The 60,948-nt window shown below is 36.7% G+C and overlaps 2 protein-coding genes across 2 annotated transcripts in view; both read right to left on the bottom strand.

Annotated features, from left to right (window-relative positions):
* Positions 1 to 5,945: 5,945 nt before the first annotated feature.
* On the bottom strand, positions 5,946 to 9,973 carry LOC142335676 (uncharacterized). Its single transcript, XM_075384119.1, has 5 exons — positions 9,538 to 9,973; positions 8,862 to 9,166; positions 8,717 to 8,788; positions 7,452 to 7,770; positions 5,946 to 6,669 (listed from the first exon to the last, which is right to left on the bottom strand). Exons 1-5 carry the CDS (start codon positions 9,925 to 9,927, stop codon positions 6,154 to 6,156), a joined length of 1,602 nt encoding a protein of 533 aa, XP_075240234.1. The 5' UTR covers positions 9,928 to 9,973; the 3' UTR covers positions 5,946 to 6,153.
* A 31,052-nt stretch (positions 9,974 to 41,025) lies between these two features.
* LOC142358632 (uncharacterized) overlaps positions 41,026 to 60,948 on the bottom strand; it is an 85,767-nt gene continuing 65,844 nt past the window's right edge. Inside the window, exons 7-8 of the mRNA XM_075410134.1 lie at positions 51,330 to 51,480; positions 41,026 to 41,324 (exon numbers count right to left, since the gene is read on the bottom strand). Of these exons, the coding sequence (XP_075266249.1) occupies positions 41,026 to 41,324; positions 51,330 to 51,480 (450 nt within the window). The remainder of the gene's footprint in view (positions 41,325 to 51,329; positions 51,481 to 60,948) is intronic.

Here is a 60,948-nt window from a genome sequence, read left to right as displayed (position 1 = left end):
ATTTTTGAGACCCTGAACAGTGATCGATCGAAGAACACATGGTGTCGTCGCAACAACCATGCTGAACGACCAATTCTGTCACCGACCAGTTCTTTGAGCAATTCTGTCAACGATCAATTATGTCGTCGGAACGACCAATTCTTCTGCAAAAAAAGACCTAGATTTCCATGAACAAACAAAATTCCCTAGATTTCCATGAACAAACAAAATCTCGTGAAATTCACTTTTTTCGGACGTTTAGAGGTTCTAAAATGGTCCCAATTTCTGAAATACAATAGGAACGAAGACCCATGATAAAGATTCAAGAAGATAAGAAGATAAGAAGATTCAAGAAGGTGTTTATGTTGTCTCGGATATTATCCCCAACAGGATTACAAAATGATGGACAAACCACAACTTCTTGCCACTTGATCTGCTACTTAATAAGTGCGATGTAAATAATAGAATTTTTTTTAAATGTAGATGAGAACACTGCTTCTTTTTGTCGAATAAAACGGTTCTAGCTGAAAAGTAGATGCCTTCTTCAAAACAAAAGGGAAAAATCAAAGCTATTTCTTCTAAATTTCTTCTGCCGAGTCTATCTTAATAACGTACTAGCATAAAATGCTTTTTGCTAGTTTTGCTCCGAATCTTCGTCATATTAACGGCATTCACAAATCGTACTAAATTAGGTTCAGAAAAAAAAACAGCAGTGTTTCATCGCTTTACTTCATATTACGTTCCTATCACTTGGTCTCAAAATGATGTTAAAGACAGACTTGTGAATGAAATCGTAAGAAGTTGGGTAAGAGTTGCTCCCAAAGACTTTGTCAAGAATGAATAGATTTGTCAAAAATTTCCTCTTGCTTCATCGATTTTTTGACATTCAATTCTCTGTCCAAGACACTGAGTAGAAAGCAAAAATAAAGCTGAACCAGGGTCTAGATTATTCGTTAAGTTGAGGGATAAACCTATGAGCGAGAACTGATCTGAAAGTTTGGTGTCATACCGAAACAGAGAAAAAGGCAATCACTTGACTGCCATATCTTTAAAGTGTTAGTAAAATTGTAATAAAATGAGTTCTTAGAGAAAAAATCAAATGTACGCCAATAACTAGATGATAGCTGCTGTATTTTGATATTTGTTCCAACCCCATTTATAATTGCGCTCTATCGTTGATGTATGTTTCCATTCCGAGAAAAAGTCGGTTGGATCAGAAGGATTTCTTAAGTTAAACTCAGCTGAGTCTCGACTAAAAATAGATTTCCTTAGCTTGAAATAAAAACTGAATAATAAATTGTGACGGTAGCGTAATTCAAGCAAGACGTCGTGACTCGCGGCAGCAACTATGAAGCTTCACTTATTGTTCCGACCTCACGTGTGGGGGGAGGAACTATATACTCAAACGGTTTTTTTTTGTTCAGTCAATTTTGGCCGATCGATATATTCATCGTCGAGAAATGTGAGTGGTATCATTAAAGATCGTCCAACGTAGAGTTAGGAATTAAAAAGATTTTTTTGAATTTCATTTTTTCCGAGGAGTTATCGAGGTTTAAAGTTCTGTTTGAACACGGGACATTTTGCATGATTTTGTTCACTTTTAGCTTAATTTTCGTTCAAATTAAGACATTTTCTATAAAAAATATCAATTCAAGGCTACATTTCACGCTACTAAATGAAACATTTTTTTCATTCTTAACAGACGAAAGGAGACAAAAAAGATAGTTTTGGTCTCATGGCTAAGTTTACTATAAAAAATAAGTTTCAAATTTTCTTTGAGAGCTGTTTTTTTAGAAAACTTTTCGCATTTTTTTTGTTTTTTAAAGTCACTCATAGACTAGTCAATTTCCATATCACGATTTCGTTAATGAAAAACATCACTTACAGTCAAATGAAGCCCGATGAACAAAAAATTCGTTTTCGAGGGATCGCACTTTTCTTTTGGTTTCTATTGACTTTTCGTAATTTTTAACGAAATTTTAATTTCCTTTTTTGAGATTTTACCAAGTTTTTGCTGTCTTATAGCATAGACTCGTTGACTAAAATTGCAATAGATTCCTTAATGAGCATAAAGTGAACCAATCTAGTGCTTTGAGTGGACAGCTAATGGCTGTTAAGCTATTAAAAAAAAATTTTCGAATTTTTATTTTTAACCGATCTTAAACCTATTTTTTTTAACTCTGACGTTTTCAGTCTTTACAGCACATCCCTCCTTTCTAGTGCAACCAAAATTAATCTGGATAGCAATTTTGTAATCTAACTACTGGTTTTATGACCTCGATGCCACGTGTTTTCATATTTTTCATGTTTTTAATTTTTGGATTTCTCTCCTCAATATTTTGGTTCCTTTCAAAATATTAGAACATTTTCACAATACTGATAGTTCTCATTTGCTTAGAAAAAACGTTCAATGGATCATCGAGAAAGTTTTCAGAGAAAAAGTTTATGGTTTAAATGGCTCAGACAATTTCTTCTTGCTTTTTTCAATTGAATTTTTGGTTTTTGCCTGTATTTGTTGTTGTTTTCGTAACCATGAGACATATTGTGATGTCTTTTTGACAATTTATAAATGAAAAAAAATCACACTCTTCCCATAGAGGCATAACTTTGCGTATTTATTGATTTCCTTCGAAAGCTATTGGACTTAATGACGTTGATATTACGTGTTTTTCGTAAAAATTTCGTGGCTTTGATAGACTAGTTCTTATTTGTTGATTTTCTGAAGTCATTTTTTTAAAGAAGAAGCATCCCATTGCTGTTAAAAAAAAATGGAAGACAGAAAATTTTTTTCCGAAAAGTTTTCTTAATGGCTTCGACACTTTTCTCTCTTTTTTATTCTTTTTGAAGTCATAAAACGCTGAGAGGCCTCATAAGCTTCTAATTGAGGATTGAGGAAATGATGTCGTCAGTCAATGCAGTCAGTTTATAGCGGATAACCTTAAACTTTATGACATTCGTTTGCAAGAATTTTTCAGTTTTTGTTTTTCTTTTCTAGAATGATTTTTTTAGCATATTCGCGTAATAACAGATCTCAATGATTTTCAAATAAGGACCGAGTGAAATTATTTAACGTTCAGTAATTTTCTAGCTGATTTAGTATAGAAAATAAGCTCAAATAAGAGGAACAATAATCAGATTTATCATTTTTAATGGCTTCAATAATTTGTTTTCGCAATTTGTTTTTTTTAGAGTTTTTCTACAACTCCAATACGTTTATATGGCTTAGTCTAAACAAATACATGTTCTATCGGTTTCGTAATGACTTTTATGTAACTTTATCAAGAATTATCTCTTTAAAGGCCAAGGGTGTGAGACGTATGAAGTTATGAAACGTTTTTAATGTTGATTGATTTTTGAATTTTGCCTCATTATTTCATTTTGTTGCCTTGTTACCTAGACCCATTAAGGAAAAATCCCATCTGCTGTGTAGTTAAGAAAAGAGTAAATCTGTGTAGCTAAGGTTTTATCTGATTGCATTTTGACGTTGTTACAAGGTGCTTTTAAATTTAGATTGAGTTTTTGCCGTGAAATTTTTGTTTTTGCTGATTTCGTTGGTTGTTTTTTTTCTCGTAGTCTTTTTAATGGCAGATCTCGTGAGCGCTTTAATGGGGCATGGCATTGTTTAATTCAATTAGTAGTTTGGGTGTGTAATGATTTTTTTAAACTCCAACATATTTTTGATTATCTCTTCATTTGGTTGACAATTAAATCAAAAATGTAGATGAGCTCGGGTCGGAACATCCAAGTGCAAACGCACATTAACGAGCCCTCTTGTTGATTATCTCAACTTTGACCAGAAAGTCACACCTAGATGCGCGAGCCTCCTTGTATGCTATTCATAGGTACATCAAAATTACCCGGCCAAAAAATGATGCTCGCGAGGTTGCAGTTTGACTCTAGCAATCAATGACATCAAATTCTTCACACAAAATGACGGCACTGAAAGCAAAACATTGCATGTAGTTCCTATTCAATTTTATAAGACTGAATTAAAGAATATGAAGACTGCAAATTGTTTTAGGCTGGTCAGTGCGCCTTTTCGAAGAATTGAATTAGCGCGATATTAATAAGTTGCATATTTAATTTGTTTTATTTCACCACGCAGTGAAATACTCTGGCCAATCATAGTTTAAAAATCTCAAAAAATCTACCTCAATACTGAATTTGAACAAGAAATTCAGACACATGCAGCGGGGATTTCATAGATTTTTTTAAGTTCTCGTAACAAGGGCGCTTTTTGCGAGAACCTTACAATTTATCAAATTGCATGATATTAAACCCACTTCATTGCATAACAGCCACTCCAGATCTTAGACCGAAAAATACTCAGCAGACATTAGTTCACATTTTGCACTCGAGCGCACTTATTTCCGACGCAAAACTTGTGTATTTCAATAATAAAGTACTTGCTTTAGCACGCACACCATATAAACAGCCTTTTTATTATCATGACTACTCCGTTTCCTGCATGTGGTGTAGAGGGTCTACTCTTTTTTACATTAAAAACAATAGAAAACTGTTATGGGGACAAGTTCAGACTACTTCAGTCTGTTGAAATGCTTCAGGCATGTTTTTAAAAACCACAATGTACCAGCATAACAAGTTTGCATGGGAAGCATGAACGATCGTGGCCATAATGGATTGTTCCATGAAGAGAGTGTACCGTCAAAATTGTATCCATATGCTATGCACTGTCGTCACAGTTGCTGATCTAATAACACGGCAAGAGAGAATTCAATTATGACGCAACTCAGTTCATATTTGGTCAAGTTAAATTTAGATTGATCACAAAGCATAACTCGGTTAATAATTCAATTGGTTATGACACGTGTTTCGAATCAAACCGCTATTCCCACGTAGCGCCCAACAGACCTTACAAATCTACACCTTATTAGTTAACCACTGTTTCAGTCTCAACATTTTCCACAAAACTTCAACAAATATTCATTTAATAAATTCTCCTCACTAATCTGTGCTATATTTAGGTTGGTGTGAAAACAAACTTTTACAGAAATTTAAATTTTATGAACAGAGAGAGCTCAAGCAAAGTTAAAATCTAGAATTGATATGATACCAAATTTAATCAGAATAGAATTTAACACTCCGCTGTCACTAGATTGCAATAGTGTCCACATTTTCAGGGTATAAAAACATCCGATTTGCTAAGATCACAGCAGATAACAGGACCATTAATTATACACTGAAATGAGTGGCTAAATGATTCTACGCAAATTACCCCCCCCCCCCCCCCGCAAAGAAACTTGGATCCGCCATTGATCGTTACATCAACAAATTATGATCTATATTCACTTATGAATACAGCTGAAATGGTTTAACCAACTCTGCATTGATGGCGAAATTAACTATTCAACTATAAGTTTTCTGCTATTCAACTACAAAGTTTTTCAAAAGTTACGACAAAAAACGAATGGTTTGTCCGGTTTTATATACATTATTAAAAGTTATATTTCGCAATTGGTAATACAAATTGCGAAAAGCTCATGTTAGAATCTTAAATACGAAATGAATCGTTGGACATGTTTTTTTAATTAATTTTTGTTTAGATTCAACCCTAATGGCCGTCAGATGACATTGTCAATAGAAAATTAAAATTTACGGCCAGCACCATCGCAGAACAACTTAACAAAATGACCGAGTGAACAAAATGACCTCCGATGGGCACCACAGTTGCTTTCATATTTACAGCCGTTATGATTCAGAACAATTGTACCTTCACACAAATTGGCGATGAAATGAACCAAAAATGCAGTTCTTTATAATGAGCACAGCTAAACAAGTTGAAGCGTTTATGGCTAACTCTTTGGTTTAAATTTATAACGATTTTAAGTTTATAGCTTTTTTCGGAATCTTAAGTGTCTTCGCCTCAGTTAAGCGTTATTAAAAAATGAGTACTTAAGAGTCGAACAAAGCGTTAGCAGAATCTTAAACTATAATACAGCCGCAACAAGCGGCTCCAAGTTTCTTGGGGGTTTCTCAAAATTACTAGACTAGACAACCATCTCAGTGATCGCATTATACTTAGCACACAATTATTGCTAATAACTTAAAGATAGTGCGAGTCATTAAACCCACTTAACTCTGCCAAAAAAATACTCAACAAAAATATAACAGAAATGAACATAAAAAGCGCTACAGATATCAGACATGTCTAAATCAGTCAGCATTATTAGGACTATTGTATGTTAAAGTATGCAAAGGCGGTAGTGGTGGAGTTGCAATGAAATTATGCGAGTAGTTGTTGGGGTTATTTCCTCCAGTTGTGTTGGTAGGGCACAGGGTGCAACGCGGGCGCTGCTGGGACATGTAGTAGAAAGCTCCTCTTGGTCTGTGTGTGGGTGAAAATGCAGGTTGGTGCAAACCGCTCTGGGGGCTGAAATTAGCCCTGTTAATCGGGTTGCCATGATGTGGGCTACTAAATACACCAGGTGTGTATGACTGATGTAGTCCAAAAGGCGCGGCCGTCACGTGACACGCGTGTGACGTCATCCAGTTATTGCTACTGTTCATTGGGAAACACTGCATGTGGTGATGGTGGGGATCGAACCTGCGCCCACTCACAACCTGCTTGTAGTTGTACTCTCGCAAGTAGTCTTTCAGTTGTGCAGGGACTTCGAGGAAAGTTATTGCATCGTAACTGATTTTGTCACACACTGCAGCTCTAGCCAGAGCCTAAACAAACAATAATATTCAACTTAGATGTTACACTAATTAGCGAATTTATTGGTTCATTTATTTGTTATCTTTCTTTCATGTTTGTCTTTTTTCGAAGAGAAACAAACTCAGTGAATTTATCTCTGGAGAGCATTAAACCTGCTGTTTACCTTTTCTTTGGCATTCAACAACACAACACTAATAAATTTGGAATGTTGGAACTATGAAGATGTTTAAAACCCTCATAAAATTTCGCATTTTATGGCTCATTTCATTTCAACTAGTTATCGACTGCAGAAAAATGATTAAAATTATGCTTTATAAGACATCAACAGGTGATATACTTTCTCTTAAACGTCTGAACGTTATAATATCTTTGGAACCGTTCAGATAGTCATATGAAAATAGTTGAATCACGCTGCTATCTCTACTCCATGCCGATGCTTAGAAAACCTTTTGTTTCATATTGCATACACGCTTCTTCAGCCATAGAATTATCGGTAAATTTACACCATATAACTATCAATCATCCGTCCATGAAAACGTGATTGCAATAAGGATGGAAAAATCTATTAAGCGGCATCAAAAATAAAAGCATGAGAGAAGCATGTTTTTCCTTAAAAATAGGGACCAAAAAACATGACAGCATAACACAATTTATTCAATGTGAAAGTGAAAAACTAGAACAGGACTACTGAGAGACAAGAGTAGGATAAAAAACAATTCTGCATATGACGTGTGTACGCGTTACTAAGTGTTGGTGTTGTTGTGTTAAGCATGACGGCTGTTGTTAATGTAACCTTCAAAGTGAAAGGCTGTTTCCGTTTCTGTGGCAGAGTCAACAGGGGCTCAAAAAAGAGGGAGCTCTCAGGCACTTTGTAGTGTTCCAGCAGTCCATTTATGGTCCTGCTCTGATACACATTGGGGTCATGCGAGTCCAGGCTAAAGTGGTGTTTGTGCTGCTCTATCCTGGCGTGCAAAGTACGACTGTAGCGTCTGAAGCTGATGGAGAATGTAAAGTCATCCTGGACCGAATCACGCAACAGAAAAGCACCTTCTGCTTTCCCATTCAGAAGAAGCTCCGCCTCATGCCTGTCCATCTTGCCCCAATAGAATGAACTGAAATAAAAATGTATTGAAATACAATCTCCTCAATTATTTGCGGCAAAATTTTCACCCTAAAATTCTTGCTTCAAACTGCGCATCTCTAGAAGTAAAAGTTAATTTTTCTAGTGACATAAAGAATTTAAATCGAGGTGGAATGATAGAGGGGTCAATTAATTGAGGTTAAATAAACTGGGACGAACCTAATAAAGGCTAAAATTAGGGACATCATTATTTGGAACAAATTTTGCAAAACAAATCTATTTCAGGCAAAGGTTTGAAGCATTAAAACAGCACGGCGAGAACAGAAAATTGTCTTTTAAATCAGTTAAATTACAATTTTTATACTCTTCTTTACTCAATTAAGACACGAAGTAACAGAGTTTCAAATAGATTCCTGTTACTTTGGCCTTCAATTAATAACATACACATAACAGTACATAAAAATTCTTATTAAGACTAATTGATTTCAGATTGTTTCGGAACAGGGCATTCAGAGGGCGAGGTACTTTATATTTGACGGAAAACTGGTTTCTAAAAATGACCAAAAATGAAGCCAGCATAAAATAACGAGTAATAATAAGGACACAAAGATCACTGAACCTCACTAATCCCAGTTACAGAAACTACTCATTGGACAAACTCAGATCACTTCGTGGAGGTCAAAATGTGCCGAAATGCGAAACTCAGAACAATAAATAAAAAAATCTACATTCTTAGATGAATAAAAGGAAATCCAATAAAGCTTCTTTCATCTATCGTATTAATTATGTCACAGAATCAGAGAAGTGGGCAAAAATTCAACTATTAGAAGCACTATAAACACTCAACTGATTATTGAAATAACGGCCAAAAAACAATCAGTTCAGTAAATAATTTAAGTTCTAAAATTTTTTTATTTATTACTAAATATCTTACTTCAACAATGCAAAGTAAAACTGCCTCATTTTGCAAGTCTTACCTTTTAACAATGCTCTGTTGGTCCGGTATAAGATAATGGATGTATTCTCGCTGGGTGAATATTTTTGGTGGCCTGGAATATAAACAACGCTTTTACAATTTCAAAATCTTAAGTTCTGAATTAAAATACAGCAAAAACGTCATACATAGCGTCTCCGTTGAGGAAGCGAAACTGTGGACCATTGTGTTGATAGTGAAGATCAGAAAAGGCACGATTGGAGGAGTCGCAGTGACAAAACCTGGATGAGGGTCCAGCTGATCCAGTTGACACTGCCGATGCATGATTCGAGGCATAAAGTTGTGGCGAGGCAAAGGCATGTGATATATGGCTGTTTAATTGTGAAGGAGAGTGCACGTTATTATGGTGTAATGGAAAATTTATAGCTGAACGGGAATTGGGTAATATTGAATACAGGACATTATCGTCATCAACACTCCGAGCCGCAAAACCCTAAATACAACACTTCTTTTACTACATAAAATAACTCATATTTTGCTTTTATAGTATCAAAGATCGTCAATAAGGATCGTCCACAGCCAATAAAGATAGTCCAATAAAGCCAATAATCTGCTCCCGGAACTGCTTCTATTCCTCCATAGAGAGCGGATGTTTTTCATTAATAACAGTTTACTTAGAGTGTAATAGCCTATCTTACCTCCTAAGCAGCATAATTAAACACGCATTTCATTGCAAAATTAGTCATCTATTTTGAGCCCCAGTGCCGTTTATGATACTGGTTGCAAAACATATTCCTGGTACATTTAAAATTATAGAAATGGTTTTCGAAAGCTCATTATACAAGTATACAAGATACACCCTACCTGGGGCGAGCTGATATTGCGCATAAGCAAGTTCTGATACGGCGGATTGGCATTGTTCGTAAAACTTGGTCCGAGAGCTAAATTTTGGTTGCGATTGATGCCACTGCTTTCTCGGAAGGGCGAGATTGATTGCACAAAAGAAAAAGCACGACCATTTGAAAAATTTGCACTCGATCTCTGAGGACTGTCTGTAATATCGTTGAATAGACGAGAAGTACCAGCTACACTTCGTCGTTGACGATTTTGTGAAAAGAATGGTGACGCAGCTCGATTGTTACTCGGAGTAGAAAAATGGAACGAGTTTGATGTTCTCAAGGGTCGGTCTAAATGAACACCACCGTCTGTTATATGTTCCTCCGACTTATTTGAGAAGCAACATAAGGACTTCATTCGCTTCTGAAACTAAATCCAACAAAAAATTGGATCTTTTCCGTTTGCGTCCCCCAGCTTCCCCCTGGACGCACGTGCCATATTTTACAACATGATTTACTATGTAATGGCACGTGCTTTGTAACGGGGGGGGGGGGGGGGGAGGAGAGGGGGGCTGAGGGGCGCATAACGTACTGGGGGGGGGGCACAAACGGAAAATATCCGAAAAATTATATAGGACATGGGGTATAAAATTACCCCGAGAGGGTCTCTTGGTTGGATTTAAAATCGGTGTTTATTACTAACATTTATTCAAAATGGGAGAATATGCATGCGAGGCTGGCTTTTTCTCTGCAGTCAAAATTTCATTTTGTTTAGGCATCGTTGATTTAAAAAATCACCATTTTTCAGCCCTCATGATCTAGTATTGATTTACATAAAAGCTATAACAAATTTCAAAAAAGGGAACACTTAAAATCGATGGGAAAATTGAAGAGAAAAAACATCGCTCATGCTGCAACAGAACGAGTATAAATTTAAGATAAAAACAAACGAGCCTAAAAATTACCGACTTTATTTTTTTGACCAGATTTTTTTAAAATTCATTTTTTTTAAATTCGTAAAAGTCTCTGTTTCCATCAGTGTCTGTTTTCCACTGATTGAAAATCGGTTTCATGGAAAGGAAATCAACCAAATTCATTATTGTTGTTGTTGTGGCTTCCTGGGGTTTGACACAAGAGTGATTTCTCCAATAACTTCTGATTAGAACCATGTAGTAGTAGTAGTAGTAGTAGTAGTAGTAGTAGTAGTAGTAGTAGTAGGGATTTGGCCCTTCGGTGTCGTCGGGCGCGGGGACTGTGTCCCGGTTCTTTGTCCATGGTTGCTGTTAAATTTTCCACGTATCGCTGACTAGTTCGTTGTAACTCGTTTCAAAATGTTGCGTTTCAAAATGTCCAAATGTTGCGACAATCACAGCAGTCGCAACATAGTTGCCATGTGAAGGGTTGGAATCAGAGAATCTGTTGTCGACAAACTTCCACATCAGGTTGACTATCCGCGATTTTAGACCGACAGGGTTGGCAAACTGGATTTTTTCGTATATTCTGTTAATTACTCTACATGTCCGGTAGACAAAATCTCAACGAGTTTTTTCTTTCTTGCACTTGTTTACGTTGAAAAACATCGTGGACCTACCAGATTCAGGGTTGCAAGTGGGAGTGTTGATGTTATGCTCTCCTTCAACAAGTAGTTTGGACATTAGCAGAATGTCGTTGCACTGCATGAAGAGCGGAAAGGGTAGTACATTGAGGAAAGGTAGCTGTTGGAGGTAGCTTCGATTGGAGTCATAGCAGACCCAGTTCAAGGCACGTTTTTGAAAGCTCTCTAAGTCTCTTGTTGAACCACGGCTCAACCGTACGCAGTTCATTCCGTAGAGCAGTATTGGCAGAAATATGGATTTTTATAATCCGAGTTTAAAAGACACATTGACTATCGGCGAAACCTTTCTTCGAAGCAGGTAAAGAGCCCTGCTGGATTTCGGAGATGTGTAGAGACAAAGTCATGTCTTACAAAAATACCAAAATCATTGATGGAAACAGCGCTTTGCAGTTGACTTATGCCTAACATCAGATCTCCGGAGTGGTGGTGGATTTTCAGTGCAGCGCACTTATCAATTTTCAATTGCCAGATCCATTTTTTTGGTCTTTATACAGTGCTGAATGCTGTTCAGGTCTTCTTGAATTTGCCAGTCGGCTTTTCCTGTGAAAAGGACATTTAGGTTGTCTGCAAAGATCATTGGTTCGCTGAGTTTCAACAAGTCAGGTAGGTCGTTTATGTAGATGCAAAATAAAAGCGGCCCGAGCAGGGAGCCCTGTGGGACACCGCTTGTAACTGCGAACAAGATATTCCCTTCCAAACAGATAATCGTGGAGGATTTCGCGGAAGCAACCACAGACTGCAATTGGACCCTCACTTTTCTAGAAGTAGACGCTGCGGTACGCAGTCAAATGCCTTGAGAAGTCGGAGTAAAAAGCGACTACATTGTCATCGTTGTTGCACTCCAGTGACTGATAAACTCTTTGAAGAAAGTTTATGTTGCTTAATATCGACATTTTTGCACAAAACCGTGCTGATGATCACTCATGAATTGAGTGTAGAGAAACTCATACATGCAACCCTCAAAGCATTTGCTGTCTATGTTAAGGAAAGATATTCCACAATAGTTGTTCATCAATTTCATGTTACCTTTGTTGTAGATGGGACTAACTGCGGCCACTTTCTACTTCATGGGCAATCTTTTTAGTAGCTTGATGTTTTTAAAAAGTTTGCGGAGTGTTTAACTCATCTGCTGGAACGTTCGCTGGTACAAAATTGGTGGATGCCATTGAGGCCTCGGGTGTTCGTTATATCTAGTTCTAGTAGGATGCACTTGATTTTGGCTTTGGAGATGCTGAAATTTATCTGCGTTAGATTCTCTACTATAATATCTTCAATTCTGAGGGTTCTTTGTTGGAGAACACTAAATTGAAGAAAAGATTAAAAAGATAGGCCTGGTTTTGGATTGTATTTGCAGTTCTGCCGTCGTACTCCAAATCAGACAGGAAAGTTTGAGTCCTTGGTCATAATTTTGAGATGCTTAAAGATCAGTAAAATCGGTCCGGTTGTTCATAATCCTAAAAATTGATTCTGATTTACAACCTTGTTCGATCAGTTCAGATACAATGTTTTGGAGTTCAACTCCGAGCGCTTTTCAATAACTTTTAGGTCTCAAAAAAAGTCTTTTCTGGGTCTCTAATTTTCGTAACAAATGCGACGTTCTTGATTTGATCCAGGGAGGGAGACATTGACGGTGCCTAGGTATCGATGGGAAAATCCTGCGTATAAGGTTTGCCTATTATTTATGAGGTTCCCCAGTTTACCATTTGTACTGCACGGTATGAAGGTCTTGCGTTCGTTTTTCTCAACGCATTTGATGCAAAGGAGCATAGCGTTAATTTCAAGTTCGCCAATGCCGTTGTCAGCAACTGGTGTCAAGCTAGTGCATACTGATGTCAAGTGTATGAGGCAACCGCCAGCGACACAGTGATAAGTTTCGTTGCTGCGATTGATGTTCTTTTTGCAGGTCTTGCAGTTGCGAGTCATCTTGATGTCGTGGATATCTAACTGACCCTGGAGTTAACCGGTTCAGGAAAGAAAAGAATAGACTACCTATTTAGCAAATTTTGCTAGGCGTTTTCGCTGGGCTGAGGATGCTCGTTTCTTTTTTCTCTTGAATCTAAGAAAAATTGTCTTTGACCCTCTTGACCGGAACCAGGAATTTCAACTCTAGTGATTGGCAAAAATGGAGAAGTTGCAATCGTGGTCTATCGTTGTATCTCTTTGTTTCCTTCTTGAAAACAGATCTCTCGAAAGGTGAATGACGGGTACACCAGAATTAGTCGTTAGGTATTGGTAAATATCAGGTGCATCATTTCTTTGCATGTAAACAATTCCAGAAAGGTTGCGGATGTTCAGTAATTCCTCCTTAGAGAGCGGGGCACGTCTAATACGGGGATGATGTGTAATCGAGTTGTTTATAACGTGGTGCCAGATGATAATACTCTCTTCTTTGTGGACATGCGATCTCAGAAAGTTGAAAACTCTTGTTTCGGGGTCGGCTCTAGGTTTCAAGCTGAGACCCGGGATTGATTTGGCTCCTGGCTGTAGCCATCGTCTGATGTTATCCCACTTTGCTAAAGCTCTGTGAAAAGAGGGGGCAGCAACAATAACAACCATTCACAGAAATTGGGGGCCACCACGGCTTCACCACAATTTTTTAAATCTATTAAAGTAAAGATGGTTATTATGAAAAATCAAAGATGGAAAAAGTTTTTCTTTCTTTTTTGTATCTTTTTTATTTGTAATTTTCATATATCAGAGCATATCAAACATTCAAATTAACCTCCTCTAATATAAAACAATACACAAGAAATTGGGAGTTAGACAATGTATGTATCACCATGCATCAGAAACTTAATACAAATGTTCAAAAATTGAACAAAAAGTAGATTAAAACTATTTTTCATTTCTTTGTATTTTGAACAGTTCTTTTCAAGTCGTCGGGGGTTTTGTTAATTAAAAACAAACAACTTTTTTTGTGAAAGACCTCAAATCCTCTTTAAAAGATAATAAGATTTCTATTCAGATAAAATTCGTAAAAGTTTCTAATTCGTTGGAAGTTCCCAGCAGATTCAAGAAGCTGAAACTTAAATTTCACTGATAATCAATGTTGGTCAGTCTTACACAGTAATGGTTTTCAAGGACACTCTTTAATATTCACTCACATGTTAGACCAATTAGAGGAAACCATTACAATTCACATACAAGTATTATTGCAACAAGCCAGCAACAGAATTAAGCAGCAAAATCAAACCTAACCTTCAATCTTTTTTGTTTACGGTTCTGGGTTTAATTATCTGGCAAAGAAATTGAACAAAAACCATTGGCTATTCCTTGGAAACAATAAAAAGAGGACATCATTATCGACATCAATCAATTGGTACGGTAAAACCCAGCTGGGGCTTAGACATGCTACTATTAGCAGGGAGTGGAGGCATAGTGTGCTTGAGTTATGCCATTGGTTAGGGCGGGAGTGAGATGGAGAGTGGGAGGACTGGACGACGTGGGGTTCAACTCTTCAGGTAGAGGAGGTTGGACGCCATGAGAAAGTTGCAGCCAATTATTATCAACCAATGTAAAGTTTTATAGAGGGGTTTTGAGTTCTTTTTTTTCCTAAAAAGAGTTGCAAATTACAAGTCAACCTATATAGAACTATCGTGACAAAACAAAACAACCTTGTGAAAAAAAAACTGACCTAATAATTTTATGACGAAGAAAATAATAAATATTTTTTGTTAATTTAGGAAACGGGTCATTTATAAAAATTCAATCCTCAACCATACCGTAGTGGCGTTTTCGTCATGTCATATGGTCATAAACACTTGTTCACAACTCAGAAAAAATAGAAACCCAAAAAACTTGAAAACAACGCAAAAATTGTATGAAAATTCAGCCTATTTCAATCCGATAGTACAAAATCTCAAAAGTCAGCGGTTGAACAAAATCAGATCTGTTTTCAAATCTTGGCCTTGAGCTTAGATCATATACAGTTACCCAGCACTACTCATTGAAACTAAAATGTACAATCAAGACAAAAGGTATCAAAATAAATAAACAAGGCAACAAAGTGAATTGAACAAACAAAACAAATCAAGAATTTGGACGTTTATCCAACCTGTGGCTCGGAATCAACTTTTTCTGTATGTCTCAGTTTCTGCTTTCTGGGACTTTTACATGTTAGAAAGAAATTGAAGACTTTTTTAGATTTCACATAGAGGAATAATTGCAACAAGCCAGCAGCAGAATTAAAACCAAAATTATTTCTAATCTTAAATTCTTCTTGTTTATTGTTCCGGGGTTAAATAATGGCGGCTAAGATTTTAAACAAAAAACCATTGGCTATTCCTTGGAAACAAAAAGTAGCTGATATCATTATCGACATCAATCAATGTGTACGGTAATACCCAGCTGGAGCTTAAACATGCTAGTAATAGTAGGGGAGATGGGCGCATAGTGTGCTTGAGTTATGTCATGGGTTAGCGCGGGATTGAGATGGAGAGTGGGAGCGCTGGACTAAGTGGGGTTCAAGTCTTGAGGTGGAGGAGGGTAGACGTCATGAGAAAGTTGCAGCCAATTATTATCAACCAATGTAAAGTTTTACGGAAGGGTTTTGAGTACTTTTAACCTAAAAAGAGTTGCACATTACAAGTCAATCTATATAGAACTATCGTGACAAAACAAAACAACCTTGTGAAAAAAAAACTAAACTAATAGTTTTATGACGAAGAAAAAAATAAATGTTTATTGTTAATTTAGGAAACGGGTCTTTTATGAAAATTCAATCCGCAACCATCCCGTAGTGGCGTTGACGTCATGTCATATGGTCATAAACACTTGTTTACAACGCAGAAAAAATAGAAACCCAAAAATCTTGAAAACAACGCAAAGATTGTATGAAAATTCAGCCTATTTATATCCAATAGTACAAAATCTCAAAAGTCAGCGGTTGAACAAAATCAGATCTGCTTTCAAATCTTGGCATTGAGCTTAGATGTTTTACAGTTACGCATCACTACTACTGAAAAGTAAAATGTACAATCAAGACAAGATGTACCAAATGAAATACTCAAGGGCAACGAAGTGAATTGAACAACCAAAACAAGTCAAGAATTTAGATGGTTTTTTTTTCAGCCTGTGGCTCTGAATCAAATTTTTTTGTAGGTCTCGGTTTCTGTTTTCGGGGAATCTTACATGTTAGAAAATAATAGAAGAATTGTCTAGATTTCACATAGAGGAATAATTGCAACATGCCAGCAGCAGAAATAATGAAAAAATTACGCCCAATCGTAAATCTTTCTTGTTTATTGTTCCGGGGATAAATAATGGCGGCAAAGAAATTGAACAAAAAACCATTGGCTATTCCTTGAAAACAATAAGTAGTTGACATCATTATCGACATCAATCAATGTGGTGGGTAAAACCAGTTGGGGCTTAGACATGCTAGTTTTAGTAGGGGATGGGTGCAGAGTGTGCGAGAGTTATGCCATGCGTCAACGCAGGAGTGAGATGGAGAGTGGGAGGACTGGACGACGTGGGGTTCAACTCTTCAGGTAGAGGAGGGTGGACGCCATGAGAAAGTTGCAGCCAATTCTTATCAACCAATGTAAAGTTTTATAGAGGGGTTTTGAGTTCTTTTTTTTCCTAAAAAGAGTTGCACATTACAAGTCAACCTATATAGAACTATCGTGACAAAACAAAACAACCTTGTGAAAAAAAACTAAACTAATAATTTTATGACGAAGAAAATAATAAATATTTTTTGTTAATTTATGAAACGGGTCTTTTATAAAGATTCAATCCGCAACCATCTCCAAGTGGCGTTGACGTCATGTCATATGGTCATAAAAATTTGTTCACAACGCAGAAAAAAAAGAAACCCAAAAACACTTGAAAACAACAAAAACTGTATGAAAATTCAGCCTATTTAAATCCAATAGTACAAAATCCCAAAAGTCAGCGGTTGAACAAATTCAGCTCTGCTTTAATGTCTTGGCCTTGAGCTTAGATTTTTTAAAGTTACGCATCACTACTGCTGAAAAGTAAAATGTACAATCAAGACAAGAGGTACCAAATGAAAAACTCAAGGGCAACGAAGTGAATTGAACAACCAAATCAAACCAAGAATTTAGATGGTTTTTCAGCCTGTGGCTCGGAATCAATTTTTTCTGTATGTCTCAGTTTCTGTTTTCTGGGAATCTTACATGTTAGAAAATAATAGAAGAATTCTCTAGACTTCACATAGAGGAATAATTGCAATATGCCAGCAGCAGAAATAATAAAAAAATTACGCCCAACATTAAATCTTTCTTGTTTATTGTTCCGGGGATAAATAATGGCGGCAAAGAAATTGAACAAAAAACAATTGGCTATACCTTGGAAACAATAAGTAGTTGACAACATTATCGACATCAATCAATGGGTAAAACCAGGTGGGGATTAGACATGCTAGTTTTAGTAGGGGTGGGTGCAGAGTGTGCTTGAGTTATGCCATGGGTTAGGGCGGGAGTGAGATGGAGAGTGGGAGCACTGGACGACGTGGGGTTCAACTCTTCAGGTAGAGGAGGGTGGACGCCATGAGAAAGTTGCAGCCAATTATTATCAACCAATGTAAAGCTTTATAGAGGGGTTTTGAGTTCTTTTTTTCCTAAAAAGAATTGCACATTACAAGTCAGTCTATATAGAACTATCGCGACGAAACAAAACAACCTTGTAAAATAAAAACTAAATTAATAATTTTATGACGAAGAAAATAATAAATGTTTTTTGTTAATTTAGGAAACGGGTCTTTTATAAAGATTCAATCCGCAACCATCTCCAAGTGGCGTTGACGTCATGTCATATGGTAATAAAAATTTGTTCACAACGCAGAAAAAATAGAAACCCAAAATACCAGATTACAAAGCAGAAATTGGATGAAAATTGAGCCTATTTAATTCCAATTGTACAAAATCTCAAAATTCAGCAGTTGAACAGTATCACATCTGCTTTCAAATCTTGGCCTTGAGCTTAGATCATATACAGTTACCCAGCACTACTCATTGAAACTAAAATGTACAATCGAGGCAAAAGCTATCAAAGGAAATAAACAAGGCAACAAAATGAATTTAACAAACAAAACAAATCAAGAATTTAGACGTTTTTCCAGCCTGTGGCTCGGAATCAATTTTTTCTGTATGTCTCAGTTTCTGTTTTCTGGGAATCCTACTTATAAGAAAGAAATTGAAGAATTTTTTAGATTTCACATAGAGGAATAATTTCAACAAGCCAGCAGCAGAATTAATAACCAAAATTAATTCTAACCTTAAATTTGTCTTGTTTATTGTTCCGGGGTTAAATAATGGCGGCTAAGAAATTGAACAAAAAAACCATTGGCTACTCCTTGGAAACAATGAGTAGCTGATATCATTATCGACATCAATCAATGTGTACGGTAATACCCAGCTGGAGCTTAAACAAGCTAGGTGGGGCGGGGGCAGAGTGTGCGTGAGTTATGCCATTAAGATGGAAATAGCTTTTCCTTCTTTTTTATCTTTTTTGTTTTTATTCTTACTATGTCAGAGCAGATCATTTTAACTAACCTCCTCTAATATAAAATAGTAGAGAAAAAATTGGGAGTCAAAGAATGTATTATGCCTTGTTCACCCTTGAGAAACTTTGGAAGTGGACAAAGGGCACTTTTTATCTGAGAAAAAGGGCTCCCAACCTTGATTATCGTTTCAAACTCATCAAAAGCGTCAGGGAAAAAATCCGTTCCCAACTAATGCTTTCCGGTACATTGAGACACAGTTCATGGATTGACGTTGCAATTGTTTTCAATGACTTCTTTAATTCGAATTTCAACACGAACTCATTGGAAACAAGGATACCAGATGACAGCCAAAGTCTTGTTTTCTTCAATGATTTACTGGTTCATTTATCGACTCTGAGTTCTTCAAGTAATTCAAAACAGTGTTACACGTATGAGACCCATGATGATTTCCCGAATGGACTATTGAAGAAAAGCTCTGGTCTTTTTGCAATCTTGTTCCGGATTGTCTTCAATGGCGTAGTCCTCTACTTCCAATTCCCCGAAAAATGGAAAACTTCATAAATTAAACCTATTCACGAAGGAGCTTGCCGGAACAAGATCATCCATTAGCATCCAATTAGTTTGCTGCCAAAGATCTCATTGCTAGTCGAAAAGTAACTCCACAGGTTTTTTATTGATCTACTCAAGAATAAAATTTATCCGAGGCATTATGGTTTCAGGTCTTAGAAATCTCCGATTTGTCAACTACCTCTATTGGGATACGTCAACTAACCCTATCTCAACAAGGGAGATATACTTCGATTAAGAGAAAGACTTCGATCGTGTTTTCCGTTCTTCTAGTAAGACTCCAAAAAATTGATCTGGACTCGATTTTTTTTCTTTGAAGTTTACCTCCTCTGAAGATTTCCAGCATTACGAACCAATGGGTTTTCTTCGATGGTCACAAGAGTATTGAGTGGCGTACCCCAGGGTTCAGTACTTGGGCCTCTGCTCTTCTTTATTCTTTCAACGACTTGTCATATATTCTGTTTGACAGTGATATGTAGTTGTTTGCTGGTGACGCAAAACTAGTCTTCAACTCCTTGAAATTCAATGATGATCTTCTGCGTTTCTGCAATTAGAACCAAACCGCAAACGGGATGTTAGTCAACGCGTAAAAGAGCTGATGTATTTCGTTGGGGACTGTCGAGTCAATGTTAGAGTACAAGCAAATCACAATTCCGGAACAATAGTGCGTGAAGGATCTCGGAGTTTCTGTCAGCAGGGTTTCTGTCAAAAGGTTCAATGGAACACGCACACTCAAAGTAAAGTCAGGATCAGCCGCAGAGTTTTCTACATGCTTAAGAATACTATACCGTGGAGCACTCAATCACATATCAAGTACATGCTCCATGTCTGGTATGTTGTCCCAATACTCCTCAATGGTCCTCAAATCTGTAGTCTGTTGCTTGCTCCTTGCGAATCCAAGTTGAGGACTGCCGACTGTTCATTCTCTTTGCCCAAAGGAAGCTATTGGCCAACTTCTTTGATAATGTGGAAGTTTTATATCTCGGTCGGACGAGATGACAGAGAAACAAGTTCAAACTCAAACGTAAAGCTGCCCATCGATCTTTCTACGGACGGTCCATTAACATGATCAACTTATTCCATCGTCATGGGATAATCGATGATTATCCCATTTTCACTCCAACAATCCATGTATCAATTCCTGTTTTCGATACTCATGGTTTGTTTGTTGCAATTGCCCCAGGTGTACGAGTTTTGTAAATATTTAAAATTAGAAATGAAGTTCATTGAATTTTATTTATTGACCCTTTATCCGGAGTTAAGCCTTTCTCTCTCACGCTTTCTTTCATGGATTAGGGCTGGGAGTGACATAGAGTGCGGGAGGTTGGACCACATGGGGTTCAAGTCGCCAGTTGGAGGAGGGTAGACGCCATGCGGAAGTTGCAGCCGATTATTATCAACCACTAAAAAGTTTTATGGAGGGGTTCTTTGAGTATTTTTTCCTAAAAAGAGTTGTAATTTGAAAATCATTCTATTTTTTATATGAAAATTGTTACGACGGAACAAAACAATTTGATGAAACAAAAAAACTAATAAATTTGTTACAAGTAAATTAATATCTCTTTTTTGTTAATCTGGGAAACCAGTCTTTTGAAAAGGTTCAATGCGCAAAAATCCTGTAGTGGCGTTGACGTCATATGAAATATTGCTACGAAAATTATTCACAACGCAACAAAATAAAAATCTAAATGATGTAACTAAAACGCAAAAATTGTTTGAACAATCAGCCTATATAAACTCAAAGGTACATAATCTCAAAAGTCAGCAGTTGAACAACATCATTTCTGCATCCGAATCTGGACCTTGAGCTTAGATTTGTTACAGTTACGCATCACTACTACTGAAAAGTAAAATGTACAATCAAGACAAAAGGTACAAATTGAAACACAAAAGGGCAACAAAAAGAGCTGAACAAACAAAACAAATCAAGATTTTATTTGTTTTTTTTTCAGCCTGAGGCTCGGATTTCTGGGAATCTTACATTTTAGACAGAAATAGAGGAATTCTTTAGATTTCACATAAAGGAATAATTGCAACATGTCAGCAACAGAAATAAGCAGCCAATTTAAACCCAACCCTTAAATCACACTTGTCTATGTTTCCGGGATTAAATAATGGCAACAAAGAACCATTGGCAATTCCTTGGAAAAAATAAATAGGTCACATCATTATCGATATCAATCAGTGTGTACTGTAAAACCCAGATGGAGCTTAGACATGCTAGTATTAGTAGGGGAGATGGGCGCATAGTGTGCTTGAGTTATGTCATGGGTTAGCGCGGGATTGAGATGGAGAGTGGGAGCGCTGGACTATGTGGGGTTCAAGTCTTCAAGTGGAGGTGGGTAGACGCCATGGGTAAGTTGCAGCCAATTATTGTCAACCAATGTAAAGTTTTATGGAGGGGCTTTGAATTCTTTTATTCCTAAAAGGAGTGGCACATTACAAATCAATCTATATAAAATCATCACTAAAAGACAAAACGACCTGATGAAAAAAATTCAGTTAATAATTTGATTACGAGGAAAATAATAACTGTTTATTGTTAATTTCGGAAACGGGTCTCTTGTAAAGATTCAATGCGCAACCATCTCGTAGTGGAGTTGACGTCATGTTATATGGTCATAAAAAATTGTTCACAACGCAGCAAAAACAGAAACCAAAAAACCAGATTACAACGCCAAAAATGGATGAATACTTAGCCTAAATAAATTCAATTGTACATTATCTCAAAAGTCAGCGGTTGAACCATATCAGCTCTGGATCCGAATCTTGGCCTTGAGCTTAGATCCTTTACAGTTACCATCACTACTCCTTGGAAATAAAGCGTACAATTAAGACACGAGGTAACAAATAAAATTCTCAAGGGCAATGAATTGAATTGAACAAACAAAACAAATCAAGAATTTAGATGTTTTTTCAGCCTTTGACTTGGACTCAATTTTTTTTGTATGTCTCAGTATCGGTTTTCTGGGAATCTTACATGTTAGACAAAAATAGAAGAATTCATTAGATTTCACATAATGGAATAATTGCAACATACCAGCAGCAGAACTAAGCAACAAAATTAAGCCCAACCCTCAAATCAAACTTTTCGATGTTTCCGGGATTAAAAAACGGCGACAAAGAAATTGAAAAAAAACCATTGGCAATTCCTTGGAAATAATAAAAAGGTGACATGATTATCGACATCAATCATTGTGTACGGTAAAACCCAGCCGGGCCTTAGACATGCTAGTGTTAATAGCGGGCGGGCGCAGAGTGTGCTTGAGTTATGCCATGGGTTAGGGCGGGAGTGAGATGGAGAGTAGGAGGGCTGGACGACGTGAGGTTCAAGTCTCCAGGTGGAGGAGGGTAGACGCAATGAGAAAGTGGCCGCCAATTATTGTCAACCAATGTAAAGTTTTACGGATGGATTTTGAGTTCTTTTTTCCTAAAAGGAGTGGCACATTACAAATCAATCTATATAAAATCATCACAAAGAGACAAAACAACCTGATGAAAGAAAATTCAGTTAATAATTTGATTACGAAGAAAATAATAACTGTTTATGGTTAATTTTGGAAATGGGTCTCTTGTAAAGGTTCAATGGGCAACCATCTCGTAGTGGAGTTGACGCCATGTCATATGGTCATAAAAACTTATTCACGACGCAGCAAAAAAACCAAAAAACCAGATTACAACGAAAAAATTGGATGAATATTCAGCCTATTTAAATCCAATTGTACAAAATCTCAAAAGTAAGCGGTTGACCAATATCAGCTCTGCTTTCAAATCTGGGCCTTGAACTTAGATCATATACAGTTACTCAGCACTACTTATTGAAACTAAAATGTACACTCAAGAAAAAAGGCACCAAAAGATCAAAACAACGGCAACAAAGTGAATCCAACGAAGAAAACAAATAAAGAGTTTAGATGTTTTTTCAGCCAGTGGCTCGTAATCAAATTTTCTTGTATGTCTCAGTTTCGGTTTTCTGGGAATCTTACATGTTAAACAGAAATAGAAGAATTCTTTAGATTTCATTTAGAGGAATAATTGGAAAATTCCAGCAGCAGAATTAAGCACTAAAATTAAACCTAATCTTAAATCATGTTTGTTTGTGGATCCGGAGTTAATTGACGGCGGCAAAAAAATTGAACAAAAAATCATTGGCAATTCTTTGGATACAATAAATAGGTGACATCTTTATCGACATCCATCAGTTTGTACGGTAAAACCCAGCTGGGCCTTATAAATGCTAGTATTATTAGGGGGATCGGGCGCAGAGTGTGCTTGAGTCATGCCATGGGCTAGGGCGGGAATGAGATGGAGAGTGGGAGGGCTGGACGACGTGAGGTTCAAGTCTCCAGGTGGAGAAGTGTAGACGCCATGAGAAAATTGCAGTCAATTATTATCAACCAGTGTAAAATTTTATAGAGGGGTTTTGAGTTCTTTTTTTCCCAAAAAAAGTGGCTTATTACAAATCAATCAGTATAAGTTTAGCACGACAAAACGAAACAACCTGATGAAAAAAATTAAAATAAAAATTTTGTTACGAATAAAACAATAACTGTTTATTGTTAATTTCGGTAACGGGTCTCTTGTAAAGATTCAATGCGCAACGATACCGTAGTGGAGTTGACGTCATGTCATATGGTTTTAAATCTTGTTTACGACGCAGCAAAAATAGAAACCCAAAATACCAGATTACCAAGCAAAAATTGGATGAAAATTGAGCCTTTTTAATTCCAATTGTACAAAATCTCAAAAGTCAGCAGTTGAACAATATCACATCTGCTTTCAAATCTAAGCCTTGAGCTTAGATCATTTACAGTTACCCAGCATTAATCATTAAACTAAAATGTACAATCAAGACAAATAGTACCAAAATAAATAAACAAGGGCAACAAAATGAATTTAACAAACAAAACAAATCAAATTTTTAGATGTTTTTTCAGCCTGTGACTCGGACTAAACTTTTTTTTGTATGTCTCAGTTTCGGTTTTCTGGGAATCTTACATGTTAGACAGAAATAGAAGAATTCTTCAGATTTCATTTAGAAGAATAATTGCAACATGTCAGCAGCACAATTAAGAACCAAAATTAAGACAAATCCTAAATCATTCTTGTTTACGGTTCCGGGGTTTAATAACGGAGGCAAAAAAATTGAAAAAAAAACGATTGGCTATTCCTTGGAACCATAAGCGGGTCACATCATTATCGACATCAATCAATGTGTACGGTAAAACCTAGCAGGAACTTGCTAGTATTAGTAGGGGGGATGGGCGCAGAGTGTGCGTGAGTTATGCCATGGGTTAACGCGGGATTGAGATGGAGAGTGGGAGGGCTGGACTAGGTGGGTTCAAGTCTTGAGGTGGAGGAGGGTAGACGTCATGAAAAAGTTGCAGCCAATTATTATCAACCGATGTATATTTTTACTGAGGGGTTTTGAGTTCCTTTTTTCCTAAAAAGACTGACACATTACAAATGAATCTTTATAAAATCATCACTAAGAAACAAAACAACCTGATGAAAAAAAAATCAAGTTAATAGTTTGATCACGACGAAAATAATATCTGTTTATTGTTAATTTCGGAAACGGGTCTCTTGTAAAATTCAATGCGCAACCATACCTTAGTGGAGTTGACGTCATGTCATATTGTCTGAAAAATTTGTTCACGACGCAGCAAAAATAGGAACCCAAAAAACCAGATTAAAACGCCAAAACTGAATGAAAATTGATCCTATTTAATTCCAATTATACATAATCTCAAAAGTCAGCAGTTGAACAATGTCACATCTGCTTTCAAATCTGGGCCTTTGGCTTAGATCATTTGCAGTTACCCAGCACTTCTCATTGAATCTAAAATGTACAATCAAGAAAAATGGTACCAGAATAAATAAACAAGGGCAACAAAATAAAATTAACAAATAAAACAAATCAAGATTTTAGATGTTTTCCCAGCTTGTGGCTCAGAATCAACTTTTTTTGTAGGTCACAGTTTCTTTTTTCTGGGAATCTTACATGTTAGACAGAAATAGAAGAATTCTTCAGATTTCATTTAGAATAATTGCAACCTGCCAGCAGCAAAATTAAGATCCAAAATTAAGACTAATCCTAAATCTTTCTTGTTTATGGTTCCGGGGTTATATAATGGAGGCAAAAAAATTGAACGAAAACTATTGGCTATTCCTTGGAACCACAAGTGGGTGGCATCGTTATCAACATCAATCAATGTGTACGGTAAAACCCAGCAGGAGCTTAGATATGCTATTATTAGCAGGGGGGATGGGAGCAGAGTGTGCGTGAGTTATGCCATGGGTCAACGTGGTATTGAGATGGAGAGTGAGAGGGTTGGACTAAGTGGGGTTCAAGTCTTGAAGTGGAGGAGGGTAGACGTCATGAGAAAGTTGCAGCCAATTATTATCAACCAATGCAAATTTTTATCGCGGGCTTTTGAGTTCTTTTTTCCTAAAAAGAGTGGCACATTACAAATCAATCAGTATAAGTTTATCACGACAAAACTAAACAACCTGATGGAATAAAAATTAAATTAAAAATTTTGTTACGAAGAAAATAATAACTGTTTATTGTTAATTTCGGAAACGGGTCTCTTGTAAAGATTCAATGCGCAACCATACCGTAGTAGAGTTGACGTCATGTCATATGGTCTCAAAAACTTGCTTACAACGTAGCAAAAATAGAAACCCAAAAAACCAGATTACAACGCAAAAATTGGATGAAAATGGAGCCTATTTAATTGCAATTATGCAAAATCTCAAAAGTCAGCAGTTGAACAATATCACATCTGCTTTCAAATCTAGGACTTGAGCTTAGATCATTTACAGCTACCCAGCACTACTCATTGAAACTAAATTGTACAATCAAGACAAATGGTACCAAAATAAATAAACAAGGGCAACAATATGAATTTAACAAACAAAACAAATCAAGATTTTGGATTTTTTTTAGCCTGTGGCTCACAATCAACTTTTTTTGTAGGTGACAGTTTCTTCTTTCTGGGAATCTTACCTGTTAGACAGAAATAGAAGAGTTCTTCAGATTTCATTTAGAGGAATAATTGCAACATGTCAGCAGCACAATTAAGAACCAAAATGAAGACCAATCCTCAATCATTCTTGTTTATGATTCTGGGGTTAAATAATGGAGGCATTGAAATTGAACAAAAACCATTGGTTGTTCCTTGGAGCCATAAGCGGGTGACATCATTATAGACATCAATCAATGTGTACGGTAAAACCAGCAGGAGCCTAGACCTGCTAGTTTTAATAGGAGGATGGGTGCAGATTGTGCGTGAGTTATGCCATGGGTTAGCGCGGGATTGAGAATGAGAGTGGTAGGGCTGGACTAAGTGGGGTTCGCGTCTTCATGTGGAAAAGGGTAGACGTCATGAGAAAGTAAAATTGCAGCCAATTATTATCAACCAATGAAAAGTTTCATGGATGGTTTTGAGATCTTTTTTTTCCTAAAAAGAGTTGCACATTACAAATCAATTTACGATAAATTATCACGACGAAACAAAACAATCTGATTAAAAAATTAATTTATTAATTTTGTTACGAAGAAAATAATATCTGTTGATTACTATTTTAGGAAACGGGTTTTTTGTAAAGATTCAATGGGAAACCATCCCGTAATGGCGTTGACCTCATGTCATATAATCATAAAAATTTGTCCACGATGCAGTAAAAATAGAAACCCAAAAAACCTGATTACAACTCAAAATTGGATGAATAATCAGCCTATTTGAAGTCTATCGTGCAAATTCTCAGAAGTCAGCCGTTGAACAATATCAACTCTGTATCCGAATCTGGGCCTTGAGCTTATATCATTTACAGTTACCCGGCACTACTCCTTAAAACTAAAACGTACAATCAAAAAAAGGTACCAAAGAATTAAACAAGGCAACAAAGTGAATTGAACAAACAAAGCAAATTAAGAAATTAGATGTTTTTTCAGCCTGTGGCTCGGAATTGATTTTTTTCTGTATGTCTCAGTTTTTAATTTCTGTGAATCTTTCATGTTAGAAAAAAAGAAAAATTCTTTAGATTTGACATCGAGGAATAATTGCAACATGCCAGCAGCACAATTAAGAACCAAAATTAAGACAAATCCTAAATCATTCTTGTTTATGGTACAGGGGTTAAACAACGGAGGCAAAAAATTGAACAAAAACTATTGGCTATTCCTTGGAACCATGAGCGGGTGACATCAATATCGACATCAATCAATGTGTACGGTAAAACCCAGCAGGAGCTTAGACATGCTAGTATTAGTATGGGGGATGGGCGCAGTGTGCGTGAGTTACGCCATGGGTTAACGCGGGATTGAGATGGAGAGTGGAAGAGCTGGACTAGGTTGGGTTCAAATCTTGAGGTGGAGGAGGGTAGACGTCATGAAAAAGTTGCAGCCAATTATTATCAACCAATGTAAATTTTTATGGAGGGGTTTTGATTTACTTTTTCCTAAAAAGAGTTGCAAATTACAAGTCAATCTGTGTAGAATTGTCAAGACGAAACAAAACAACCTAGTGAAATAAAAACTAATTTGATAATTTTGTTACGAGGAAAACAATAACTGTTTTTTGTTAATTTAGGAAACGTGTCTCCTGTAAACATTCAGTGCGCAACCATCCCGTAATGGAGTTGACGTCATGTCAAATGGTCATTAAAAATTGTTCACGACACAGCAAAATCAGAAACCCAAAAAACCAGATTACAACGCCAAAAATGGATGAATAATCAGCCTAATTAAAATTCAATTGTACAACATCTCAAAAGTCAGCGGTTGAACAATTTCAGCTCTGCATCAGAATCTGGGCCTTGAGCTTAGATCTTTTACAGTTACCCATCATTACTCCTTGAAACTAAAACACGAGGTACCAAATAAAATTCGCAAGGGCAACGAAGTGAATTGAACAAACAAAACAAATCAAGAATTTAGATGTTTTTTCAGCCTGTGGTTTGGAATTAACTTTTTCTGTATGTCTCAGTTTCTGCTTTTTGGGAATCATACATGTTAGAAAAAAATAAAAGAATTCTTTTGAGTTCACATAGAGGAATAAATGCAAAATGCCAGCAGCAGAAATAAGCACGAACATTAAACCTAACCTTAAATCATGCTTGTTTGTGGTTCCGAAGTTAATTAACGGCGGCAAAGAAATTGAACAAAAAACCATTTTCAATTCCTTGGAAACAATAAATATGTGACATCATTATCGACATCAATCAGTGTGTACGGTAAAACCCAGCTGGGGCTTAGACATGCATGCTAGTATTAGTAGGGGTTGGGCGTAGAGTGTGCTTGAGACTTGCCATGGGTTAGGGCGGGAGTGAGATGGAGAGTGGGAGGGCTGGACGACGCGAGGTTCAAGTCTCCAGGTGGAGGAGGGTAGACGCCATGAGAAAGTTGCAGCCAATTATTATCAACCAATGTAAAGTTTTAATGAGGGGTTTTGAATTCTTTTTTTCCTAAAAAAGAATTGCACATTACAAGTCAAACTATATAGAATCATCACGACGAAACAAAACAAAAAATAAGAAAAATGGTTCAAAATTTTTCAATTCTTCTCTCAATTTTTCTATCAAAAAATGATTTAGACCGAGAAAATTTTAGTAAATTTGTATCTGAATATTCCGTAAGTAGCAAGCTCCTATTCAAATACCACTTAAATCATTAAAAAAACAGACAAAAAATCAATAAATTTCGTTTAAAAATCAGCAAAACTGATCAAAAATCTCCAAATTAGCATTAAACTTAAATTAACTACTTGAAACATTCAATTCCTATCAAAAAAAGCCTGAAACTAATACAACATAATCAAACCTCATAACCATCCAAAGTTACAAAAAAAGCTATTAAAAGCCGCAAGCGAACAAAAAAATTTCGCTCGCTCAGAGAAAGTTTTTTCACACATCAATTTCTCGCTCTCTCAAAAACAGCGTTATGAACAATTACCACTCTCTTTTCGCTCCGCTCTTCACTTTTGCTCAGCACCAAAATCACTTCAAATTTTTTTCACTTGTTTCATTTCCCGCTTCAAAAATCACTCCAATAAAATTGATTAAGAAGAACTTCTCCAATACTTCTCTTCGAGTCGTAAAAAAAGACAGAGCTCCAATACAATCCAATTCTTGGATTGTAATAAGAATTATCAAACTGTGCAAAAAAATCTGCTCAACCATTTAATTACGGTAGAGAAATAACATTAAACTCGACTTTAATGGTCTTTTCATGTGATTGAACCGTCGACTTTTGTGCCGCCGTAGCCCAGAAGACCGAACCGGAACGACGCAGGAAATTTTCGGTATTTTTGGTTTTCCATGCTAGAAATCGTCAGGATGTTCGATTTGTTTGGTTTCAATTGTAAGAAATCTTCAGCATGTTCTGTTTTTACGTTCGGTGTGTTTGGTTTCAATTGAAAAAAATTGTTGGTATGTTTGGTATGTTTAGATTTGGTAAGTTATGATAAGATAATCTTCGGTATTTTTGATTTATTACATTCTTTACCCTATGTGTAGAGAACACGTTTCTATTAATGTAAATTCAGTAAGATAATGTTAAGTTCAGTCTCTTTTATCGGAGAGTTACTGCTTTACACGTGTTATTTGGACGAAGTCAATTCCCACTTTTTGTAATATTGGCTTTGGCCTTCTTGAATTGATGCATCATCAACAGGCTCCGGGGAGAGGAAACCCATAAATTAAACCAAAGAAGGGGAGAATGATGAAACCAAGAGACCAGAGGGTAGCTCGCGTGTTGCCTAGGTTTCCGTTCCGAGAAAAAAGTGAGCAAAAAACGGCTAATCAGCCAAAACACATGCAAGACCGGCAACGGGGCGGACGTACGTACCGTGAGCCGTTTTTACCTTGACAACGCGTACAGATCCATCTTTTCCAGGCAACGTTTCGACAATTCGTCCCAGAGGCCATACCCCCGGGGAGTGAGACATCAACCTCAAACGAAACGTCTATTGGTTGCTTTGTTGGAAGTAATGTGATGTCTCCTGATGCGTTGGGATTCAGTTCGTCAGTTGGAAATGTGTCAAAGGCAAACGGATTTGTGGATGTATCCAGTTGTTGGTTCGCTTTGGACTTTTTTGCTGAGAAGGTTTGACCAGTTCTCAGTAATTTGTGATAACAGTGGTTGTGTATTGCTGTTTGTTGGCAAAAAGAGGGAAGGTTTTGTCCTGGGAGGTATTGGTGGAGGTTGGAGTAGAGCTTTAACTTCATTATTGTTGTCCTGAACCGCCTGTGTTGACTTCTCTGTTCGTTTTTGCGATGATCTGTTGGATTCAAGAAGACGTGAGCTGCACTTCGAACTGACGCTAATGTCATCTCGTAATCGTGTGGACGACTGGCTGAGTTGTCCATTGTCATCCAGCTATTGACTTCATGTTCGATGATCTGCAACTTCGAGCGAAGGTTTGACTGTCTTTCTGTTATTGATGAAACTGTGCTTGGATGAGGGTTTTCGAGGAAAACTTTTTCAGCGGCTTTTCTCAGTTCCTCCTTTGTTTCTTTGATGTTGTTTATTAGAAGAGTCAGCGTTCTAAAACTTTGTCTCTGTGAAATTGCGGTTTGCAGAAGATCCAGTTGATTCTTGAAATTGAATTCTGACATCTAAAAAATGTTCAGTGCGATCTCGCAGCTCTGAGTGTTTTTCTTTGTCATCTTGCTGTTTTGATCTATTTCTCTTTTTCGACTGCTTTCTTAATTGGAGATAGGTAAAAACGGCTTGAAAAATTCCTCGGGGCGCAACTTTTTTGAAGGAAGGGGTTTGAGATGCCCAACACAAATTCAACAATTAGATCTAAGGATGTGTTTTGTTTGATAATTTTACCCAAAGGAAATCCCTCCAAAATCAGTTACACTATATTATTGAAGCTAAATCTAGCTTTATGATTTTTTGTTTGCGAAAAACGGAAAGCTCTCGAACGTGTGAACGTAGACCGTTTTTCTTCAACAGACTCAAATAATTGCTAGTTTTGTTTATGAATATTTGACCAATAAACTTAGAATGACTAAATAATTTTTACATTAGACCGATGATTCTTGCTTTTGTCAGTTGCTCACAATTAAACTCCGATGTTTTTTTCCCTCAAGTGAATGATACCCTAACCACGTGTGTCTGAGAAAGGAATAGAAAAAAAACTTCAGTTAATTCGTAATTAGGAAAAAGGCGATGCGTTCAGGCAACACGAGCTACTGAACACAAATTAGGTAGCTTGCAAAGAAAGTTTTTTGTAGTGAGATCTTTTCTGTTGAACTGTTTCTTTTAATTTTGCTGTTTTGAACACCAAACTGAAGAATCTTTTATGTGAAGGTAACATATGAAACTGTCTTTAATCATCAATCTTCATCATCTTTTAAGGTGACGTCTGAAACCAGTTTTTCTACTGTGACAGTTGGTGACTGCTGTGACCTTTGGAAAAAAAACTTCCTTCATCTAATAGGTAACGTTTGTAACCAAGGAAAAAGGGACTTCAACTGTAACTGCTGAGACAGAGGACAAATTAAAAGGAAAATCTGAGCTTTGTAGAAGCTATGTTGACATAAGTATTGATCAAGATTTTGCTATCTGAGTTGGAAAATTGCAGGAAGCCTACAAAATGATTTTGCTTATCAGCTTGCATTTTGATCAATTATTTTTAAATATTCTGGCTCAGGTAGCTTTCACTTTTCAATTACCTAGCAAAAGCAGCAGAAATTTTTTTTGTTTTGCTTAATGAATATATTGCTGCTGTTTTAAACTAGCAAAGAGCTTTTCTTTCCAATAAAAGTGCAGCCATTCATCGAGAAAGAAAAAGCGAAAAGTTGAAAAAGATTTCAACAAACTTTAATATCTGATTCTGAAAAGGTAAAACTTTTCTATCAAAACCTTTTTGCAGCTTTTTTGTTAGCAAGCGTGTCCTTTTCTAACCAGATAAAACGACACTCGATTTTTGTATTGATGCGCCTGAGTTTTAACTGTTATCAACTCATCAGTAATTTTTTTTCCAAAGGTTTGAAATATTGCCAGAACTTTCAGAAAACTAACAGTTGCTTGTTTGCTCAAGCTATGGTGAGAAAAATACCAGTTTTTGAATCAATGTTTTTTCAAGGGGGAACGGGACTTCTTAGGTAACGTCTGAGACCTAGGGCGATCATCTGCGATAACGTCTGAAACGAAAAACAAATGTCATGGCCTTCTCTTGGTGACTACTGAAACCTATATTTTCCAAAAAAATGTCACAGATTTTGATTTTTTTTTGGTTTAGTAAAAATAGTGTCGTCAAAGAACATCCATTGTCATAGAATACCCATTGTCATAGAATACCCATTGTCATAGAATACCCATTGTCATAGAACACCAACAAGACAGAAATCCGCCAACAATTCAATTTTTTAGAATTCCAGTAACTGTGTAAATTAGAACTCCACCACCAAATTGTCATAAAAAAAACTCAAATTATATTCAATAGAGCGGGTGGAAGGAGGGGGATGCTTGTGAGCAAGAAAAATATGTTTATCAGAAGGATTGCAAAAAAATTTGCATATAAAAATCACCAAAAAAACTATGTACCCTATGTTTAGAGAACGCGTTTCTAGTAATGTAAATTCAGTAAGATAATGTTAAGTTCAGTCTCTTTTATCGGAGAGTTACTGTTTTACACGTGTTATTTGGACGAAGTCGAGTTCCCACTTTTTTGGCGGGAAGAGTTTCAAGTTTTGTAATATTGGCTTCGGCCTTCTTGAATTGATGCATCATCAACAGATTCGGTAGGTTCTGTTTCAAAAGTGAAACAGTTGGTTGCTTAGATTTGCTGTTCAGAATAATTCTGGAATGCTAGATTTGAATTTCTTTTTGTAAATTGCAACTGACTATCAACAGTTTTGAAAGAAAAAAAAAGAAAAATACTGATAAATGAAAGATAATTATGAATTTAGTTTGTTGAATCATCTTGAAAACATTTTACAGCCATCATGCATTATTGCTTTTTTGGACTTGCCATGATTCGCCGTAATTTTCAGTTGAAGCAAACATTTAGTACTGGCTAATTTTGAGCTCGCTATCACTTTTATTACAATGATTGTAGCTCAGCTAATTCAGGCGCCAAGCTGGAAATGAAAATAGTAATTATAAAAAGCAGATATTCCGTAAAAAAAAGTGTTCTAATTTTAAAATTTTTAAGTTTTCTAATTCCATTTGACCTATCAGCCACAAATTATCCACGATCAGAGTTAGATAGTGGAAATAAAAAAAAACGTTTTTTTTCTGTTTTATTGGCCATTTCTTTAAGGAAACGTATTATCGTTAATAGCGCATATTATGGCTAGCAAGGATCGAATAGAAAGAATGAAAAGATCGGAAATGAAGGTAACATATAAGGTTTGTTCTATGTTGAGTAATTTTTGTCATGCTGGTAAATCAGTTGGTAGCAAAGGTTTTTAAAACACCGTATAAAGAATTGCAACTTTTTCAGGAGTCAAAAATTTGATAAAAATTTATGATAACACAAAAAATTGTGTTTAAAGAATACCAAACGTTACTGTTTGTTTTAAAAGTAACCTTTCATAAATGTTTCGATGTCAGGACTGTTCGGCGATTGTTGTTTTCTTCCTTAAGTTTTGGTTTTCCTTAAATAAATAATGACACTCGCGTCAGATGGTTTTTTTCAATTTAAAAAAAGTCATATGAAGTGAAGCAAACCGTTAATGGTGACGGGATAGCGAACTGCTTTGTCATAAAAAATTTTGGCCCAAAAATTTGCTAAATCTGAAAACTAGCGGGAATAATGGTTTTGCGGTCATTTATGAGGTAGTGGATAACAGATAAAATGGCTCCAATTATCAAAGTTGGTTTACACAATCTGCTCAGAGCCTGTTAATTGACGGACAAAAAGTTTTAAAAGAAAAAATATTTTCAAAAAGTTTATGGCAATTTACTAGGACGATAATTTTTTTAATTGAGACGTAGGCGAGTAGAATATAAGCAAAACATTTGTAGCAAAATTCTCTCGAATTTTCACAAATGTACCTCATAAGTGTGTATTCGGTAATTTTTTAGGGGCATTTGAGAAATATCAAATTGAAATCTCAACGCAGGGTTGTCAGAGCTTACAGCAAAATTTTTGAAGAACAATTTTTTAAAAGCTTTGTCGCTTTCAGAAAAGCTCTTTGTTGTTCCGACCCCACTTGTGGGGGGGGGGGAGGAACTATATAATAAAATGGGTTTTTTGTTCAGTCAATTTTGGCCGATCGATATATTCATCGCAGAGAAATGTGAGTGGTATCATTAAAAAGCTGGTCGAGCGTAGAATTCAAAATTAAAAAGATTTTTTTTATTGTCGTTTTTTTCGAGGATTTACCGAGGATTGAAGTTTTGCGTGAACAACGGGATTTTTGTTCAATTTTAGTGTGATTTTTTTTTACAAAATAAGATATTTTCGATAAAAATAGTATTTCAAACTTAAATTTCTTGCCAAAAATGAACCAATTCGTGTTCCTAATAGATTAAAGGCGATAACAAAGACTAGTTCTGGTCTCATAGGGAGCTTCAATCTTCATAAAAAATTCGAAATCTATTTGAGAGATCTTTTTTTATAAAGATTTTCTAGTTTTTATTCGCTTTTTTAAGTCACCTAGAGACCGGTCACTCTTCATTTCGAGGTTCCGTTAATAAAAAACCTCCTTTACAGTAGAATTATGCCCAATGAACAAAAAAAATCGTTCTCAAGGAATTGCTCATGTTTTTTTCAAAATCGACTCTTAGTTTTCGTAATTTTAAACGGAATTTTGAATTTTTTTTTGAGGTTTCACTAATTTTTGGAGTCTTATTGCATGGATTCATTGAATAACATTCCAATATGTTCCGTAATGAGATTTAAGTGAACATATCTAGTGCTTTGAGTGCACAGCTAATGGCTGTTAAGACGTTAAGACTGAAAAAAAATTTTCGAAGCTTCTTTGTACATTAAACAATCGTAAGCTTATTATCGTGAACTGTAAGTCAGTCTCTGCGATGACAGCACCTATTCCGTAAAACAGTGACCACATTTAGATTGGCTGGCGAATTTATCTTAAAACTTTTAGTAATATGACTTCAATGACTCAAGACTTGAAAATTTTTTTTTGGTTTTTAAGTATTATTGGTTACTTTTGAACCCTCATCAGATTATCCTATTGACAGCTCCTATTGGCTTCAAGAAGATGCTCAGTGGATCACAGATAATTTTTCAGAGAAAAACTCATGTTTTCGAATGGCTTCGACCTTTTCTTCTCGCACTTCTCTACTGAATTTTTGCTTTTCGCCTTACTTTGTTGTTTTTTTTTCGTAGTCATAAGACTTGTTGTGATGTTTTATTGATCAACTATACATGACAAACACCCCCATACTCCAATTGAAGCATATTTGAGCTTAGTTATTGACTTTCGATGAAATTTAATGAATTTAGTGGCTGTTAACAAATTTAAAAAAATATTTTTTCGAAAATTTTTTTTTGAACATTAACCAATCTTAAAGTTTTCGTGAACTGCTAGTAAGTCTCAGTATTGACATAACCCATTTGCCTTCTACTGAAACTGAAAAAAATTTGTTGGTCGTCATATAATCTTCTAACTATTGATTATTAGACTTTGATAACACAAGAATTCATAGTTTTTAAAAAAAAAATTGGATATTTCGTATTATTGGCTACTTTTGAACTCTTATCACATTATCCAAATATTATTCACATTATCCAAATATTATTCTAATCCCATTGGCTTGGAAAAGACAATCAGTGGATCACAGATAAAGTCTTCAGAGAAATGCTAATTGGTTTAAATGGCTTCGAAATTTTCTTCTCGCACTTTTCTAGAGAATTTTGGTTTTCGCACTTTTTTGTTGTTGTTTACAGTCTTACGACTTATTGCGATCTCCTATTAACTATCTATGCATGGCAAAAGTATTTTTCTTGTCATTGTGTTTTTTCTGAGCGTAGTTATTGACCTCCATTAAAAGCTTTTGAGTTTAGTGGCTGTTAAGACTTTTAAAAAAGTTTTTCTAAAACTTTTGAACATTAACCGATCCTTATTTTTTTTCATGGATTGTTAGTCATTCTTTGTACTTACAAGATCCTTTTTTAATTCTAATCTGTCCAAAAATAATCTGGTTAGCGGTTTTATCTTCTACCTATTAGTTTCAAACTTCGATGCCACTAAATTTCAATTTTTTTTTAAATTTTCAAGAATTTTTATTTTTGGATCCTGTTTAAATCTTATCACATTATCCTAACTTTGATAGTTCCCATTGGTTTAGGGAAGACGTTCAACGAATCATATAAGAAGTTTTCAGAGGAGAACTCATGATTTAAATTGCCTCGACACTTTCCTCTGGCACTTTTCTACTCAATTTTTGGTTGTTGCCTGTCTTTGTTGTTGTTTTCATTTTCAAAATTTTGCTGTAAGGTCTGATTGACCAAATATGAACAGCCAAAAAACTTGTTGTCCAGTGGAGGCATAATTTAGCTTATTCAGTGGATTGCGTTGAAAGCTAATGAAATTAACGGCGTTGAGACTACGAGTTTTCTCAAAACTTTCGTGGTTCTAATGTATTTGTTCATATTTGATTTTTTTTCATCTATATTGATAAAGAAAAGGGATTCCATTGCTGTTAAAAAATTAATTGAACATAGAAAAACTTTTAGTGAAAAGTTTATTTCGACACTTTTCTCGCTCAATTTTTTTTTCTTGAAGTTGCTGTTATTGCCTGTTCTTTTTCTTCAGGTAGCCGTAAATTGCTGACAATTCTATTCGGCTTTTAATTGAGGATTGAATTAATGAGTTTACCCGGATCAATTAGTCAGTTTGTAGCCATTGGTCTTAAAGTATATGACATACAATTTCAAACAATTTTCTAACTTTTCAGTTTTTGTTGTTCTTTTCGCCAAATTGTAACTTATTTTCATCAATGAGAGGTCACATCTAATTTCCTGTATTCCAAAAAATAAAATATCTACTAATATTATTTGTAACCAATGCTTTGTTTGTTGGAAAATATGCGTTTTTCAGAAAGTTTTTTGAGTGGTCATTTTTTGCGCTTCCTTTTCTCTTCCTACAGAACAGTCGCGTAGCAACAGATCCCAAAGGTTTACAAGTGTGGCCCAAATAAACTAATCTCTTAGTATAATTCCTGCAGCTAAATTAGTAGAAATAAGAATTGACTGAAAAATATATAAAATTCAGATAATAGCTAATGATTTTAATGGTAGCAATAATTTGTGTTTTCGCAAATCTTTTCCAATTTTTTAGGTTTTTCTTTAGTTCGTTTCTAAGGCTTAAACTACCCAAAGACAAGGTTTTTGGTTTGGTAGTAACTTTTGTTAAATTTATCATGGATTATTTTGTTAAAAGCTAAAGATTTCTAAGACTTTTGACATATTTTGGTTTGAAAAATATTGATTGATTTCTGAATTTTGCCTCATTGATCGTAACCTAGTCTCAATAAGAAATTTTTTCGTGCACTGTATAGTAAGGACAAATTAAATTTGAGTATTTAAGGTTCTATCTGACGGCATTTTGACGTTGTTACTATGTGCTTTTAAATTTAGATATTCAGTTTTTGCCGTGAAGTTATTGTTTTTGCTGTTTTTTTGTTGTTTTTTTTGTCTCGTGGTCTCTTTAAGGTCAGATCTCATTTGCGCTGTAAAAAAGCATGGCATTATGTAATTCAATTAGTAGATAGGTTGTGTAACGATTGTTTTAAACTCAAACATCTATTTTTGTTATTTCTTCATTTGGTTGACAATTAAGTCAAAAATGTAGATGAGCTCGGGTCGGAACATCATGTGTCGACATCATGTGAACATTAACGAGCCGCCTTTTTTTATATGATGAAAACATTTTCACATATAGCCAAGAAGAAAGCAGTTTTTGGTATTGCTTCAAAAGAATAACATTTAATATTGTCAGCGTTGAATGACTGATTGTAACCGTATCTGAAAAATGTCATATAGTTCAAAAAATAAAGTCTGAAAAAAATTTGCTGTTTTTCAGGTTATCTGTTGTGTTTTTTCAAAAAAATAAAGTTCTTTTATGCTCTCATCCTCGCAAATATCACAGTATCAATTTTTTAGAAATTTTTGTGGGCTAAATGTTTGAAAATACTGTTCTTTGCTTAAGCTCTGATCAGACGTGATTTCGATTGCACTAAAGTGTGGCGAAGGGTCTGAATTTTGTCTGGAAGGGTCTAAAGAGAACCTGGACGAGTCAATTTGGTCTTGGATGGTCTGATAATAGGTCACTTTTTTGGAGGTAGTGATCAGAGGTTGCTACGGTCTGGAAATCAACATGGAAATTAGTTGTTACTTTGATTAAACCTTTCAGTGGCCTGTTGTGAAACATGCTTTTCTTTCTCGGCTTTTACTTAAGCTAATGGGACAATTTTCAGACATATTGGCGGCAAGCTATAATATCTGAGATTCGTCTATCATCATAAAAACGTTGCATCAAATGATATATCATTAACGATGTATAAGATCAGAATTGTAACCGTATCTAAGGCCAAAATTACAACAATTCAAAGAAGAAGAAGAAGGAAGAAAAATATGCAGACCTAAGAAGACAAACAAAAACAAATTTGTGCTGCTATTTCGACAAAATTCTTATAATATACATCCGTGAATACTATCATAATTAAAACGTTTTCTTCTGACTTTGCTTTTTTGGAATCAAATCAAGAATTGAAAATGGTTTCAAAATTCGCAGTTGCAATTATATGCATGGCCATTGTCCTTTTGACCTCTATAGAAGCAACAGGGAAGACAGGTTGTATGACAGATGAAGATTGTAAGCCCGGGAAGTCTTGCAACCCTAAGAAGATTTGCGTAAGACGTCGAGGAGCTGCATTTAAGCGACAGTTCGGGTGCATGGAAGACTCAGGTTGTGATGAGGGATCATTTTGCAGCGATTTGAAAATTTGCGTAAATGGGGAAAGAACGTAGAGATGCACCCCCTTACAAAAACTTTGAACTAAAATTTGAGTAACTAAGTGTATATACAGTTAAATTCCTGATTATTCTGAAGGCATGTAAACTTTAACCTTTCGGTTATATTATTAATTTACATGTTTGGAAAAAAAGAATACTATTGATCTGTCTAGAGTGTTGAATTATAATTTCTTCATTGAAAAACTTGGTTTGATAGTTTAAACTTTTTCTAAGTTCCGCTTTGATTCAGAAGTATGTGAGATAGCTTAGTCGTTCGAATCCCGTAGGATATTGTTTCACAGTTCGTCTTGGTTTCCTGAAATCACCAGGCGCGCTGTGACGACGCTTCAAGGGTCGTCTCCTCTTCGGTTTTTCAGAAATTTTTCCTTCTTCATTTGGGGCGACTGTGATGGGAAGGCTCTGGTTGACTCCTTGATCTTCGAATGTGAAACTCTGCGAATAACTTGACGAGGGGAATTCATCGACGATAAAACCCGAAATAATTTTGTCAGAGAGTGTAGAGTTCAAGCCAGAAGAAACTGTTATTCAGAAGTGTTTCCTCATTAATGCTTAATTGGTTCTGGGAGTTACCACCGGAGAGTTAAGGGGTCAGCTTTAAAAAAAGAGTTGTTCAGTCGTCTGATCAGAAAAATGTTGATTTCATTTGCAGAAGTGCCAATTTACCTTTTTGCTTTGATAATGATCGATGAATAAATTCGAAGATACGACTACCGGTTACAGGTGTAATATAGCAATTTTAGATAGTCACATACATATACATATACATTATATATATATATATATATATATATATATATATATATATATATATGCATATATATATATATATATATATATATATATATTATATATATATATATATATATATATATATATATATATATATACACAATCCGTTATGGATTGTTTGCGTGAAATCACAGCTCACCACCCTAATTTAAAGTTTTAATCAGCACTGAAAAAGTTTTATTGCATGTCGAGCATCAGAACTGTATCAGACCTCTGATCATGTCACTTTTTAGACTTAGCACGTCTTGACTCAAGTCTTATAAGACGTGGCAACCCTTGAGTGAAGTCTTGGACAAGATTTGGCACGTCTTGGGCAAGTCTTGTTTAAGGCTTGAAATAAGACGTGATCAGTGCTGATTAGCCGACCCCAGACGTCTGTTTCACTGGAGAAGTACTGATTAAGACTTGATACTCGTTACGGGCAGGTATTTTCAGATCACTCTCAAAAGGCATAAGCGTTCACTCGAAACTCGATTGCATCGTTCAAACGACATGTAGAACTAAAAGCAATCTCGTCAGGTGTGAAAAAGGACCAGAAGTGGACACTGACAAGCCTCTCTGAGGTTGGGGTCCAGACCAAAGCAACCTCTGATCTCAATTCTGAATTCTGATCAGAGGGCATTTTGTTCTCGGACCTCACGCTGGGTATTGTGTTACACAATCACATCAATTTTATTATAGAACTAACATATATTTAATGGAAATTTTGTTCGTGATACTAATTTCTGTAATCCAGTTTGATTAGTGTGGAAGCTGCACAAGTTGTAAACTTGAATAATTATTTTGAATACAAATTTAAAAATAAAACTTTATCTGAATACACAATTAATATTTAATAATACTTGAAGCGTCCTTGCTTTTCAAATAATTTGGTCTGCAGAGTAAGAATCAGTGCTTTTCCTCATCGATGAACTTTTCCCTCTTATTTAAGAGTGGAAAAGGCTTTATACCCTTAATCTCGCTTAATAACGGTGGACTAGGGGTGGACACCTCGGCCCGTGTGATCAGAGAAAAAGTGGTAATGAACCATCGACGAACCATCGATGGAGTTTTTATGAAGTTACTATGATCCATCGATGAGATTCACTGGGACTCCAACCCGGGTGCTTAGAACACATATGGTGTCTTTAAGGAAACCGTTCCAATTGATCTGGACTCGTATTCCTCTTTTTCGTAAAAGCCACACATGAGTTTCTTCAACTCTTTCCTGGCACCAGCTGCCGATAACAGAGGAATGAGGAGTGCCAGGAAGTGTACTATGTCCAGATATCCATCCAATGCGAAGAAGAACTGCGTTTGACAACACAACACCAGAGGCGAGAGAATAAAAATGACAAATGTGAACCAATGATTAGGTTTCTCAGACAGCTCGTCGTTGTATATGAAGCAAAACATTGCAAAAAACTTCAGAAAATAATTTAAATAATTGAATTGCTGTTGAAAATTAAACTAATTGATGAATTATTACAAAAAACTTATGGGGAATATCGATTTTTAAGGGTTCCCATTGTTTTTCATAACGTCGCAGAGGTATACTTAAATTGAAATTGGCTAATTTTGCTCGCCGGTTTCGAAAATTATGGAAATCAGGCCTCATTAAGTTCAGCCTGATTACTGAGAAAAATATTTTCCCCATTTGATGAAAAAAATTGCACATCTTTTTATTACGTTTGAGCAATTTAAAGGTAACTAATATCTAAAAAAAGGTGCAACCAATTTTTTCTAGCGATACAGATACGTTTATTTGCCTAAATTGTGATCAGATTAAGCATCAAAGCAAACAAGTAAAAGTTATTCAAAGCATTTCATTACTAAGTGATCGTATTTTAAAACTGAATGGCAGTCAAATTTGAATTAATATAATTCATTAGTTTTTTTAAAATTTTTTGAGGAATTTTCTGGATTAGCAATCTTACTTTATGGGATCAAGCTGCCATAAGTGACTGAATATATACACATGGAAAAAAAGAAGCCCACGGAGTCCGGTGTATTTGATCCGACCCACTTTCGTTGGGGAGGAACTTCATGCTCAACTGGTTATTTTGATCTGTCCATATTCATTGTACCGGTTTCTGAATGGTATAAAAAAAACTTGTCATGCCTAGAATTTCAAATGAAAAAGATTGTTTTGAATTTCGGTTTTTTTTCGGGGACATACGGAGGTTCAAAATTTTGTGATCGTTAGCCCAGCTTCCGTTGTTTTGTTCAATTTTTTCGTATTCCTTGCTTCAATCTAAGTCATTTTTTTGCAAAAATTGACAAAATGTTAACAACAGTCTCATTGGTTTAACTTTTAAAGATAAAACGGAGTTGCAGAACTGTCTAAACCACTGTTTTGGCTATGTTTGCAGCCTAATTTTCGAAAAGTCAGTGTTTTTCCTTTTTTTCTTTAAAATGGCGTCAAAGTATGCCTATTTGGCAAACTTTGTCAGTTTTTAGCGGTAGTGCAGACATAAAACTGCTGACACATTCTCCGTTTACAGATGCTTAAGTATTGGCTTATTGTACCCCCGGCTTTTTAGAAAACTTTCTGGAAGAAACGTATTTGCGGTTTTTTGCTAATTTGAACAGATTTTTTCAAAAAAGAGACGTATTTTATTCTTAGTTCATTATGATTTGGTTTGCCAAATAGTTCATTATGATTTGGTTTGCCAACAACTACGCAAGACTTTGGCACAATTGCGTTTTCTAACAGCCGGGCAGCGATAACAACGCAAGTTGCGGTCTCAACGTTTATTGGTGTCTAACTTTTCTTAAATAATATCTGCAATTTTTTTCTCCCAATTACAGGCAAGTTTTAATCTGGAGATTCTAAAAAAGGTCTCATTTGCGTTTAAATAGAAGCTCCTTTCAATTGAATTATGTTCAAATGAGGCCGAAGGAATAAATATTGTGTTTTTTTTGAAACTGTGACAAAACGTTTTCTTAAATTTTTAATGATCTATTGAGTTTTGCCATTATTTGACGTTTTTTGCAGCCCTGTGGCCAAGCCATACAAATCAAACGCCTAATTCAATATCGAACGACCCAGAAAAGAAACTATTTAAAACTTTAATTTGGTTTAAAAAGCATTTCGGTTACTATATTTCGATAGGTATCAAAAATTCATTACATCTTTTTGATACATTGATATTTTGGTCCAAAAATCTGTTTCAGTAATTTTTAGAAAGTTTTTTTTGGGTTGTAAATAGAGCAAAATTTGTTTTACCCTAGTTGTGGAACTTCATTGTTACAAAACATTTCTGATTTTAATGGCACGCTATATATTTCTTTGAAAAACTATTCTTTTTTGTTTCCAATAGGTTTGTTACAAACAAGGTTGGTATCAAACAAAACCTCAATTGCTGATAGGTCGAACTTACGTGCAAATGAAATACAATGAGCACACAGTTTTGTATCAGAGCACATATGGTTTTTAGGCTTCATCACCGTGTGAGTAAAATTACTTGTAAATTCGGGTTCTAGCTGTACTCATTCATTGTTAATCTGTAGTCTTTTGACCTATTTTCACAAACATGTCGACCTGTAGCGTCCTCAGCAGACGAAAATTATTAAATTTAGTATTGTGTCTCTCAACGATTGTTATTTCTCAGGGTTTTAAAAATAATGTTTTGAAAGAAAGTCGAAGTTTTTGAGATATGCCACCATTAATACTACTTCTACCATCTCTTAGCTGACAGCCAATGGTTCCCATGACTTTGATTGTAATTGGTTTCAAAAAAAAATCAACGTATTTTGTAACTTTACCTTTTTTTGTTTTTTTTTCTACTTGTTAGATTTCGCCTTAAAGACAAGTCCCATTTCTTTCTCGTTAAATGTAAATCAGTTCAGTTTGGGTTGTTTTTTTAATCTTATGGTAGAGTTCTTCATTTAATTTCTTTTTCTATAAAAGAAAAAAGGTGACAATTGTTTTTAATAGTAAGTAATGATTGTTTCTTTTGAATATTGTTTCTTGCCATGTCTCTTACCCATTTGTCTGGCACATTGCCACTCTAATGTGTTATTGTTTGATTTGTATAATGGTTTGAGCATACAACGATTTTTTTAATGGATACAGCAATCAATTTCGAACAAAAAGTCATTTTTTAGGAAAACTTTACATTCGGTGAACAACTATTTGCTCATTTGGTGTACAATTAAGCGAAAAACGCGGTTTTTTGAGGTCGGTTAATTGCATGCGAATGCAACATTTCTCGCTTCTTTGTTAACATAGAGATTTAGTTACCCAATTATTCAAAGTTGACCTGCAACATTAGCTATACATCTGCCGTGATAAGTTGGGCACTAAGTAGCGTTTTTTGGCTGTTTAAGCTGGTTGTATTTGATTTCTCTAAATACAACAGCCTTAAAAATCTCACATTCATTAAATTTGATTAGTAATGGTGGCCATTTTTTGTTTTCTGGATTGTGGAAAAAAACTTTTTGCGTCTGTTTTTAATGATAAGCAATATGAAAAAAATCATTCTTTAAAAGTCTATCCGCGACTCTAAAAATTGATTTGCATAAATTTAACAAACCGTTATTTTTTGCTCCCTGGTCCTTGGGAACTGTTCTATTTATTACTAGAAAACATAACCGACTAACGTCGGGCGACTTGCTCTCAAACGACCGGCGAGTGGTTGGCTTCAGCAGTAGCTAGCCACGGTTTAGTTAGGCAAGCATTAGATTAATTGAATGGCTTAATCCTTCTTTATCCCGTTTCTGATGACGAAATTCAAATGGGTCAGACGAAAAATCAGCCAACCGAAAAATGCATAGAAGAGAAAAAAATAATTAATATATTTGCTACAAATTAATTTGAGAGCAATTAACAAAGATTTTCTGAAAAAATACCTGTTAAGTCATTTATGATTAAAACATTTCTACTATAACTAATTGTTAATGAATATCAAAGATGATGACATTACGCCAAATAACCGCAGCTGAAGTGCGGCAGCGACCAAAAGAGAGAGAGAGAGAGAGAGAAAGATAGAGAGATAGAGTGAGAGAGAAAAAACGTGAACGAAATAGAGAAGGAAAGAAACCCTAACCGACAGAGAAGAAGAGAGAATTAGGAATATTTTCCATGACGGGATTCGACTCTGCAACTTCCAGTTTTCTATCCCTGTTAGTAAATAAATCATAAAAAACGGATTTGAAAATTTTGCCATTTTTTGTTTTCTGGATAGTGGAGAAAACATTTTGGGTCTGTTTTTGATGATAAGCAATGTGAAAAAAATCATTCTTTAAAAGTCTATCCGCGGCTTTAAAAATTAATTTGCATAAACTTAACAAACCGTCATTTTTTCTCGCTTTTCCATGGGAACTGCTCTATTTATTACTAGAAAACATAACCGACTAACGTCGGGCGACTTGCTCTCAAACGACCGGCTTCTGCAGTAGCTAGTTGCGGCTTAGTGAAGCTAGCTTTATTTTAATTGAAGGGGCGTGAGATTAATGTAACGGATGATAAAATTACGCCACATAACAGCATTTGAAATGCGGCATCAAAAAAAAAGTTAAGGTGAGATATATATATATATATATATATATATATATATATATATATATATATATATATATATATAGAAAGAGAGAAAGAGAGAGAGAGAGAGAGAGAGAGAGAGAGAGAGATTGTGCAACAGAAGAAACGTGGTCGGAAAAAAGAATGAAAAAAACTCCAACCAACACCGAGAGAGAGACGGAGAGCTAGTGACTTTTTCCATGATGAGACTCGGCTCTGCAATTTGTAGTTTTCTAGCATTGTTAGTAAATAAATCATATTGAAGAAACTATAAAGTGCAAAATTCGAAAAAAAATTCAAGCTTTCTCAGTGAGAAAATGTTTTGAAAATGTTTTTTCCTTGGAGTGCCGTCATGTAACCCATCTGCAGGACTTAAAAATTTTCGTTGGCCAGTAATGAAAAAATTTTGAAAACAGCAAATTTTAATCAATTCTTGCTAAAACTCGCAATATCAATATTTTCAGAGCAATTTCATTGCCTGAAGGGACTATCTAGTATCTTTATTTTAAGCCTTAAAAGTTTTAATTCCCTAAAGCCATAAGGATCCACAAACTTGGAACAAGGCGATAAGTTTTCCAACATTTGAAAAACATTTAAGTTGCTAAGACTTTAGTCATTAAAATATTGATAAACATTCCATTAACTCTAGAAACTATGCAGCAGCTTACCATCAAATCTCAAAGGATATCACTTGGCCACTGGTGCCGGAAAAAGAATAAGTCAAACATAAATAAAAAACTTGAAAAAACTGTTACTTCAAAAAAAAAAATGTGATATTAATATCTTGATGAACTTTCCATTAAATCTAAAAATTATGCAGTAACATTAGAGGAATTTCCCTGGCTCTTGGGCCTGGAGAAACCTAGAAATGACAAACAGTTACAAAGAACTTGAAAAAAAAATGCAAATATTTTCTAAATTTGTAATAATAAGTCTTGAAAAACAATTTCTTAAACTAGAAACTATACAGTAACCTATTTTCAAACACTAAAGGAAGTTCTTTGGCACTTGAGGCTACAAAATTTTTAAAACGACAAAATTAATTAAAAAATTGAAAAAAATTGCATGCTGTATCGAAAAATTTCCATGGCCAATAAAAATTTTGTGTAAATTATTAACAAACACTTAAGGATGTTTTCTGGCCCTTGGGTCTAACAAAACTTGAATAATGACAAAAAACTTGAAAAGTCAAAATTGTCAAAAGACGCTAAAATTCGTGATGTTTAAATGTTGAAAACCATTCCATTACCACAAGAAACTGTGCAGTAATGTATTATCAAACCCTAGAAGAGGTTCCTTGACGCCTCATGAAATTACAAAATTTATTCCGAAAAGCTTGAAAAAAATTGTGAAAATTATTATAAGTTTGCGTTTTTTTGGTTTGGTTTACCAAACATATAGTTCTTAAAAGGGTCGAAAAAAATGTACTCATTTCTTGCAAAAGACCTTTATCATCTTTAACCAGCCTCATTTTCAGTGTAGTCCAACAAATATTGAAAAAAATGTCGAAAAAACAAGAAACTGCAACATTTTGAACTCAAAAACTTGCGGTTAAGGGCTTCTAATGGAACTTATTGCCCGCTGGGTGTTGCCTGTTTATCTCGTTTTCGAGGATGAAAAGTCAAATGGGTCAGACGAAAATTTTGTCAAGCGAAAAATCGCATAAGAACGACCAACAGGACAAATAATTGCTACAAACTTCGTTTGAGAGCAATTAGACACAATGCGGGTCGTTAATGTGCGTTCGCACATGATGTGCCGACCCGAGCTCATCTAAATTTTTGACTTAATCGTCAACCAAATGAAGAAATGACAAAAATAGATGTTTGGGTTTAAAACAATCGTTACACGACCTATCTACTAATTGAATTACACAATGCCATGCCTTATTACAGCGCTAATGAGATCTGACCTTAAAGAGATTACGAGACAAAAAAAACAAGCAAAAAATTAGCAAAAACAAAAAGTTCACGGAAAAAACTGAATATCTAAATTTAAAAGCACATAGTAACAACGTCAAAATGCACTCAGATAAAACCATAACTACTCAAATTTAATTTCTCCTAAATATACAGCGGATGGAACCTTTTCTTAATGAGACTATGTTACAAGTCAACAAAGAGAACGATCAATGAGGCGAAACTCAATAGTTAATAATTATTTTTTAATCCAAGAAATTTCAAAGGTCTTAAAAATCATTTGCTTTTAACTGAAAAATTTCTGCTAAATAACTAAAAAATTATTACAAAACCAAAAAGTTTTGTCTTTGGGTAGACTAAGCCTTAGAAACGAACCAAAGGAAAACTTAAAAAAATAGAAACGATTTGCGAATACAAACTATTGCTACCATTAAAATCACTAGCTATTATCTGAATATTATGCATTTTTAATTCAATTCTTTTTTCTACTAATTCAGCTGCAGGAGTTATACTGAAAGATTAAATAAGTTTTTTTTGGGCCAGATTTCTAAATCATTTGGTGCATTACTACGCGATTGTTCTGAAAGAAGATTAGAAACGCAAAAAGTGACTACTCAAAAAAACGTTCATAAAAACGCATATTGTCCAACAAACAAAGCATCGGTGACAAATAATATCAGTAGATCTGTTATTTGTTGAAACACGAGAATTTGGATGTGACCTCTCATTGATGAAAATAAGTTACAATTTGACGAAAAGGACAACAAAAACTGAAAAGTTTGAAAAATGTTTGATAATGTATATAATAAACTTAAAGACTAAGGGCTGTAAACTGACCAATTGATTCGGGTAACGTCAAAATTTCAATCCTCAACTCTAAGCTTAAGAGACATATCAGCAATTTACAGCTAACTAAAGAACGAAAACAGGCAAAAACAGCAATTTCAAGAAAAAAATAGAGCGAGAAAAGTGTCGAAGGCATTAAAAAATGAACATTTCACTAAAAACTTTTCTATTTTCAATTAATTTTTAACAGCAATGTGATTTCTTTTTTTATCAATATAATTTCAAGAAATCAAATATGAACAAATACTTGAGAACCACGAAATTTTTGAGAAAACTCGTAGTATAAACGCAATTAATTTCATTTATTTCAACGGAATCCACTAAACACGCTAAACGATGCTTCCATGGGACAACAAGTTTGTCTACCATTAATATTTTGTCAATGTGGCCATACAACAAGTTATTATTAACTGACTAACAAACTTCGATAAAAGTTTAGGATCGGATAATGTTCAAAAAAATTTTCTTAAGTCTTAAGAGCCATTTAACTTAAAAGCTATTAACGGAGTTCAATAACTACGCTCAAAAATGACATGATGGTAGGAAAACAATGTTTGTCATGCACAGATAATCAATAAGAGATCACAATAAGTCTTAAGACTGAAAACAACAACAAAGACAGGCAACAACCAAAAATTCAGTAGAAAATCGTCAGAAGAAAGTGTCGAAGCAACTTAAATCATAAGTTCTTCTCTGAAAACTTTATATGTGATCCGTTGAACGTCTTCACTAAACCAATGGGAACTATCAGTTTTAGGATAATGTGATAAGGTTTCAAAAGGATCAAAAAAAAAGAAAAAGTACCAGAAAATTTTATAAAAAATATGAAAATTAGTGGCATTGAAGTTTTAAAACTAATAGGTAGAAGATAAAACCGCTAACCAGATTTTTCTTGGCTGCACTAGAAAACAAAAAGGGAACCATTAAGTACTAAGACTGACTGACAGTCCAAGAAAAAAAGTTTGGGATCGGTTAATGTTCAAAAAAAATTTCGAAAAACTTTTTTAAATCTTAATAGTCATTAAACTCAAAAGCTTTTAAGGGAGGTAAAAAACTACGCTCAGAAATAACACGATGGCAGGAAAAATTTTTTTGTCATGCATAGATAATCAATAAGAGATCACAATAAGTATTAAGACGATGAAAACAACAATAAAAACAGGCGGAAACCAAAATTCAGTAGAAAAGTGCGAGAAGAAAATTTCGAAGCCATTTAAAACCTTAGCTTTTCTCTGAAAAATTTATCTGAGATCCACTGAATGTCTTTTCTAAGCCAATGGGCTTAGAATAATTTTTGGATAATGTGTATAATATTTGGATATTGTGATAAGAGTTCAAAAGTAACCAATAACAAGCAAATACCCAAAAATTTATTTAAAAATTTTTGAATTCTTGTGTCATTGCAGTCATATGATCATTAAATAGAAGATAAAACCCCAAACGAAATTTATCTTAGTTTCAGTAGAAAAGCAAGTGGGTTCTGTCAATACTGAGACTGGCTGACAGTTCACGAAAACTTTACGATTGGTTTACGTTCAAAAAAAAATTTGAAAAATTATTTTTAAATTCTTAACAGCCATTAATTTCAAAAAATTTCAACCGAAGTTAACAAGCTTCAATAAAAAAATGGGGATGTTTGTGATGCATAGTTCATCAATAAAACATCACAACAAGTCTTATGACTGAAAACAACAACAAAAACAGGCGAAAACCAAAATTCAGTAGAAAAGTGCGAGAAGAAAAGGTCGAAGCCATTTGAAACCATAAGCTTTTCTCTGAAAAATTTATCTGTGATCCACTGAACGTCTTCTTTAAGGCAGTAGGAGCTCTCAGTTTTAGGATAATGTGAAAAGATTTCAAATGTAACCAATGATACAGACATATCCAAAAAAAATTTAAAACCTTTTGAAATCTTGCGTCAATGAAGTCATTACTAATAGTTAGAAGATAAAACCGCCAGATAGATCAAATTTGGTCATAATAGGATGGAAGAGGGTGCTGTCGTCGCAGAGACTGACTTACAGTTCACGATAGTAAGTTTATGATTGGTTAATGTTCGAAAATTTTTGCGAAAAGTTGATTTTAAAGTTTCAACAGCCATTAGCTGTCCACTCAAAGCACTAGATATGCTCAATTAAATCTCTTTACGGAACATATTGCACTGTTAGTCAATGATTGCGTGCCATATGACTCCATAAAGGTAGTAAAACCTCAAAAAGAAATTCAAAATTTCATTTAAAATGACGAAAACTCAGAGTCGAATTTAAAAAAAAACATGAGCACTGCCCTGAAAACGATTTTTTTTCATTGGGCTTCATTTGAATGTAAAACAGGTTTTTAATTAACGGAACCTGGATATGAAAACTGACTTGTCTCTAGGTGATTGAAAAAAGCAAAAAAAAGTAGAAGAGTTTTATAAAAAAGAGCTCTCAAATAGATTTCGATTTTTTTTTATATTGAAGCTCCCTATGAGACCAGAACTAGTCTTTTTTATCGCCTTTAGTCTATGAGGAACACAAATTTGGTTCATTTTTTGTCAAGAAATTCAAGTTTAAAATAATATTTTTTATAGAAAATGTCTTAATTTGAAGAAAAATCAGACTAAAAGTGAACAAATATCCCGTGTTCACACGAAACTTCAATCCTCGATAACTCCTCGAAAAAAATGAAAATCAAAAAAATCTTTTTAATTTTGAATTCTACGCTGGACCAGCTTTTTAATGATACCACTCACATTTCTCTGCGATGAATATATCAATCGGCCAAAATTGACTGAACAAAAAAAACCCATTTGAGTATATAGTTCCTCCCCCCCCCCACAAGTGGGGTCGGAACAATTACTCTTAAGATTCACAATGCGAGAATGAACCAAGATTCTAAAGAAAACTATTGGGTTTATGGTCATGAAAATTTGTTGAAAATAAATTTTTTTTCATGTTCTTGAATCCCAATTATATGAATTTGAGAAATTGTTTTTCTTCAAATATCATTTCAGAATCGTTTCCTTATTGAATTTCAAAATTTCAGAATTCGTGCTACCTTTTTGTGAACACGATGATTTAGCTTTAATTGCATTTTTCATGAAATAAAGAAGTTCTGAAGTGAAAAAAAAGAACTCTTTTATTGCGCGTTGATTATTTCCTGATAGGTTATCAAATCCCAGGCCAAGAATCTGATATCCAGACGCACCCAACAGATGTCCGTGTCATATTCCTTGTAAGCGCGAAATGTGAAAGGATTCCATTCATATTCGTGCACAGCAGGTGCACTCGTAATGAAAACTGGTATGTCATTCTAGCACCGATACAAAACAGGTTGGCACTCTCTCTCTCTCACTCAAAGTATATATATATATATATATATATATATATATATATATATATATGTATATGTATATATATATATATATATATATATATATATATATATCCCAGGTTGAGGTCCTCGTTCAAAATGATCTGTGAAAATACCCATCCAGACCATTTTTGCCTATGAAAATACCCAGGCAGACCAAAAATGCCTATGATCCAGACTTTGCCTCGTTCAAAACTTTGGTGCGTGCATGTGCTCGCTCAAAGACTCTTATGAAAAGACCCGTACAGACCAAAATGCGTTATGATACAGACTCTGGCTCGTTCGATTTATGAAAAGAGTTAGAAAGACCGAAAAAGCTTATGATCCGGACTTTGGCTCGTTCGATTTATGAAAAAAGTCAGAAAGAGCGAAAAAGTTTATTATCAAGACTTTTGGTCGTTCAATTTATAGTAAGATTAGTAGTAGTAGTAGTAGTAGTAGTAGTAGTAGTAGTAGTAGTAGTAGTAGTAGTAGTAGTAGTAGTAGTAGTAGTAGTAGTAGTAGTAGTAGTAGTAGTAGTAGTAGTAGTAGTAGTAGTAGTAGTAGTAGTAGTAGTAGTAGTAGTAGTAGTAGTAGTAGTAGTAGTAGTAGTAGTAGTAGTAGTAGTAGTAGTAGTAGTAGTAGTAGTAGTAGTAGTAGTAGTAGTAGTAGTAGTAGTAGTAGTAGTAGTAGTAGTAGTAGTAGTAGTAGTAGTAGTAGTAGTAGTAGTAGTAGTAGTAGTAGTAGTAGTAGTAGTAGTAGTAGTAGTAGTAGTAGTAGTAGTAGTAGTAGTAGTAGTAGTAGTAGTAGTGGGGGACAAAATCCAACCTCACCTCCACGTGGTGTCCCCTGGGGGTAGGTCATGTGCTGCGGCCCTCCGCTCACATGGTCGAGCTAACGAGGCACTGGTCTTCTAGTTTGTGGCGCAACTAGTCGTATCTCAGCCTTCAAACACAAAAGCACATTCAACCATGGCCCCGAGTCCCGGGTAAGGGGTGCTAAGAATCTCCCGAGGAACCAACTCAGAATTGCAACTTTAAACGTCAGAACACTGACCCAAGCCGGATGTTTAGAGGCTTTGAAAATGGATCTGGCGCAATACAAGTTGGATATTCTGGGAGTGCAGGAGACGAGATTGCAGGAGCAAGAAATTGATCTCGGAGACCACAAGCTCTACCTGTCTGACTCGTGGTTGTCTGGTGTAAAGTCGAGACAAGGAGGAGTGGGCGTTGCTGTAAAGAAGTCATTGATAAACAGCATCGTAGAACAATTGGCTCTAAGTGAACGTATTTGCTACGTCAAGTTCGCGGCTCGGAGGAGAGCCAATCTAGCTGTTGTTGTCTGCTACGCACTTACGAATGAAGCTAGTCTCCAAGAGAAGGATTTGTTTTAGAGTCAACTTTCAGACCTAGTTTCCAGCTTCAAACATAGGGAGCGTATTTGTGTCATCGGTGACCTCAATGCAGAGCCTGGACACCAGTTGAATGACATCATGAGCTGCAGAGGCCCGTTTGGAATGGGTGAAGAAAATGAAAACTCGGAAAAGTTGTTATCATTTTGCACTTCACACAAATTGCTCGTAGGTGGTACATGGTTCCAGCATCGACAAGTGCATCGGTACACCTACAATCCTCCCGATCCGAGTTTTCGAAAAAAGATGCTGGATCACATTCTGTTTGCAGAGAGATACAGAGGATGTCTGACGAATGTGAGGACCAGAAGAGGCAAAACCACAATTACCGATCACGAACTGGTCATTGCGGAAGTATCTATGAAACTTTTGTCTAAAAAGCCATGTTTCACGCCCAGAATCAGTTCTGCAAAGCTGCAAGATGAAACAACGCGTGACTTATTCACGCAGGAGGTCAAGTTACATCTTGATAAGAGCGGCGATTTCGAGAATACAGAGCAGTCTTGGGACAATTTTCGAAAAGCCCTGAACCAAGCAGCAGTTAAATGCCTCCTTCCGGACAAGCGAGTGAACAAACCTTGGATTTCTCCAGATTCTCTGGAACTTATCCGGAAACCAGCTGATCTACAGTTGAAGAAACACAGCAGCGTGGTGGCGTTGTTAGAGTTCACAAACTGCTGTAAGGAAGTCAGAAAAGCTCTACGTGCAGACAAACGGGCATGGCTTGAACGCAAAGGCCAAGAAGTGCAGAGCTTTGCGGACAGAGGCAACTTGAAGGAGGTTTTTGGGGCATCACATCAGATTTGCCGAAACTGGAGTCCCCAGTTGACCAAATTAGTTTCAAGCACTGGCGTCAACTTACGGACGAAAGAGGAACGACTTGAACGCTGGACGGAACATTTTAGTCAACTCCTGAATCCCTCAACATCCAGTTGCAGTACGAGATTGGATCCCGAAGAAGCAGCTGAAAGCTTGTCGATTGACCTGAGCCCAATTCGATTTGAAGAAGTGCTTGAAGCTGTCCGCAGGTTGAAGAATGGCAAGGCAAGTGGACCCGATAACATTTCCTGTGAGATGTTGAAAGCACACAAGGGTATTGTCGAGTGGCTCTGGGACATCATAGATAAGTGTTGGTCGACGGAAGTTCTGCCCGATGACTGGAAGGTAGCAGAAATTGTCCCATTATACAAGAGTAAAGGAAAGAGGTCAGAGTGTTCGAACCACCGAGGGATCTCTCTATTGTCAGTACCAGGCAAAGTGTTCGCTTCCGTTATTCTCAATCGATGCAAAGATTCAGTGGATCGCGTCTTAAGGGAAGAGCAGTGCGGCTTCAGAAAAAGCAGAGGATGCGCCAATCAACTCTTTGCCCTGCGTCAAATAATAGAGAAATCAATGGCGTTTCAATTGGATATTAGCTTTTGTTTCATAGACTTTCGAGCGGCATTCGATTCTGTCGATCGTGAGCAGATGTACCAGATAATGAAACACTATGGTCTTCCGCCAAAAGTGATAAACATCATAAGAAACAGCTATGATAGATTCAAATGTCGAGTCAAAGCCGAAGGTGAGAAAGGACGCTTATTTGATGTCAGAACGGGCGTTAGGGATGTGTGGTCCCCAATCCTATTCGGCCTTGTCATCAACTACATTTTGGCTAACTCGGTGCATGGAGGATTAGACATTGGGAGATTGGTGGCTGACTTAGATTTTGCTGATGATGTTGCTCTCGTGGGGGTCTCAGACAGTGAGGTGCAAGAAAACCTACATCGAATCGAGGCCCTTGCGGAAGCAGCTGGTCTGAAGATTAATGTGGCCAAAACAAAGAATATGGGCGTAAAATGCGACAGCCAAAATGTTGTTGCAGTGCCTAGTATCCAACAGAACGTGGAGATACTCACTGGAACACATAAAGGCAAACTAGGACTCCTGGAAGAGACATCTAGCCAGTCACGACTAACCATCAGCACGGAGGTGCTGCTTGGAACGAAAAAGAAAGCGGGCTGGTTCGAAATACAAGATGGCCGGAAGCTAAGATTGAAAAGCTTAGCGGAGGCTAAGTCAGCGTTGGTAGCTTCACAACAACAATCTGCGGTAGCAGATTCAGAGTCGCTAGAAAATGAGAGTCGGTCAGTGGTGGCTGACCAAGAGTCTTTAAGATGTCAGAATTGTCAGCGGCAATTCAGTACAGTTACCGGACGCAAAGTGCACCAAACAAGATTCTGCAAAGCCGGTTTGTCAAAAAATGTCGTCGACAAGTCAAAGTTCGAGCAACTAGAGGCGAGCCTTACCTGTGACAAGTGTGAAAGAAAGTTCAAAACAGTCAATGGCCGAAAAGTTCACCAATCGAGATACTGTGGCAAACCTAAAGCAGTTGCCACACGCGTGTGTTCCTGCAAAGTACAAGATGTTCTCGGAAACGAGTTTGAAAACATAGAAGCGTTCAAGTATCTCGGATCATATGTCAGCCTCAAGCATGGAGACCTGCAGGAAGTCAATTGCAAACTTGCAGAAGGTAGACAACGGTTTGCTAACTTCCAAAATCTCTGGAAGAGCAAGCAGCTCAGCGTGCACCTCAAGTGCAATTTGTACAAAGCACTTGTTTTATCAGCCGTGCTGTACAGCTCAGAGACTTGGACTCTTTCGAAATTAATGGAGAGAAAACTTGAGAGTTTCCACTGTGGTTGTCTTCGGAGAATTCTACGTGTGTCATATCTGGAGAAAGCAACGAACGAAGAAATTATGCCAAGATCACGAATGCCCCAACTATCCACGATGATCATGCTCAAACGGATAAAATGGTACGGACACATCCAGAGAATGGAACCAGGAAGATTAGCCCGCAGTGCCTTCGATTGGGACCCGCCCGATCAATACGTCCATGCTAGACGCGCTCCTGGGGGGCAACGGAAAACGTGGATGAGTCAAATCGAAGGAGACTGTGTACGAAACAAAGTATCGTTCACCAGATTGCAGGAGAAAGCAGCAACCGGGTCAAAGAATGCCTTCAACAATTTCGTCGTACAGCACTTCACAGAATAACCAAACAAAAAACTCTTCTTGTTTTGTTTGTATTTGTTGCCAACCGTGCCTTTATTTCATATTTGGAATTAAAGTGTTGAAACAGTAGTAGTAGTAGTAGTAGTAGTAGTAGTAGTAGTAGTAGTAGTAGTAGTAGTAGTAGTAGTAGTAGTAGTAGTAGTAGTAGTAGTAGTAGTAGTAGTAGTAGTAGTAGTAGTAGTAGTAGTAGTAGTAGTAGTAGTAGTAGTAGTAGTAGTAGTAGTAGTAGTAGTAGTAGTAGTAGTAGTAGTAGTAGTAGTAGTAGTAGTAGTAGTAGTAGTAGTAGTAGTAGTAGTAGTAGTGGGGGACAAAATCCAACCTCACCTCCACGTGGTGTCCCCTGGGGGTAGGTCATGTGCTGCGGCTCTACGCTCACATGGTCGAGCTAACGAGGCACTGGTCTTCTAGTTTGTGGCGCAACTAGTCGTATCTCAGCCTTCAAACACCAAAGCAATGAGTACAATCAACCATGGCCCCGAGTCCCGGGTAAGGGGTGCTAAGAATCTCCCGAGGAACCAACTCAGAATTGCAACTTTAAACGTCAGAACACTGAACCAAGCCGGATCTCTAGAGGCTTTGAAAATGGATCTGGCGCGATACAAGTTGGATATTCTGGGAGTGCAGGAGACGAGATTGCAGGAGCAAGAAATTGATCTCGGAGACCACAAGCTCTACCTGTCTGACTCGTGGTTGTCTGGTGTAAAGTCGAGACAAGGAGGAGTGGGCGTTGCTGTAAAGAAGTCATTGATAAACAGCATCGTAGAACAAGTGGCTCTAAGTGAACGTATTTGCTACGTCAAGTTCGCGGCTCAGAGGAGAGCCAATCTAGCTGTTGTTGTCTGCTACGCACCTACGAATGAAGCTAGTCTCCAAGAGAAGGATTTGTTTTGGAGTCAACTTTCAGACCTAGTTTCCAGTTTCAAACATAGGGAGCGTATTTGTGTCATCGGTGACCTCAATGCAGAGCCTGGACACCAGTTGAATGACACCATGAGCTGCAGAGGCCCGTTTGGAATGGGTGAAGAAAATGAAAACTCTGAAAAGTTGTTATCATTTTGCACTTCACACAAATTGCTCGTAGGTGGTACATGGTTCCAGCATCGACAAGTGCATCGGTACACCTTCAACCCTCCCGATCCGAGTTGTCGAAAAAAGATGCTGGATCACATTCTGTTTGCAGAGAGATACAGAGGATGTCTGACGAATGTGAGGTCCAGAAGATGGAAAACCACAATTACCGATCACGAACTGGTCATTGCGGAAGTATCTATGAAACTTTTGTCTAAAAAGTCATGCTTCACGCCCAGAATCAGTTCTGCAAAGCTGCAAGATGAAACAACGCGTGACTTATTCACGCAGGAGGTCAAGTTACATCTTGATAAGAGCGGCGATTTCGAGAATACAGAGCAGTCTTGGGACAATTTTCGAAAAGCCCTGAACCAAGCAGCAGTGAAATGCCTCCTTCCGGACAAGCGAGTGAACAAACCTTGGATTTCTCCAGATTCTCTGGAACTTATCCGGAAACGAGCCGATCTACAGTTAAAGAAACACAGCAGCGCGGAGGCGCTGTTAGAGTTCACAAACTGCTGTAAGGAAGTCAGAAAAGCTCTACGTGCAGACAAACGGGCATGGCTTGAACGCAAAGGCCAAGAAGTGCAGAGCTTCGCGGACAGAGGCAACTTAAAGGAGGTTTTTGGGGCATCACAGCAGATTTGCCGAAACTGGAGGCCCCAGTTGACCAAATTAGTTTCAAGCACTGGCGTCAACTTACGGACGAAAGAGCAACGACTTGAACGCTGGACGGAACATTTTAGTCAACTCCTGAATCCCTCAACATTCAGTTGCAGTACGAGATTGGATCCCGAAGAAGCAGCTGAAAGCTTGCCGATTGACCTGAGCCCAATTCGATTTGAAGAAGTGCTTGAAGCTGTCCGCAGGTTGAAGAATGGCAAGGCAAGTGGACCCGATAACATTTCCTGTGAGATGTTGAAAGCACACAAGGGTATTGTCGAGTGGCCCTGGGACATCATAGATAAATGTTGGTCGACGGAAGTTCTGCCCGATGACTGGAAGGTAGCAGAAATTGTACCATTATACAAGAGTAAAGGAAAGAGGTCAGAGTGTTCGAACCACCGAGGGATCTCTCTATTGTCATTACCAGGCAAAGTGTTCGCTTCCGTTACTCTCAATCGATGCAAAGATTCAGTGGATCGCGTCTTAAGGGAAGAGCAGTGCGGCTTCAGAAAAAGCAGAGGATGCGCCGATCAACTCTTTGCCCTGCGTCAAATAATAGAGAAATCAATGGCGTTTCAATTGGATATTAGCTTTTGTTTCATAGACTTTCGAGCGGCATTCGATTCTGTCGATCGTGAGCAGATGTACCAGATAATGAAACACTATGGTCTGCCGCAAAAAGTGATAAACATCATAAGAAACAGCTATGATGGATTCAAATGTCGAGTCAAAGCCGAAGGTGAGAAGGGACGCTTATTTGATGTCAGAACAGGCGTTAGGCAGGGTGATGTGTGGTCCCCAATCCTATTCGGCCTTGTCATCAACTACATTTTAGCTAACTCGGTGCATGGAGGATTAGACATTGGGAGATTGGTGGCTGACTTAGATTTTGCTGATGATGTTGCCCTCGTGGGGGTCTCAGACAGTGAGGTGCAGGAAAACCTACATCGAATCGAGGCCCTAGCGGAAGCCGCTGGTCTGAAGATTAATGTGGCCAAAACAAAGAATATGGGCGTAAAATGCGACAGCCCAAATGTTGTTGCAGTGCCTAGTATCCAACAGAACGTGGAGATACTCACTGGAACACATAAAGGCAAACTAGGACTCCTGGCAGAGACATCTAGCCAGTCACGACTAACCATCGGCACGGAGGTGCTGCTGGGAACGAAAAAGAAAGCGGGCTGGTTCGAAACACAAGATGGCCGGAAGCTCAGATTGAAAAGCTTAGCGGAGGCTAAGCCAGCGTTGGTAGCTTCACAACAACAATCTGCAGTAGCGGATTTAGAGTCGCTAGAAAATGAGAGTGGGTCAGCGGTGGCTGATCAAGAGTCTTTAAGATGTCAGAACTGTCAGCGGCAATTCAGTACAGTTACCGGACGCAAAGTGCACCAAACAAGATTCTGCAAAGCCGGTTTGTCAAAGAATGTCGTCGACAAGTCAAAGTTCGAGCAACTAGAGGCGAGCCTCACCTGTGACAAGTGTGAAAGGAAGTTCAAAACAGTCAATGGCCGAAAAGTTCACCAATCGAGATACTGTGGCAAACCTAAAGCAGCTGCCACACGCGTGTTTTCCTGCAAAGTACAAGATGTTATCGGAAACGAGTTTGAAAACATAGAAGCGTTCAAGTATCTCGGATCATATGTCAGCCTCAAGCATGGAGACCTCCAGGAAGTCAATTGCAAACTTGCAGAAGGTAGACAACGGTTTGCTAACTTCCAAAATCTCTGGAAGAGCAAGCAGCTCAGCGTGCACCTCAAGTGCAATTTGTACAAAGCACTCGTTTTATCAGCCGTGCTGTACAGCTCAGAGACTTGGACTCTTTCGAAATTAATGGAGAGAAAACTTGAGAGTTTCCACTGTGGTTGTCTTCGGAGAATTCTACGTGTGTCATATCTGGAGAAAGCAACGAACGATGAAATTATGTCAAGATCGCGAATGCCCCAACTATCCACGATGATCATGCTCAAACGGATAAAATGGTACGGTCACATCCAGAGAATGGAACCAGGAAGATTAGCCCGCAGTGCCTTCGATTGGGACCCGCCCGATCAATACGCCCATGCCAGACGCGCTCCTGGGGGGCAACGGAAAACGTGGATGAGTCAAATCGAAGGAGACTGTGTACGAAACAAAGTATCGTTCACCAGATTGCAGGAGAAAGCAGCAACCGGGTCAAAGAATGCCTTCAACAATTTCGTCGTACAGCACTTCACAGAATAACCAAACAAATAACTCTTCTTGTTTTGTTTGTATTTGTATTTGTATTTGTATTTGTTGCCAACCGTGCCTTTATTTCATATTTGGAATTAAAGTGTTGAAACAGTAGTAGTAGTAGTAGTAGTAGTAGTAGTAGTAGTAGTAGTAGTAGTAGTAGTAGTAGTAGTAGTAGTAGTAGTAGTAGTAGTAGTAGTAGTAGTGGGGGACAAAATCCAACCTCACCTCCACGTGGTGTCCCCTGGGGGTAGGTCATGTGCTGCGGCTCTCAGCTCACATGGTCGAGCTAACGAGGCACTGGTCTTCTAGTTTGTGGCGCAACTAGTCGTATCTCAGCCTTCAAACACCAAAGCAATGAGTACATTCAACCATGGCCCCGAGTCCCGGGTAAGGGGTGCTAAGAATCTCCCGAGGAACCAACTCAGAATTGCAACTTTAAACGTCAGAACACTGACCCAAGCCGGATCTTTAGAGGCTTTGAAAATGGATCTGGCGCAATACAAGTTGGATATTCTGGGAGTGCAGGAGACGAGATTGCAGGAGCAAGAAATTGATCTCGGAGACCACAAGCTCTACCTGTCTGACTCGTGGTTGTCTGGTGTAAAGTCGAGACAAGGAGGAGTGGGCGTTGCTGTAAAGAAGTCATTGATAAACAGCATCGTAGAACAATTGGCTCTAAGTGAACGTATTTGCTACGTCAAGTTCGCGGCTCGGAGGAGAGCCAATCTAGCTGTTGTTGTCTGCTACGCACCTACGAATGAAGCTAGTCTCCAAGAGAAGGATTTGTTTTGGAGTCAACTTTCAGACCTAGTTTCCAGCTTCAAACATAGGGAGCGTATTTGTGTCATCGGTGACCTCAATGCAGAGCCTGGACACCAGTTGAATGACATCATGAGCTGCAGAGGCCCGTTTGGAATGGGTGAAGAAAATGAAAACTCGGAAAAGTTGTTATCATTTTGCACTTCACACAAATTGCTCGTAGGTGGTACATGGTTCCAGCATCGACAAGTGCA

The sequence above is a fragment of the Convolutriloba macropyga genome, chromosome 1, assembly GCF_964194025.1.
Source record: "Convolutriloba macropyga chromosome 1, txConMacr16.3, whole genome shotgun sequence".
Lineage (NCBI taxonomy): Eukaryota > Metazoa > Xenacoelomorpha > Acoela > Convolutidae > Convolutriloba > Convolutriloba macropyga.
Note: the sequence above shows the minus strand (reverse complement) of the source record. Positions and strands in the feature narration are given on the sequence as shown.

Bases quoted from the DNA above. Each gene is read 5' to 3' on its own strand.
- LOC142335676 (XM_075384119.1), bottom strand. From the start codon at position 9,927: ATGAAGTCCTTATGTTGCTTCTCAAATAAGTCGGAGGAACATATAACA. The intron at 7,771-8,716 runs GTAAGACTTGCA...TTTTTATTTCAG, and splicing joins CAACAGAGCATTGTTAAAAG to TTCATTCTATTGGGGCAAGA. The intron at 6,670-7,451 runs GTTACATTAACA...TTGTTTGTTTAG, and splicing joins AACAGCCTTTCACTTTGAAG to GCTCTGGCTAGAGCTGCAGT.